Source organism: Balaenoptera borealis, assembly GCF_965194805.1.
Source record: "Balaenoptera borealis genome assembly, chromosome: 15".
In the NCBI taxonomy this organism is placed as follows: Eukaryota; Metazoa; Chordata; class Mammalia; order Artiodactyla; family Balaenopteridae; genus Balaenoptera; species Balaenoptera borealis.
In genome coordinates, this window is record NC_138871.1 from 80,186,645 (window position 1) to 80,258,733 (window position 72,089).

Consider the following 72,089-nt stretch of genomic DNA (forward strand, 5'->3'; position numbering starts at 1 on the left):
TTCCAGTGGGAGGAAAAAAGACAATGAAGAAGGTATTTTTCAAGGGAGGATCAGTGCTCTATAGAAAGAAAGGACAGGGTAATCTGATAAGAGTGCCTGGAACAAGATGAGATGCGGGGTCACTCCCAACAGCGTGGTCAGGGAAGGCCGCTCTGAGGAGGTCACAGAGGTCTGTGTGATCAGGAGGACCCAGCCCTTCAGTGATCTAGGGACAGCTCATGGGAGGCCGGTGAAAGCCTGGGAGTGAGACGGGCGCACTCCAGGAGCTGCGGTGCAGGGGGCAGTGAGCTAGGAGTCAAGAGGTGGAAGGTGAGGATGCGAGGTGGACAGAGGCCAGATCATGGGGGACTTCACAGGCCCCGGCAAGAGGTTGGGTTTTCTTTTAAACGTGATGGGAAGCCACTGCCAGGTGTTAAACAAGAGGGTGACATGGAAGATAGCTCTGGCTGATGTGTGGAGAACGGATGGGCTGAGGAAGAGGGGAGCAGGTGGATGCCTGGGAAGGCTCCTGGGCAAGAAATGATGGAGACTTGGACCAGCTGGATGTGGTGAGAAGTGGGTAGATACGAAGATAATTTGGAGGTGGATTTGAGGAGAGGTGAAGAATTCAAGTTAAATGCCCAGACATCATCTTTCACATGTCCAGGAACAACACTCTTCAGTCAGTTAAGAACACTTATTCAAGTGTATTGAGAACTTGACAGGCACCAATAACTATGATCATGCTAAGAAAACAGCTTAAGTAAGTAAATAAATAAACAAACAAACAGCTGAAATATACCCGGTACTTTACAGAGTAGGAGTCATCTTCACCTGCTTTATTTCAGATAAATAAAAACTACACAGCAGTGGACTTCTGGATGTTTTTCTATCGTGATAAAACACACCCCCTCCCACATTCCTTACACAGCTTGTGGGTCCTTGCTGCTGATATGCAGTCCCCTTTTTTTAATCTTCCCTCTTTCCATAACATGTCATCGATGTGTTTGTTTTTCAATACTAACTAGCAACAAGTTTTCCCTGTGAAGAAAAAGATGTCTTTAAACATTGGGAGATCAATCTTTTAACTTTTTAACTGGTGTTAAGCATCAGGGTTCATCGGTAGATCAAACGGGGCCAGAGGATGTCCAAAGAATGCATAAATGCCCTGTGAAAGTCCAACGTGGTCCGTTGATCATCGTAGAGAAGTTATAAGCCAGCGTTTTACATTTTCACCAAGGAAGGGGTACAGTTTTAGAGCGAAGGAGTTGACACACCTTTTGGAATGAGCTATGGACTAGAAACCAGAGCATCCTTGAGACCCAGTTCTGCCACCGGCTGTGTGTCTTCAGGTAAGTCACTTCACCTCTCTGATCCTCACTTTGCCCATTCAGTAATAACGGTATTTGTTTGTGCCCCACACAGCCTTGTTGTAAAGATCAAGTGAGCTTTCAAGTTTGGAAGTACTTTGAAAACAGTGACACGCTAAGTTCAAGGACGGGGTTGTTTACTCTCGTGTCTTTTGGAGTCAACATCTGACAGTACTCACTCTGGACCACGACTTCACGGCAGCACCCGTGACTTCCTGCCAGCATCCTCTCTGGAAACGATGCCCACTGGACTGGATGATGGGCTCTCCCACGTCTAAGAGGCAACCTACAGGAGCACCAAGCTCCCCTCGCCACAGCCCACTTTCAAGGTTTTGTGATTAAGAAGTTTGGAGACAAGGGGAGTGCGAAAAGTTAGCACCTTAATTGTTGAAAACCCCCAAAGATTCCAAACTTGTAAATCATGAAAGGCCACTGTTTAGCAGGCTGGAATGCTTTTGAAAAAGGCCAGCGATCAGAGATTGGCCTCGTTAATAACCACAGTAAAACCAGCTCTTGAAGCTCAAAGACGCAGCTAATTAGGGCAGAAAAATTCAACCTCAAATTAAGAGTGTGTGCTTGTGTGTGTGTGTGTGTGTGTGTGTCTGAAGTGTAAAAGCTTTTCTCCCAGAGAAGTATGTCTAAGTATATTTTGGACGTGTTCCAAGATCCACTGTAAGATAAAGCCAGGACTGCAAAAATGTCAGGGTGGGGTTAATGAACTCCCCAGAGCATCTGTGTGCCCATCTGTCCAGTAAAAAGGGATAATCAACTTCCTCACCTAGAAGATTTCCTGATCCTAAACTTTCAAATGAGAGGCTGGAAAGATTGAAATTCTCTGGGGCTGTGTTAGAACGCTTTCCTGGGTTTTTTCAAAGTAACAATGTATGTGCATGGCCCAGCACAGTTGGTACTTGAGAATTTATTGAATCTGTCTACATGTTCTAGATCATGGGGATTTAGATATAAATATCAGCTGGTGTCTGCCCCCAAGGGGTTTGTATCTGCTGCAGACCAGAGCCTGGGCCAGGGAAATCTTCCACGTACATCTACGTTTTGCATTTTTGGAGAAGAGATTTTTCCCTAAGTAAAGGTCAGCTGCAACTGACTCAAAATTTGCCAGTGATGAAGATTATGTGAAAGCTTACAGCCCACTGTCTGTTTGTCAGCTGTCTTATCAACTGAAACTTACAGTCCAGCCCAAAATACTGAAAGCACGGCCTTATCAATAATGGTGGAAGATTATATCGGCCAGTGAAGTGTCCCCACAGAAAAGGAATGGAGTATTAAGTTATTCAGGGCAGCTGTGCACCCCAATGCCCACTTTCCCACCGCTGATACTGCCTACATTTGTCAAAAGGTCAATGATAAAACAATATATAAATTCAGAGGCACTGTGGGTCCAACCCAGTGTGGGCCAAGCCCACAGAGAAGCCTTTGAGATCACAGGTCACTTTAGTGGAAGGAGCTGTGACCCGTGCCCCAGAGGGGAGCAGATCCCTGAGGATACATTCAGGTGGGAAGAGGTACTTCCAGCAGGAGATGTCCAGAAAGCTTCCTGGGTGCCGGGATCATCGTTGGCCTGTATTTTAAAGGGCAGCTGGTGTTCTGCAGTATGGAGACAGAGCAGAATGGCTCTTAGGATTCAAAGTGCATTCTGTGGAGCAGCGAGTGGGCATTCCCTAGAAACCTGTTAGAAATGCAGAATCTCATGAGATATATATATATATATATATATATATATATATATATATATATATCCATATATATGTATGTATGAATATATATATATATATCCATATATATGTATGTATGAATATATATATACACACCCACACACACACAATGGAATACTATTCAGCCATAAAAAAGAATTAAATAATGCCATTTACAGCAACATGGACAGACCTGGAGATTATCATACTAAGTGAAGTAAGTCAGAGAAAGACAAATATCATATGATATCGCTTATATGTGGAGTCTAAGAGAACGATACAAATGAACTTACAAAGCAGAAATAGACTCACAGACACAGAAAACAAACTTATGGTTACCAAAGAGGAAAAGGGGAGGGGGAGGGATAAATTAAGAGTTTGGGATTAACCGATACGAACTACTATATATAAAATAGATAAACAATAAGGACCTACTGTATAGCAGGGGGAAAGATATTCAATAGCTTGTAATAACGCAGAATGGAAAAAATCTGAAAAAGAACATATATATATATATGTATAACTGAATCACTTTGCTGTACACCTGAAATATTGTAAGTCAACTATACGTCAATTAAAAATTTAAAAATTTTTTTAAAAAGAAAGAAATGCAGGACCTTAGGAACCACCCTAGACCTACAGAATCAGAATTTGCAAGTGAGTAAGATCCCTAGGTGGTCTGCACGTGGAAGCACTACTCCAGACTAGACCACATGGAGTTTTATGGTGCAGAACATAATCTAGGGACACCCACGGGGTGGGAGGCTGGGGGGAAACAAAATCAGAAAACCCTCACTCCTCTAGTCATAGCTCTGAGACGCTAGGAAGAGTGGTTTCTCTCTCTGAATCTTGGTGTCTTCATCTATAAAACTGGTCCATAAGTTCCATCCTGCCTACTTCACAAGTCTGTTTTTTGAGAGGCAGCGAGATAACACATGTGAAAGCACGTCAGTTCTGAGTGCCTAGTTTTGCTGACCTATGGCCGACACATTTCTCTCTCGATGTGCCCTTGATGAAAATGTAGGTTTTGTGCACCTACAGCTCCCAACGTTGGCTCTGCTAGGCTCTGTCCAGGGCAGACAGCCAGCAAATCTCCCAGGGAATGGCCTCTCTCACAGGAACCAACTCCAGAGGGGGTTGGGCACGGGCAGAACAGAGCCCAGGAAACAATATGCTAAGGGCTGGGGCCCAGTCCATCTTACGATATCTGGATGTCTAGGGGATGCAGGGACGAATAAAGCACCAGGTCTGCCTTCAGGGAGCCTACAGTCTAGCGAGGATTGGGACCTTCAGCAGATGTTCTAAGGTACAGACCCAGCTGGCAGGGCCTCTTCTTAGGGTAGATTGGGCCATCCCAAAGTGGCGTACCTCAGCTCGGGAAAGAGGCAATGGACTTGGGGTCAAAGCCCAGCCATGGCTCTTACTAAGTGGGATCCCAGGAAAATCCCATCACCTAAGACTTGACTTCCTCACATGGAAAATGGGGATGTTGGTAACACTGTCCCCAAGGGTTGTTGTGAAGAAAGATTGAGTTGGAAGTAAAAAGCCATTTTTTTTGAAATTTGTTCATTCTCTGTCTCTCTCACTGAAACGTAAAATCCCTGAAATCAGGAACTTTGAACGTCTTGCTCATCATGGTATTTTCAGCACCTAGAACAGTGACTGGCACAAAGGATGTGCTTAATAAGAGCCTCTTGAATGAAGGAACTAATATTAACGTTTCTTATGCCCAGATATGGATCTCTCTGGAGTGAATTTAAATTTGTATGTTTGCAATTAGAGTTCCAACCGCGAGTGCTACTTCCTGGTATTCACACCTTATGCTTTGAACCAGGTGTGGTCTGCATGACCAGTAGAACATGGCAGACATGATGGTAAGGCACTTCCAATATTGTAAGAGGCTGCACTTGCCATTCTTGTTGCTCCATCGCTCTGCCACTCTCTTCTTCTGCTATCACTTGCTCTTGGGGAAGCCAGGTCATGAGTAGCCCTAAGCAAAGACCCACCTGGTAAGGACTGGATTCTCCTGCCAATAGTCATGTAAGTGAACTTGGAAGTGGATTCTCAGACCCACCCAAGGCTTCAGAGACTGCAGCCCTAGCTCGACCGCAATTCCATGAGAGACCTTGAGCCAGAAACATCCAGCTAAGACACTCAGAAACTGTGAGAGATAATAAATGGTGGTTGTTCTAAACAGCTAAGTTTTGGGGTAATTTGTTACACAGTAATAGTTAACTAATACACTCCTATTGAGGTGACTCTAAACCCCAGCCGTGATCTCTGAGACCTTTGGCTAGAAGAAAATGACCTTGTAGGAGCAGGCCAAGATGCTGAGTATATATAAGATGCCTCTAAGAGGATTTCTATCATTCCCTCAAAAAAGTAGCATCCAGAGTATGCACATTTGACAGCAGAAGGTCCTACTGGACTGTGGGCTTTCCCTCTGGTGCAGGGATTTCACAGTGCGTTTGTGGGTGGACGGGGGTGGAGGGCAGTTTTCTTCTTTCATTGATTCTTAGTGCTTTTTGTTACTCGGCACTCTGCTTTTAACACTCTGCCAAGCACAGCTGAGACCTGACTAGAGCAGTGACACAAAACTTTACTAAAGTCTTTGGGAAAACAACAAAAAATATAGAACACCACTCCCTGAGAAAATTTGGTTTACAAAGAAAGACATATTTTTCTTCACGCTGGGAGGAGTGTTTCGTTCTTACCATCCTATCTGCATCCTTGTACCTTCCAGAACCCAGAACCTTAGAGTACCAGGGTAGAGATCTCAATTCCTCAAAATTATGATTGAGAAAAATGCTCCCTGAGTCCCATCTCCTGCCTACATAGGTACCTACTGCTAACTAAGCACCCACAGCTTCCCTTACTCATCAACACTAAAAATGACCAGCCCATAAGGCAAGACTTGCATCACACAGGCTGCAGCTTATAGATATCAGCCATCCTCGAATACCCCAATATCACCCTAACATGCTTTTAAGGGCTGCATCCCTGTGGTAACAGAAAATGGACCATGTTCCCCATAACCTCTGTATCAGCCAGCTCTACTCGGGAGAAGCAACTCCTCACCTCTGTCCAAGGCTTTTGCCTCCACCATTCATTTAGAAAGGCCAAAGATTAGCCAGCGCTCCTGATCAGAACCGATGACCAAGCCAGTCCTGGAGTTACCTCTAGGACCTCTCCCTGGTGGGCCTGAAACGCTCATCTCTAGTCATAAAGCACACTAATGTCTCCCAAGAATAGCTGTGTTGTGTGCTCTGTCCCATGACTGTACAACCTCAGGACGGGGACCTCAGAGGTTGTCCAGTCCAGCTCCCACCACACTGCAAAATCTTCTTGGACACTGCAAGTGACAGGCGGTCTACTACCGCCCAAGGCCACCAATCCCATTACAGGACACCTCCAACATTAGACAGCTCTGGTTCATACTGAGCTAAAAGTATCCCCCCACCGAACACATGGTCCCAGTACCTTCCAGTATTGGGTGTGACTCTGCCTTCTGGCCCCAGGTGACAAATCTTCTCCCTCTGCTCCATGACAGTCCACCAAAGATGTAATGAGTGAGTTGCTGCCCCTACATTGTCTCTTCGCCAACCACTCCTTATATGAACTGAAAGTTTCAGTGCTTTCATCAAACTATTCGCTGTCATTGTATTCTATTCTGACAATATCCCTCATAATATGACAAATCTAGACCTGTCATCCTCTAAGCAAGGTCTGGCCAGTGCAAAATAAAGCTGGACTCCAACAGATGAATGGGTAAAGAAGATGTGGTACATATATACAATGAAATACTACTCGGCCATAAAAAAGAAAGAAATAATGCCATTTGCAGCAACATGGATGGACTTAGAGGGCATTATTCTAAGTAAAATAAGCCAGACAGAGAAAGACAAATACTGTATGATATCACTTATATGTGGAATCTAAAAAATACAGCAAACTAGTGAATAAAACAAAAAAGAAGCAGATTCACAAATATAGAGAACAAACTAGTGGTTACCAGTGGGGAGAGGGAAGAGGGGAGGGGCAATATCGGGGTATGGGATTAAAAAAAAGGGGTTATTAGGGAATTATATGAAATCATGTGTGTGAAACTTTTGAAAGTTATAAAGCACTGTAGAATTTAAAGAATCTTTCATTCAATTTAAAAAAGAAAAATAAATAAAGCTGGACTCTCATTTCCTTTAAATTTATCACTGTAATTCTATTGTTACAACCCAGGTTATGCCCACTCATTTGGAAATTACATCACCCTGTTGGTTTACAATAATCTCCTGGTAAAAATAAAACAAAACCCCTCTGGCTTCTTTTCATATAAACTACTGTTAGTCTATGTACCACCACCAGACTTTAGAAAACTTACACTGGGGAAATGATTCAGGACCATATATTCATCTGTGTCAACTTCACTTAAATAAGCCCATAATCTCAGTCTCAAGAAACGTTTTAATGAAATATTTCAGACATATAAACAAGTATATATAATTATATTATGGCCACCCATTTCCTCACACTCCTTTTTTAAGAAAGAAAATAATTTAAGTCTGATTGGAGCCCCATGTGGACACTTCACCCTCTCCATTTCCTTGAAGGAAGCCACCATTTTGAACATGTTATTTATCCATCCCAATGCATTTCTTTACATTTTTACTACATCATACTGTTTGTGTTTTTAAACTTCATATGAAAATTTATATATCCCTCTGAAGCTTGCTTTTTTCTTTCCACTCTAAATTCTTCTTTTGATATTTAATTATGTTCATACATGTAGCTGTAATTTATTCATTGGACCAAAGTCTGGAGAGGTGATTTATTGGTTTTCAAGTTGACGGTCGTTAGGGTTTGTTTCCAACTTCCTTTATTACAAAAATATTACCATGAACATTATCATATATGTGTCTCTCCGTATGTGTACAAGAGTATCTCTAGGTATTTGCCAAAGAGGAGAGTTGTTAGATGATGGATTACGTGCATCTTGTACACTACCAGATGCTGCCAACTTATTCCCCGAAGGGATGGAGCAAGTTTGACCTCCACATACCCCCTGGAAGCATAGGAGAGGTCCCAAGACTCCACATCTTCACCAAAGGTCAGTGTGTATCAGCCTTGATTATTAGCCCATCAAATGGGAGTGGAAAAGTTTCTCATTATTCTTATACTTTTCAATTACCTGTCATTTGTCTCTAATCTTTATCTCGCTAACCGTTGACTCTACCTCTACTGTTCACGTGGTACATTAATTAGGAGGCTCCTGGCTTTGAGTGACAAAACACTCAGCTAACAGCAGCTTACACACACATCATAAGAAGCCTGTTGATAAAGGGCTTCCAGATTTGGTCAACTTAGTGGTGCTAAGACCAGGGGCTTTCATTTTTCTTCTCTCTCATCTTCAGCTTTGGTCTTTAGCCTGTCTTCTCATCATGGTGACAAGGTCACTGCCCCACGACATCACACAACAGCATCCAAAGGCGGGCGGGTTGCTCCTCCTTCTGTGTCTCTTTTCTTCACTGAGCAATGCCTTTCCCAGAAGCCCCTTGACCAAATGCCCCTGATTTCCCTTTATACCATGTTGGCAAGGATTACTTTACGTACCCATGACTGAAACGATGACAAAAAAGGGGAATAGAATTTCCATGGTCAGTTTAGACAGTCACCCTTGGGGTAGACTGGTCCCCCTCCTCTAAGCACATCAGAGGGTGACCCCCCCAAATGAATTCAGAGCTCTTCTAACAATAAAGAAGAATAGGGACAATGGCTTTTGGGTGGCAGAAACAAATGTCCAACAAAGTTGAGAAATGAAGTCTAGGAAATTCCCTGGCGGTCCAGTGGTTAGAACTCTGAGGTTTCACTGCTGAGGACACAGATTCAATCCCTGGTCTGGGAACTAAGGTCCCACAAGCCATGTAGCACAGCCAGAAAAAGAGAGAGAGAGAGAGAGAGATGAAGCCCTTTAAGGCTAAATTCTAGAAACATCCTTTATTCTGGTGATGAAGGTGCACTTATCCCAGCATGGGGACATCAGTAGTTTCTTTGAATTCCAACTCAAGAAATTTTTACTACTCTTACTTTTTTTTTTTTTTTTTAGTCGCACGCAGCATGCGGGATCTTCATTCCCCAACCAGGGATCGAACCCACGCCCCGTGCAGTGGAAGCACGGAGTCTTAACCACTGGACCACAAGAGAAGTCCCTACTCTTACTTTTTAAACATGGAGTTCCATGAATTCTTCCAAACTCAATTTTTTTTCTCCTTTCTGAACCTACTCTTCATATTCAAAGTTTTTCTAACCTTTTCCTGCAACCTTCTCTTCACATCATACTCCAAGTCACCACTGGAAACATAAAGCCTTCCAATTTACCACGCTGAGCTCCACTCTTGTGCCTCTAAAGATATTTCTTCTGCATACACAGAACCTGTGTTTTCTTAGGATGTAAACTGACATAAATGCTTATTACTTTAGCCATCCAGCCAATTCTTCTCAAACTATGGTTATTTCCAATTTGCTTATGGTCTTTGTGGATGAGATTCTCTGATCCAGAGCCTCAGATTGGTGCTGAGGCCATTTTTTGAGCCCTTAAAAATATTAAACTTGGAAATAGACTTGCCATTGGTCCCTCTGTCCTCTGAGACCATATCCAAAGATCCTTTAAAACTGGTACAAGAGACCAAAAGTTTTCCTGGTGCTGATTCATTACTCATCAGCTACATCTGTGATTAAATATTTAAGTGCCAAGGTGTCTGTGATAAAATATTAATTTCCAGCCAGTCTGCTATGAAATATTTAAGGGCTGGTGAGTCTGAAGTGTACAGCTTTCAGCTCAGAGCAAGAAGAGCCCCGTCCAACGTCAGATGCTAGATGATGGAACAGATGCACAAAGATGAGTTGACAGGGAAATGTGTCAGGTCCAAGTGCACCCAGATGCCCTGGCTACACAGCACTGAGACTGTGCATGGTCACATCGGGCTGGTCTGTTTGTGAGTAACAATTCACCCCCGTGAGGAAGGCCAACCTGAACTTATTATGTGCATTTCAGAGATGGCAAAACTGAGGCTCAGAGAAGTGGAAGGAATCACGCTTGGTTTCAGGGTCAGCAAGGAGCAAAGTTAACACAGTTTTTCACCTTTGAGCAGGAATTATTTTCTCTCCAGCCCCAGAAGAACTGCGGACAAAAATTCTTATATGGTCTTTGCATCGGTAAGAAATCATTTTCTCTGGTGTTTCAAGTGGAGGGAATTTAATCTGGGAAATTGGTTACAAAGGAGTTAGAAGGGCTGGAAGGCCAAATAAGAGACAGAGGGGAAACTAAAAAAGAGAAAGTTAGTGGAACTAAAAAGAAAAGGGGGAGATTGGTTCAAGATGGCAGAGTAGAAGAACGTACACTCACTCCCTCTTGCGAGAGCACCAGATTCACAACTAACTGCTGAATAATCATTGACAGGAAGACACTAGAACTCACTAAAAAAGATACCCCACATCCAAAGACAAAGGAGAAGCCACAGTGAGACAGTAGGAGGGGCGCAATCACAATAAAATCAAATCCCATAACGGCTGGGTGGGACTCACAAACTGGAAAACAATTATACCACAGAAGTCCACCCATTGGAGTGAAGGTTCTGAGCCCCACATCAGGCTTCCCAACCTGGGGGTCTGCCAATGGGAGGAGGAATTCCTAGAGAATCAGACTTTGAAGACTAGTGGGATTTCATTGCAGGACTTCAACAGGTCTAGGGGAAACAGAAAATCCACTCTTGGAGGGCACACACAAAGTAGTGTGCACATAAGGACCCAGGGGGAAGAAGCAGTGACCCCATAGGAGACTGAACCAGACCTACCTGCTAGTGTTGGAGGGTCTCCTGCAGAAGCGGGGGGTGGCAGTGGCTCACTGCGTGGACAAGGACACTGGCAGCAGAAGTTCTGCCAAGTACTCCTTGGCATGAGCCCTCCCAGAGTACACCATTAGGCCCACCAAAGAGCCTGTAGCCTCCAGTGCTGGTTTGCCTCAGGCCAAACAACCAACAGAGAGGGAACTCAGCCCCACCCATCAGCAGACAAGCAGATTAAAGTTTTACTGAGCTCTGCCCACCAGAGTGACACCCAGCTCTACCCACCACCAGTCTCTCCCATCAGGAAGTTTGCACAAGCCTCTTAGGTAGCCTCATCCACCAGAGGGCAGACAGCAGAGGCAAGAAGAACTACAATTCTGCAGCCTGTGAGACGAAAACCACATTCACAGAAATATAGCCAAAATGAAAAGGCAGAGGACTATGTACCAGATGAAGGAACAAGATAAAACACACACAAAAAAACAACTAAATGAAGTGGAGTTGGGCAACCTTCCAGAAAAAGAATTCAGAATAATGATAGTGAAGATGATCCAGGACCTCGGATAAAGAATGGAGGCAAAGATCGAGAAGATGCAATAAATATTTAACAAAGACCTAGAAGAATTAAAGAACAAACAGAGATGAACGATACAATAACTGAAATGAAAATTACACTAGAAGGAATCAATAGCAGAATAACTGAGGCAGAAGAACAGATAAGTGACATGGAAGACAGAATGGTGGAATTCACTGCTGCAGAACAGAATAAAGAAAAAAGAATGAAAAGAAATGAAGACAGCCTAAAAGACCTCTGGGACAACATTAAACACAACAACATTCTCATTATAGGGGTCCCAGAAAGAAAAGAGAGAGAGAAAGGACCCGAGAAAATATTGAAGAGATTATAGTCGAAAAATTCCCTGACATGGGAAAGGAAATAGCCACCCAAGTCCAGGAAGCACATAGGGTCCCAGGCAGGAAAAACCCAAGGAGAAACATGCTGAGACACATAGTAATCAAATTGACAAAAATTAAAGACAAAGAAAAATTATTAAAAGCAACAAGGGAAAAACAACAAATAACATACAAGGGAACTCCCATAAGGTTAACAGCTGATTTCTCAGCAGAAACTCTACAAGCCAGAAAGGATATATTTAAAGTGATGAAAGGGAAGAACCTACAACCAAGATTACTCTACTTGGCAAGAATCTCACTCAGATTCAACAGAGAAATCAAAAGCTTTACAGACAAGCAAAAGCTGAAAGAATTCAGCACCACAAAACCAGCTCTACAACAAATGCTAAAGGAACATCTTTAAGTGGAAAACACAAGAGAAGAAAAGGACCTACAAAAACAAACCCAAAACAATTAAGAAAATGGTAATAGGAACACACATCTCGATAATTACCTTAAGTGTGAATGGATTAAATGCTCCAACCAAAAGACACAGGCTGGCTGAGTGGATACAAAAATAAGACCCATATATATGCTGTCTACAAGAGACCAAATTCATACCTAGGGACATATACAGACTGAAAGTGAGGGAATGGAAAAAGATATTCCATGCAAATGGAAATCAAAAGAAAGCTGGAGTAGCAATACTCCTATCAGATAAAATAGACTTTAAAATAAAGAATGTTACAAGACACAAGGAAGGACACTACATAATGATGAAGGGATCAATCCAAGAAGAAGATATAACAATTATAAATATTTATGCACCCAACATAGGAGCACCTCAATACATAAGGCAAATGCCAACAGCTATAAAAGAGGAAATTGATGGTAATGCAATAATAGTGGGGGACTTTAACACCTCACTTGCACCAATGGATAGATCATCCAGACAGAAAATTAATAGGGAAGCACAAGCTTTAAATGACACAATAGACAAGATAGATTTAATTGATATTTATAGGACATTCCATCCGAAAACAGCAGTTTACACTTTCTTCTCAAGTGCACACGAACATTCTCCAGGATAGATCACATCTTAGGTCACAAATCAAGTCTTGGTAAATTTAAGAAGATTGAAATCATATCAAGCATCTTTTCCTAAAAGACGCTATGAGATTAGAAATAAATGACAGGGGGAAAAACGTAAAAAACACAAATACATGGAGGCTAAACAATATGTTACTAAATAACCAAGAGATCACTGAAGAAATCAACAAAGAGGAAATCAAAAAATACCTAGAGACAAATGACAACGAAAATTGATGATCCAAAACTTATGGGATGCAGCAAAAGCAGTTCTAAGAGGCAAGTGTATGACAATACAATCTCATCGCAAGAAACAAGAAAAATCTCAAATAAACAATCTAATCTTACACCTAAAGGAACTAGAGAAAGAAGAACAAACAAAACCCAAAGTTAGCAGAAGGAAAGAAATCATAAAGATCAGAGCAGAAATAAATGAAATAGAAACAAAGAAAAAAATAACAAAGATCAATAAAACTAAAAGCTGGTTCTTTGAGAAGATAAACAAAATTGATAAACCTTTAGCCAGACACATCAAGAAAAAGAGGGAGAGAACTCAAATCAATAAAATTAGAAATGAAAAAGGAGAAGTTACAACGGACACTGCAGAAATACAAAGCATCATAAGAGACTACTACCAGCAACTCTATGCCAATAAAATGGACAACCTGGAAGAAATGGACAAATTCTTAGAAAGGTATAACCTTCCAAGACTGAACCAGGAAGAAATAGAAAATATGAACAGACCAATCACAAGTAATGAAATTGAAACTGTGATTAAAAATCTTCCAACTAACAAAAGTCCAGGACAGATGGCTTCACAGGTGAATTCTATCAAACATTTAGAGAAGAGCTAACACCCATCCTTCTCAAACTCTTCCAAAATATAGCAGAGGGAGGAACACTTCCAAACTCATTCTACAAGGCCACCATCACCCTGATACCAAAACCACAAAGATAGTACAAAAAAACAAAATTACAGACCAATATCATTGATGAATATAGATGCAAAAATCCTCAACAAAATACTAGCAAACAGAATCCAACAACACATTAAAAGGATCATACACCATGATCAAGTGGGATTCATCTCAGGGATGCAGGATTCTTCAATATACATAAATCAATGTGATACACCATATTAACGAATTGAAGAATAAAAACCATATGATCATCTCAATAGATGCAGAAAAAGCTTTTGACAAAATTCAACACCCATTTATGATAAAAAAACTCTTCAGAAAGTGGGCATAGAGGGAACTTACCTCAACATAATAAAGACCATATATGACAAACACATAGCAAACATCATTCTCAATGGTGAAAAAGTGAAAGCATTTCCTCTAAGGTCAGGAACAAGACAAGGATGTCCACTCTCGCCACTATTATTCAACATAGTTTTGGAAGTCCTAGCCATGGCAATCAGAGAAGAAAAAGAAATAAAAGGAATACAAATTGGAAAAGAAGGAGTAAAACTATCACTGTTTGTGGATGCCATGATACTATACATAGATAATCCTAAAGATGCCACCATAAAACTAGAGCTAATCAATGAATTTGGTAAAGTTGCAGGCTACAAAATTAATGCACAGAAATCTCTTGCATTCCTATATGCTAACAACAAAAGATCAGAAAGAGAAATTAAGGAAACACTCCCATTCACCACTGCAACAAAAAGAATAAAATACCTAGGAATAAACCTACCTAAGGAGGTAAAAGACCTGTACTCAGAAAACTATAAGACACTGATGAAAGAAATCAAAGATGACACGAACAGATGGAGAGATATACCATGTTCTTGGATTGGAATTATCAATATTGTGAAAATGACTATACTACCCAAAGCAATCTACATATTCAGTGCAATCCCTATCCCTAGTAATCCCTAAATTACTAATGGCATTTTTTACAGAACTAGAACAAAAAAATCTTAAAATTTGTATGGAGGCACAAAAGACCCCAAATAGCCAAAGCAATCTTGAGGGAAAGAAACAGAGCTAGAGGAATCAGACTCCCTGACTTCAGACTATACTACAACGCTACAGTAATCAAGACAGTATGGTACTGGCACAAAAACAGAAATATAGACCAATGGAACAGGATAGAAAGCCCAGAGATAAACCCATGCACCTATGGTCAACTAATCTATGACAAAAGAGGCAAGGATACACAATGGAGAAAAGACAGTTTCTTCAATAAGTGGTGCTGGGAAACCTGGACAGCTACATGTAAAAGAATGAAATTAGAACACTCCCTAACACCATACACAAAAATAAACTCAAAATGGATTAAAGATCTAAATGTAAGACCAGACACTATAAAACTCTTAGAGGAAAACAGAGGAAGAACACTCTTTGACATAAATCACAGCAAGATCTTTTTTGACTCACCTCCTAGAGTAATGGAAATAAAAACAAAAATAAACAAATGGGACCTAATGAAACGTAAAAGCTTTTGCACAGCAAAGGAAACTATAAAAGACAAAAAGACAACCCTCAGAATGGGAGAAATTATTTGCAAACGAATCAACAGACAAAGGATTAATCTCCAAAATATATAAACAGCTCATGCAGCTCAATATTAAAAAAACAAGCAACCCAATCCAAAAATGGGCAGAAGACCCAAATAGACATTTCTCCAAAGAAGACATACAGATGGCCAAGAGGCACATGAAAAGATGCACAACGTCATTAATTATTAGAGAAATGCAAATCAAAACTACAATGAGGTTTCACCTCACACCAGTTAGAATGGGCATCATCAGAAAATCTACAAACAACAAATGCTGGAGAGGGTGTGGAGAAAAGGGAACCCTTTTGTACTGTTGGTGGGAATGTAAATTGATAGAGCCACTATGGAGAACAGTATGGAGGTTCCTTAAAAAGCTAAAAACAGAATTACCATATGACCCAGCAATCCCACTACTGGGCATATACCCAGAGAAACCCATAATTCAAAAAGACACATACACCCCAATATTCATTGCAGCACTATTTACAATAGCCAGGTCATGGAAGCAACCTAACTGCCCATTGACAGACAAATGGATAAAGAAGAAGTGGTACATATATACAATGGAATATTACTCAGCCATCAAAAGGAACAAATTTGGGTCATTTGTAGAGACGTGGATGGACCTAGAGACTGTCATACAGAGTGAAGTAAGTCAGAAAGAGAAAAACAAATATCGTATATTAACGCACATATGTGGAATGTAGAAAAATGTACAGATGAACTGGTTTGCAAGGCAGAAATAGAGACACAGATGTAGAGAACAAACGTATGGACACCAAGGGGGGAAAGCGGGGGTGGTGGTGTTGGTGGTGGGATGAACTGGGAGATTGGGATTGACATGTATGCACTAATATGTATAAAACAGGTAACTAATAAGTACCTGCAGTACAAAAAATAAATAATTTTTTTTTTTAAAAAGGAAAAAAAATAAAAAGAACAGGGAGTAACATTTAGAGATCTGATGCTGCTCACACATTCCCAGACCAAGACTTGGAAGTCAGTTCCTGCTGCTGAGTTCTTGGAGGTCGTGTTTCGGTTGGTACTGGATCCGCCAGAGAAGTGTCTTCTCAACTAGAGCTGCTGCTGCTCGAAAAGATTCTTCTTCCTGCCAGCCTGCTAGAGCCCAGAATCGGCTCCACTCCTGTGCCTCTACGAGAGTCAGCAGCAGCTGCCACCTGGTCCGAGGGGGAGCAGAATCCTCCCTTCCTTCCACCCTCCGGTCAGGCTCCCACCAGCGTCTCCTATTGGCAGAAGCAGACAGAAAGCCCGCCTCCAAGGGAAACTAACAAATGTAGTTTGCAGGCTTCCAGCTTTAAACAGGTGGGTATAGAACTAGGAAACAAGAGGTAAATATCAGGCACAGACCCGTTGCTACCTGAGGGAAAGAACTCCAGAGTCATACAAGCGAAGGTTGGCCTCCCCACCTTTCTCCACTGTTCCACAATGAAATGAGACCCTCATGAGTCCAGGAGTTTCTCCAGGGTTGCTCTTAAATACGGATGGTCAGCTACTTCTCTTTTCTTAATCCACTCTAAAAACAAGAGAATGTTTAATTGGGTTAAAAGTCGCAGATTCCTTTTTTGTGGAGAATTCTCAAATTATCCCAAATCGGTGTGATTATAAAATTTGCAAAACAAACATACAAACAAAAAAAACTTGGAAGGAGGCCAGTCCAAGTAGGATCATAGCAGCTTGAGCTATAACGGTGCTGAGCTATCAGTAAGATACCTCCATCCATGGGTTTGCTGATAGGAAGACCAGGTGCCAGAAAGGGCTTGGGACTTCCCACAGGCGACTCGACTTAGACCACCGAAGCCCGCTCTGATTGCTCAGGCTGGAGGTGCCCTGCATTGCACTCTGTCTGTGGCTGGCAAGCTTGTCTTTCAATGACAAAGACAAGAGATGGTCTTGTCTTTGCTCCTTGTCATTTCTTACACATCCTTTTCATCTCCCCAGTGAATAAAAATAGTAAGGAGAATAATTCATTTTCCATATGGTATAGTTTATAAGGCATTTTTACTTCTTTTCTCTCCACCGATCCCAAAGAGAACCTTGTAGACTGAAATCCAGGGCAATTATTCTCATCTCTGCATGTGTGACACACAGCAAGGTGAAGTGACTTGCTCAAGAGCACACAGCGGAGGACCTGCTATCCAGTCAATGCCCAGAAAATGCCTGTTGAATAAGTTAACAAATGAAAATCTGAATGCACCATGGTCATCATTCATAAAAAGCAGGGCTGCAAGATGTATTAGTTCAACAAGAGGAAGAGTTTGTTAGGAGAGAAACAAATGGAGGTGTGAGGAGATGGAACTTGGGAGGATAATGTTTGTTTCTACGGGTGGGAAGGCGGAGGAGGGGGGCTCCTAGAATCCACAGACAACTGAACATCAGCATATTTTAAGATGGGGCAGGAGGAAGATTCTAATTACAGAAACCCCCTAAAAACTGGCTGCTGCTTCTAGAACCCCCTCTTCTTGCCCATCGCCCTGTACAGTCATGAACTCTTCCAGGTTTGGGAATATCAGGCTCAGTCCAAATGCTCAGGATCCCTCCAGGCTTCCTGACTGTCTAGGGTCCATTGCCCTTATCACCCCCTGTCACCCCCCTCTCCTACCCTCACCAACCTGCCCTTTTCTCACCCCTGAGTCTCATGCCTTCTACCCTTCCAGGCTCCCCACCCCCCATTGTTACAGAAACAGACAGAGCCTCCTGACCATATTTCCCCATTCCTAAATCCAGGGTGACATTCCAGGCAAACCACCACGTCGGTCCCTTTCTGTCGCTGTTTAGGGCCCGCTTTATGCTGACTCCATTGCACTTGTTCTGAGACAAGGGGGAAGATGTGCAGTCTATTACCCTTATAAACAGGCTCCTTTCTTCCTCTTTCTGCCATTTAAAAGGGCCTTTCTATTTGACTGAACAAGAAAAGGAACTCTAAGAGGGGAATTAACATTGTCCCCATTATATCGTCCAATTAACACTTGTCCCGTCAAAGGCTGAGTAGGAAACCGGGAGCCTTGGTCAATGAGAACTTTTAATCCCTCAGGTAAATGCAAAGTCGCATTGAGCACGATCAAAGGGCAGATCTCAATATATTCTCCCTCCAAGCCCCGTCCCTCCCCCCTCATGCATAGGACTGTATGAGGCTGCTAAGTTCTAGTTTGAATGAGTCTCAACCTCCCTTTGTAGCCATGTTGGGTGAAAGGGTGAGGGATGGTGGATCAGACATTTAAAAACTCACACCAAGGCTCTTAATTACGTTCAAGACAAAGACACCAACACAGACACGGTGAAGTCATGACGACCCAACCATCTTCTTTTTTAAAAACTGATTTCCTCTCTGTAGGTACTAGGTCCAACACCATTATGAACAAAGTAAATTATGCAAATAATTAATCCTTTAGAGTGATGGAATTTGGGGGTCAGTTTCTCCGTTCTATAGAATGCCGGCATTCACTGAGATCTGACCCATGAGAAACTGATGGGCAAATAGAATCGGGACTTCAGCCGGAGGGCAGGGACTCTGCAACACTGTTTTCAGTCCCCTCCATCCTCTATGATCCTAACATGCTTCTTTTCACATAGTAGGTGCTCAAAACTTATGTATACATGAAGGTGTCTGAAAAAGTGATTTGCTTAGGGATTAATTTAAGACCCAGATCACTTCAAAAAGATTCCAACTGATTTACTAAGATGAAAAAGTAATACGGGAGAAAAGGAAAAGTAGAATGATAAGCTGATGCCTAGGATGAGTTAATTCAGAGAATTCCTGCCCAGTTACTACTGATGCTCCCCAGGGCTGATGAGGAGCTTCCTGGCTGCCAATGCAAACGGAAACAACATCAGTGGCAAAATCTATACTGTCCAGAGAATATCTACTTAAATAAACTTACGAATAAGAACACAATATAAACAATTCTAATAACCTGGAGCAAACAGGTAATATGGGACATCTCTCAGGGAGTAGGGCAAATTCCTCGCCTTCTGGTTACACAGTCTGAAATGGCTTTATAAAATTATACAGAATGGTATCAGGTGAAGAGGTTATTGCCCGGAGATCCAACTTGGTCAAGTTCTGTGGAGCGAACTGAGCCGCTGAGAGACGCCATGCAGCCCTTCAGAGGCTGGAGCAATCAGTGGCTGTCTGCAAAGGTAGCTTGGGGTTCAGCTCGTTCGGGAACCCCATAAGCTCCGAGCAAAAGGTTGGCAGTCTGGCCACACTGCCAAGGCTGGAACCAGGCTGTCCTATGAAGTTTTGACCCAGAGCCACTGTGACCAAGAAAACCACACTGATGCGTGACCTAACCAATCAACATCCACCAAGGCTGTCAAGATCTGAGCATCAGTGCAGATCCAGTTGTGGGGAAGACGGAAAAAGATGGCCCTCGGTACTCCTAATCCATGGGCACTCTTGCCACCATCGCTGGCACTGACATCAACTACTTAGGCGTCCTTGCTGTTCCTTCCTCTTAGGGTTTTTACACATGTGGTTCCTTTGGCCCGGAATTCTTTCTCCCCACTGGGGTCACTCCCTCATTTCACAAAGACCTCTGTATAAATGTCACCTTATTAGAGAATGCTATGCCCATCCCGTAAAACACAGGACACACACATTCCCATCCCTTCCCCCCTCCACCCCAGCCCGGCTCTAAGGGGTTTGTAGTCTTTGTCATTAGGGAACATCATAAATCTCTGTACACATATTGTCTGTCTGCTTTGGCTCCTCTTTCCCCAGAGTCTTTCATACTCTCTGTTTCATTGCAGGTGGGCGTGAAATACTTATGGAATGAATGACGTGGGGAAGGGACTAGCAGTGCACATGGCAGGGTCAGGGTGGGGAAGGCACCTCAGCATTCTGATAGCTAGTTGCCTGGAAGGGGAGATCAGCTGGAGTGAGCATGGCAGGAGGGCCTCCTGGGAGGAAGTCAGTATCAGCTGAGCACTGAGGGGCCGGAAGCACTCCGATTATGATCATGGTAATTAGGGTGACCATACAATTTATCGCCCAAAGTCGGACACTTTGGGAATGAAAGGGGAGTGATTAATAATTGCACCAGGGCAACAAGCATAAAATAGGACTGTCCCAGGCAAACCAGATTTATGGTCACCCTGGTGACGATTAACTAGTAAAAAGGGGACCTCCTATTTGAAAGTGGGCTTGGCTGGGTTGTATTCTGAGGATTACCCTGTAGGGGTCTCTAAGGCCATTCTCCCATGGATAGAAAGGGTCTCTGTTGAAAGGGGTGGACATCCCCATGTCATTCATCCTAATAAGAGGCAAACCTCACGCAGGACACTCTGACGCAGAATCCAAGTCTTGAGTGCAAAACAGAGGGAATTGCTTTCCATGAAGCTCAAAGTTCTCCAGGCCTTGCTTTCTCAGGGCCATATTTTGAGTGAGATGAGCTCCTGGGTAGGCACTGAGACAGTGTCCAGGAGGAGAGATGGAACTTTCTAGTACTAGGGAATGATCTGGGTCTCATGTACCAGGCTACCTAGATACAAGTTTTCAATGTTTATTTCCTTATTGTTATCCCAGGGGTATTTAGTAAAGTGTCTGATTGTGACAGCCTTGTCCCCTGATAGCTTGGGGAAAAAGTTGTTTGTCCTCAATAGGTCAGAGAAATAAAGAAGAAATGGGCTACCTGTAGGCCAAGAGGTGTCCTCAAAGGAGACTGGAAGGTATCTCTTTTTTTTTTTTTTTTTTTTAATATTAATTTATTTACTTATTTTGGCTGTGTTGGGTCTTCGTTTCTGTGCGGGGGCTTTCTCCAGTTGCGGCAAGCGGGGGCCACTCTTCATCGCGGTGCGCGGGCCTCTCACTATCGCGGCCTCTCTTGTTGCGGAGCACAGGCTCCAGACGCGCAGGCTCAGTAATTGTGGCCCACGGGCCTAGTTGCTCCGCGGCATGTGGGATCTTCCCAGACCAGGGCTCGAACCCGTGTCCCCTGCATTGGCAGGCAGATTCTCAACCACTGCGCCACCAGGGAAGGCCAGGAAGGTATCTCTTAAGACAGTGATTTTCAACCTGTTTTCTTAGCACATGAAAAATTAAATCCAATATTCTGAATTCCAGTGTATAAAACTTGATAAGACTGAAGGACTAGATTGCATCAGGGGTGGGATGTCACAGTTTTACCTTCCCTTCCTCTCTCGTTCCCTCCCCACTAAGCATCTCATGGAGTCACTAAGTGATGATCCACTGAGCATGGCTTGAAGACCCCAACCCTACAGAGTGACTGGCCTGCACAGAGCCCAGGCTGCCATTGCAGGGGGCAGCCAGGGCCAAGTGTGGCTTGGATATTTTGTTTTACTTTATTTTATTTTGTTTCATTTCATTTTATTTCATTCATTTCACTTTAGTTGGAGACCCTTCCATGATATCCCGCTAGGTCTGAGAGTGAATGCAAGTATAACATCCCCAGGAAGAATTACCGGCCAATCCAGACTCACAGAGACCAGAGTCTCAGAGACAGACAGTGTGCTGTCCACTGAGCCACCCCACAGTCCACACAAAGACAACCTCTTGTTTTCGTCTCCTCTGCCCTCCCTGACGGAGCACCCGCTCCCGGAGTGCTCTGAAATCAAAGCCACAAAGATCTTCAGTGTTGAGAGGTGACCACATCTCCCATAACCAGTGGGTGCTGAAACCCAGGGACTAGGGTGAGGCCAGAAAGCATCTAGGGTGCAAAATTCAAGGAGACATCACTCTTAGGATGGAGCCGGTCCCTAGGGGAGCGCTAGGCACCTCACTTGCCTCCCCCCCATCCCCACCCTGCTTCCATCTGCCCTGAGAGCTGGCTCCCATCTTCCAGACCCTTCCTAGTGAAGCATCCAGAATTCATTTCCTTGCCAATATTGACCCCTTCTCATTGAATCACCACGATAAGTTACCATCTAAAGACCTGTCCCCATCAGGGTTGAGTAGAGTCAGCCATCAGGGTAGGAAAAGAACACCCCATCCTATTGCACTTTTAGTAGGAAAGGCACGTCCACATACGCGTGGAGTTAATAACAGACCGCCACGTGCACACAGCATCCCGAGGCAACGTGGTCGCTGCTGTGCCTGGTCACGTTCTCTCCATTTCTCTGGGTCTTTAAATGCCATGTAGGAGACGCCAGGTTGAAGTAGACACTAAACTTTGTGATCCATCCATTTCAAATGCATTACAATTACCCCAAAGCTGTAAAGAACAATGTCAGCATGAAAGATGGTTTAAGAGAAGACGGAACGTAATTTGGAAACTCAGGTCACTACCCTGCCTTTGGGGGTCCACGCTTTTCTGAAATGAGCTCTATCTCCACAGCAAAATCGGCAATTGTGGCATAAAAGCAATCAAATTTATGGTCCCCACCAGTGTTTGCGGTCTTGCACACCTTATCTCCTTTCTGACCCCAAACCCTGGGAGACAGGTGACGTGGTGCCATGCGCAGCCAGACTGCCCAGTTTGAATCCCACACCCACCCCTCGCTAGCCGTGTGTCAAGTTACTCCACCTCTGTGTGCCTTGGTTTCCCCATTTGTAAAATGGAACTGTAATAGCTCTGAACCCATTGAGTTGTCAGGAGGATTAAACGAATACATATCCATCCATCCACACGGTGGCTGCATATAGATGGAATGTGTGGCCATAACACTTACATGTGGTGGCTATTATTTTTATCATTCCCATTTTACAGCTGAGGTCACTGAGGCTCTGAGCCACCCCGTCCGTGAGTGGTGGAGCCAGGATTAGATCCGAGGTCCCTCTGACATTGCGTGACCCCCATCAACCCTGCATGTGTGTAGCTGCTGTCCACATCTGGTAAGTTTTCTCTTTAGAATCTATACAGGCAGGGCGGTCATAATAATTCCACTTTACAGGCGGGAGAGCTGATCCACAGGATGCTGTCACAGGACACTATGGGCCCCGGCTCCTCTGAGCCCCCTCCGCCAGGCCACGCGTGTCTAGCTGCTCTTCAGAGCTGCCCTGCACTCCTCCTGCTAGAGTGCCTGAATCCAAGTGCCCAGCTCTCCCCCCTCCCAAGCACCGTCACCGTCTCATGCCATCAGAGCCTCACAGCAGAGCCATGAAGGACACGGAGCCAGAGATGGTCAGCCCCATTCTGCAGATGAAGAAACTGAGGCTAAGCCAGTTAAGGACTCCTGGCCACTCAGGTGCCCTGGCTCCACACTCCAGCCCTTCCCCATCCCCGAGGCCAGTCTCCTGCAAACATCCTCTTTCCAGCTCAGGTAGTGGTCCTCATATTCAGGGATGCTGAGAATCCCCACTCCCTCGTGGGGCCTCAAAAAAAGGCTGGGGATGTAGAAAACACTCTGAAAACAATCCGTCTAATCCTGCCCTCCTCTTTCACAGATGAGACACCTCTCAGGTAGCCCTGAGAGGACAAGGCCTGACCAAAGTCACACGGGGGATGGAGGAGGGGTAAGTCTCTCACCAGAGCCTTTGCCTCCCAGTCTCGAGCTGTCGCTGCAATCAATGCTGTCTCCCTCCTCCCTCCCAGACTCCAGGGCACCCCAGATTCTTCCTGGTCCCTCTGTCTCCCCTCACCCCATAAACCAGATCCCCTGTCTCAGAAGAAGGCATGTGTTGGGTCTTCTTCCCCAGCGAATTTGAAGATTTAATCCAATCCCTTCTATCCATTCAGCCAAATATTAGTTGTGTGGCTTTGAGCAAATTACTTAACTTCACTGAGCCTTAAATTCCTCTCATCTATAAAAAAAGTCACCAATATCCTACTTTGTCTTGAGAATTATATGTAAAAGTGTATGTAGAACATTTAGTAGGTAGTTAGAAAAAGACAGCTGCCTTGTCCCTTTCCTATAATTGTCGATTGTAAGTTATAATATGAAATAATTATTATTTGTCATCTTGGATCTACCAAGTGTCAGGTACTATTCTATAGGCCAGAGTCCCATTAGGGAACAAGACAGACAGAATCCCTGACCCCATGACACACATATTCTAATGCTGGAGATGTTGTCAATTATGAAGAGACAATTTTTAAATATTTTAAAATCAAGCAAGGTGAGCTATTGTAGATGAAGGGTCAGTGAAGGTCTTTCTGAGGAGGTGACGATTGAGCTGAGACCTGAATAGAGAAAATCTGTGAAGATAAGGGAGTAGAAGGGTCCCCATGCTCGCGACCCTCATCACCAGCATGGCCCCTGACACACGATCACCACATACACACAGTTCAGAGCAGAGGCTCCAACTAAACCTGCGGGGATGACAAGGACAGAGGTCTCTTCCAGAGGCTTTGCTTCTGTGTTTTTGCATGAAGGCACCCAGAGTCCCTGCCGGTGTCCCCATGTGTACGAAACAGGCATGGGGTCCACCCAGCCCAGCATCTGAGGACGGGCTCGGCCTTGCTTACACCCCAGACTTGGCAGAGCTGAGCTGCGCCGATTGGCCGACGGAGAGGCGCGCTGGGCTTAATGATCCAAGAATGAAAGCCTGCCAGGAGCCCCACTGTTCAAAGGATCTACGGCCAGTGACTGGCTTGCCTAAATCCCACCCTAAACCCCGAGGAGCACCCAGTGCGTGCAAAGCCCCAGTGACCGAGCCTTGCACGTCCTGCTTCATTGCAGGGCGTTGCTTTCCATTTTTTCACCTGCCTGTCAGCATAATCTCCCAAGATAGCCCGCAGGTGACTGCAGGGTACCAGACAGACGAACGTGTGTGTGTGCGTGCTCGTGCATGTGCTTGTGTGTGCAAACACCCCTCCCACTCCTTATCTCTTCCTGTACCCCCACTGCTTTCTCCATCTTTCTTTTTTGAAGTATAGTTGATCTACGATGTTTCTAGCGTACAGCAAAGTGATTCAGTTTTTTATATATTTTTTTATATTTATATTATATTTATATATATACTCTTTTTCAGATTTTTTCCCATTATAGGTTATTACAAGATATTGAATATAGTTTCCTGTACTATACAGTAGATCCTTGTTTTTTATCTATTTTATAATATAGTAATATGTATCTGTTAACCCCATACTGCCAATTTATCCCTCCCCCACCCTTTCCCCTTTGGTAACCATAAGTTTGTTTTCTATGTCTGTGACTCTGTTTTGTAAATAAGTTCATTTGTATCATTTTTTAAGATTCCACATATCAGTGACATCATATGATATTTGTCTATCTCTGTCTGACTTACTTCACTTAGTATGATCATCTCTAGGTCCATCCATGTTGCTGCAAATGGCATTATTCCATTCTTTTTTATGGCTGAGTAATATTCCTCTGTGTGTGTGTGTGTGTGTGTGTGTGCACGCGCACACACGTGTATGAGCGTGTACGGCATATCTTCTTTATCCATTCATTTGTCGATGGACACTTAGGTTGTGTCCATGTCTTGGCTATTGTAAATAGTGCTGCCCCATCCTTTAATCATTGTAATCTCTGGCCCATAGCATGCCAAAGGTAGATCACGGAACATCTCCATTGTTTAACCAGAAAGTGAAAAAGAAAATAGATCACATAGAAGCACCCAGTCGGTGAAAACACAGAGCAACTATAAATCATGGTCACCCACCAGCAACAAGAATTTCTACTCTCCCTACTATTATCCCAGCGATTCTTCTGCTGTTAATTTCATTGAGCACGAGTATACTTTTTGAATGGGGGAACAATGTGGGCTAATGGGTATTCTGGGAGGTTCTTGCGGGAGAAGCAGGGCTGGCTCTGGGAAGTAAGCCTGAGAACTACCCCTGGAAACCCTTGGTTCAAATAGAGAGCGTGGCCACCCCCGCCCCACGCTTCACCAAGGGTCCGCCCAAGTGGGACATCTCCATGGCCCTCTTTTTCCCAGGATCCAATCCCTTTGTTTTCCTTTGTATTTTGCAGCCTTGGATTATTAATAATAACAATTCAACAAATCCAACTGACATTCATTCAGAAGGCAGTAACATTCATTGATTGGTAGTGATTAATTCAGTGTCATTTAGTGTTTTTGTTGAACAAACCTGTCGCGAGGCATTTCTGAGTCTTGTGGGGCACAGCGATGGCTCAGACATGCGTCTTCACCTCTAAAAGCTCAGCATTCGATGATTCTGCGGAAATTCAGCAGTGGACTCTGGTCTGACGCAGGGTCATAAAATACTTCCTGAGGGAGGTAGCCTTTAAAATGGCCATGAAAGGAAAAAGAACGTGTGAACATGAGTAAAAATACATTCCAGGCAGAAGAAAGCTCAGGGAGAAAAGCCATGAGACAGGAAGACACATAAAATATTTTTGGAGGATGGTGCTTAGACCTACTGGCTAGAAAGTAAGAAGTATGATAAGCTGCTGGGGTTAACATATGTGAAATCTTCTTTATAAAGCACATTAATTTTGCAACTGGTAGGTGTTGTTTAAAGGCTGGAAAGGCCAGCAGGGGCCAAGAGAGAAGCTTCAAGTGCCCGACTCAGAAGTGTATTCCTGGTCAATTAGGAGCCATCTCAGGGCTCCAGCAGGAGGCTGGGGGAGGTCACGCTATGGCTTGGGAGGGACCTTCTGGAGGCCCGGTGGTGGGTGGACTGGGGAGACATGAGAGCAATTTGCAAGTGGCAGCTGATGAAGTCCTGACCCAGGGCAGGGAAGAGGCATCAGAGAGGCAAGAAATAGATGTGCGTGGTGCCAAAACCCAGCATCTACCAGAGAGAATGTGGTGGCGTCCCCCATGAGAACACGACTGCAAAATCAGGTGGCCCCCAATGCTTCCTTCCCCATTTGCTGCCATTGCTATTCATGGGACTTTGGGCAAAGTCTCTGAGCCCCTAGGGTTGTCACTTGTTGTGAGGATTAAAAGAAATTTTGTATTTCACTCAGAACAGTGCCCATGTCTGCGAGCTCCCTTTCCTCTCTTTCCACAAATGGGAAAACTAGGAGGGGAATATCTTTGCCCAAAGGTGTACGACTAGGTGTGTTCGTGGGTTCAAGCAATCACCCTCCTGCCTTTGCGTTTCCAAGCCTGGATAACATGCCTTCTGTTACATACCAAACGCAGATTCTCATTAGCAAATCTTGAAAAGAATGAATCAAAAGGTAACAGAATCTATGAGTCATTTACATTCTGAACTTACTCCTATTAGATCTTGCGGCAAAAAGGAAACTGAAAAAAATGTGCGAGAAACAAATCTATTCTGGGTTGAAGAGTCTTACGTACTATGTGAGGGGCCAGTGGCTTGAATGTGTTCTTGTCACTGTGACTGGCTGCTGACGCCATGCCCCGGCATGATGCAGGAAGCCAGCTAGACGTTTCCAGATAGCCGTTATTCAGACACAGGGCAGCCAACAAGTCTCACAGGCTCCTTGTGATCACCCGGGGAATCGATGTTTCCTTCGTAGGACCCCGAGTGGGTCTCTGAGTTTGTCAAGAAAGAGCTCTCTTTTGTCAGCCAGGCTTACAAAATAACAGGGCAGTCCCTCCACCCAGGAAAATATGCATGGTGCCAGCAGGAAATCAAAGGGCAACCGAGGTCACTGGCTTGGAAGGCCAAGGGCTGACCTTGAGTGTAAACAACCAGAAGCTGGACGGATGGGAATCTTAGCTCCTCGGCCTCTTAATAGTGTGCTCTTGAGCAGGTTGTGCCACATTGCAGAGCCTCAGTCTCCTCATCTGCAAAATGGGCATGATAGTACCTCCTCAAGGGCTGTTTGGAAGATTAAAGGAAATAGTAGATTCAAAAGTGCTTTGGACAGGGAGATCAGCTCGGGGCTTTGTGACCACCTAGAGGGGTGGGATAGGGAGGGTGGGAGGGAGATGCAAGAAGGAGGAGATACGGGGATATATGTATATGTATAGCTGATTCACTTTGTTATAAAGCAGAAACTAACACACCATTGTAGGGCAATTATACTCCAATAAAGACGTTTTAAAAAAAAAAAAAGTGCTTTGGAAATTTTAAAATGTTGCCCCTACAAGAGACCTTACCTTGATGACAACTGGCTCTTTGGAATACTAGCCTTTTAGTAGTGGTTCCCCTGCCCCCCACTAAACTGTCCAGGGCTGGCACTTCAAGGGAGAGGAGGGCTGGCATTCCAGTGGTCCTGGCCCCATGTTGCCCCTCCCTCCCTAGCCACCCAGGCATCTCGCGTCTCCACCACTTTCCCAGACGTGTGATCTTGAGTAAGTCTCTGAGCACCCCTCTCCTCACCTACATAAAGGGGCCCACTCTGTCGGTTCTGTCCGCCAGGGAGCTTGTGGCCATGGCCTTTCAGAAGATGCACGCGTGCCTAGCACACACCACATGTTAGAACATAAGCCCTGGCCCAGCCTGCCCTGCGAACCACGTGCACTCAGGCGAGTTGTGACCACTCTGAGCCTCAGTTTCATCTTCCATACATGGATATTAGAAGTACTTAATGCTTGGCAGCCACATAAGAAACAAATAACCTGATAAACCAAGGGCTCAGCCCATCTCTGCAGTGTGGTGGGTGTTTTTTAAGTGGTGACTTCCTTCTCTCTCCCCTCTCAGTCCTGTCCCCTACTCTGCCCCCAGGATGCTTTAAATCCTTAAATGGCTTCCCCAAATCCTTGGTAAACTAAAAGTCCACCTGACAAAGTTCTTCAATCTCCTTTATCTAGGATTTAATCCTGTCCCAATTGGTAAAAAGCTATGGCTAGAAACTCTGTTCTCCTGCTCCTATAAAAAAGCTGAAATACCCAGCTGGTAAGTGACTTGAGAGGGACCTTTCTACTGTCTTACGTCAGAGGTTAAGACATTACAAGTCACATCTGGTCCTTAAGCCCCCAGACTTAGAAGCCCAGAAAAAAATATCAGCGCACACCTAAAACCCTAAATAATTACAGGATAAAAGGAAATCTTCTCCTCGTGTATAACCTAGCTGTATTTTAGGAAGTAGATTCTGATCTGTCCTTCCACAAGTAGAGTAGTATGAAAGGTTGAGTGACTTACCCAAGATGAATATTTGCCGAGTGCCCACTATGTGCTAGGTGTGGTGCTGAGCACGTGGGATGTCATGGAGGAAAAAACAGTAATTACTGTCCTCATGGAGAAGACCGGCAATGGCATCACAAGAACTGGTGTGACAAATGTCAGGGAAAGCAAGGTACAGAACACCTGGACCTAAACTCATCTTGGGGCATTTGAAGGATGAGGGTTGTGCCGGAAAGAGGCCTAGAAAGGAGGGGAATGTTTCCGGCAGACGGACAGCTGGCTGAATTCAGAACCTGAGCTCACCCAGTACAGGGGGCCACTAGTGGGGAGACCAGGCAGCCCCTGGGGACCAGCCAAGATGGTTTCTCAGGTCTCTGTGTTTGTGCATGTGTGAGGTCCCCTGGGCACTAGAAAGACCACAACCCCCAAAGTCAAGAACAACTCACTCGGATATTTGCACACATCCCAGGCTGGATAACTATCCGCCACTATCCCCAGACGAGTAAACAGGGCACTCTGGCCCCTCCCTTGTGGAAGGAGCGCCCAGACCGCTCTCAGAGCCCCCTGTTGCCCTCCTGTCCACACTCCGAGCGAACCCTGCTCGCCAGGCCCGGTTCAGGCAGAGGCTGTGTGCCCGGCAGGGGCGTCAGAGGGGTTACAGCGGGGTCACTAATGGGGAGGAGTGTTTCTCACCAGAACCTTCCACTAAGAGCTCATCGATTATTCATGGCCACTAAGAGGCCTAACTTCCTTCCAAAGGAGGGACCCAGGGCTCAGAGCGCAGTGGCCAGGCCAGGAGAGGAAGCCTGGGGACAGCCCCAGCAGGCAGCGCCAAGTCCCCATCGTCGAGGACGCCATGAGCTGGAGGCAGCCTCCAGGGAGCGGGCAGCGGGGAGCGGGCAGCGGGCAGCGGGCAGCGGGCAGCGGCCGGGCCCCCTCTCAGCCTCCCCGGTGGGCACGCACCGAGGCCGGCCCTCTGCCTGCTGGCAGATGTGTGCACCCACTAAATAATTTACACACTCCAGGAAATGGACCGTGGAGATGCCAAAGCCATTAGAGGCCCCGCTGATGGGGGAAGGGGACACGGAAGGGAAGAAAACACGGACGAACAAGCGTCCCCGGCCTCCGATGGCTTCAGGGTTGCCAGGTGCGCTCATGCCCGCTTCTCATCTGAGTCCACCACGGCCCTGCAGGCTCTTCATGGTTACCTGCATTTTCCAGGTGAGGAAAACGAGGCTCAGAAAGGGTGAGGAACTCACCACCAGGCTGCACTGCCTGATTGCATTCAAATCACAACTCAGGCCCGGTCTTCTGATAGTGAGTGCATCCTTTAAGCAGAGGGATTTCACTAAGAAATCAAGAGCCTGGTTCCTTTTTCTCAATTCTTATTATCCTCGGACAGATTCCTGCGTGAGACCAGATCCTTTGCTTCTACCTTCTTGCAGCCGTCTGTACCTGGGCCCAGGTAGTCCTGCCTTGTCTGGATCCACTGGAGGGGCTGTAGCCTATTGGGACGCAGTTGTTAAAACGCTAAGAGTGCACAGGTTGTAACCAATTGTGTCCATGGACAGCCTGAGTTCCCGAGACAAGGAGGACCTGCCCAAGATCCCACGGAAAGAAAGAGAATGGAATCCAGCAGCCAGGACTTTAGATGCCAGCTCCCTTCCTTTTTCAGATGCTGCCTCTGGTGCCAGACCCCAGGCATGGCCTCCGGGCGGATATCCAAAACACCCAATTTGGAAGGACAGTTGGTCGTGTTTCTGCCCAAAGGATCAATGGCTAGGACCTCTGTGCCTCCAAGGGGCCCAAGAATATCCCCCCCAGTGCCCCACGCAAAACCAGTGCAGCAGGGGCAGTCCCAGATGCCCCCGCACTGAGTTGGATGATAAAAATACAGCTCCAGCTGAAAAGCAAGCTCTCTGTCCGACCCACACAAGGGAAATAAAATGCAACTCCAGGGTAGATGCAGGCGAGTGCAGGCTACAGAGACACGCCCCAGGTTTATCGATCATGTCTCAGAAACTAGGTCAGCGCTGGAGGAGAATGTTGGGGTGTGTGCTTGTGTGCGCTCACCCTGCACGCTGTCTCAGGAGCCTCAGCTCCCCCAAACCTCACGTGTTAGTTTCTAGGGTTGCTTAGCCAAGGACCGCAAGTGGTGGGCCTGAAAACAATGGAAATTATCATCTCGTCGTTCTGAAGACAGGAAGTTCGAAATCAAGGTGTCAGCTGGCCATGCTCACTTCGAAGCCTCTAGGAGGCTTTTCCTGGCCTCACCCCAGCTTCTGGTAGCCACAGGCGTTCCTTGGTTTATGGCAGTGAAACTCTAATCTCTACCTCGTCTTCAGTGAAACTCCAATCTCTACCTCGTCTTCAGTGGAAACTCCACAATCTCTACCTTGTCTTCCTGTGGCCATCTTCTCTGTGTGTCTCTGTGTCCAAATTTCCCTCTTCTGATAAGGGCATCATATATGAATTAGGGGCCCACCTACTCCTGCATGACCTCAACTTAGCTAATGACATCAACAATGACTCTGTCCCGAGGAAGACCACACTAATGTGCTGGGGGTTTGGACTTTAACGTATCTTTCTGAGCAAAATAATTTAACCTGTAACACCACACCAGGTGGAAAAATGTTGATTATAAGGGTTGCACAAGAATCAATTAATGTGGGGCTGCCCTGGTGGCACAGTGGTTAAGAATCCACCTACCAATGCAGGGGACACGGGTTCGAGCCCTGGTCCGGGAAGATCCTACATGCCGTGGAGCAATTAAGCCCGTGCGCCACAACTACTGAGCCCACGTGTCACAACTACTGAAGCCTGCACGCCTAGAGCCCGTGCTTCGCAACAAGAGAAGCCACGACAATGAGAAGCCCACGCACCGCAAGGAAGAGTAGCCCCTGCTCACCGCAACTAGAGAAAGCCCGCGCACAGCAACAAAGACCCAACACAGCCATAAATAAATAAATAAATAAATAAATTTATTTTAAAAAAAAAAAAAAGAATCAATTTACCCAGGTCTCCTCTTCCCACTGCCAGGGACCATGGTAGCCTCTTTGTAGCAGCAGCCTTTGCACTGAGGAGTGAGGGAGAAAGAAAGAGTAGCAGGCAGAGTCTGGAGCAACCACAGGACAAAACCCATCCCATCACCAGCTGCTTTTGAGGACCTTGTTGGCAAATACCTTACTCACACAAGGTTTTATAAGGTTTTCTTTTCCTCAGAATCCAAATGATGACCTTCTTTTGATACAGTAAGTATTTACTGAGCAACTACTCTGTGGCAGCCCCTCAGTGGAGCCCTGGAGATACAGGAATTAATAAGATGCTGTCCACTCCCACGTAGAGCTCAAACTCCAGAGGCAAAGCATTTGAGTAAATGGATGGTCACACCATCAAGTGATAAATGCTGTAATAAACGGTGTCCTGAATGCCACAGGGTACAAAAGAGCAACAAGCTGCTCTCCAAATCATCTTTATCATTCACCTTACCAAGCTCTCCATCCACCCGAAATAGATGTATTGCCTCCAGTAAATACATGCAAATCTGGGTTTTCATTTGGCAATAACAGGTGGCTTACTGAGGAATCGTATGGTACTCCGGATGGGTAATGAGGCTGGAAAGCTCTCTACCAGAGCCTTCAGCTTTTCCCACCATGGAGCCAGAGATGAAAGGGAAGAGTTCAGGCCAAGCAGCCTATGGTGGCCCTGAAAACCACCCAAGCAACACAGCCTTATGGTGCCCTCTTCCCTCTTGGTCACAGCAGGTCCTGGTACCACTAAGAAATTGAAAGCTCTGAAAATCCCTCTATTATTCAGAGCAAACAACCCCCAGGGCACAAGACTGAAGGACCCTGGAGGTGACTATATAAAATGGAGCGTCAGGTTTGAGATTCCATGTCATCCTGTAGGGAAGGACCGCATATAGCAGAGCCCTGGCAATGCCACCCAGGTGACAGCTGTAGCAATGGTCATGTGCGGCAGCGCATCCTATAGGCATTTTTATAGAAGATGACAGCTTTCCTACTGCACAGCCCATATCCCACGGGAGGCAAGGAGCAGCTGGTCGACCGCAGAAGGACTTTGATGTCAATATCAATTCTCTAGACCATGAACAGTCAGTTCACAAAACGGGAAGCAAAGAGCCAATAAGTGCATGGAAAATGTTCAATCTATCTCAAACTCAAGGAAATGCAATTTAAAGCAGCAATGGGTTAACAATTTATATTTATTAAAATAGCAAAAAAAGTATGATGATACTCAATGCCAGAATGGAATGAGCTGTATCATTCATTTATGAAGGAGAAGAAGTGAGATCACTCTCTCTGGCAACAGAAGAAATTTGACAATATATACCAAAACCCTTCAAAAATGGAAAGCTTTGTCTCACCTCTAGCAAGCTATCTTATAGAAATAATTCAAATGTGTTTTGTATAGAAAGGGGGTACGCGTAGAGCTACCTAAAACAGAACAAAATAGGAAACAACATAAATATCCAACAAAATGGGAAAAAATAAATAAATAATGGTATCTTCAGAAAATGAAATATAAAGCCATTAAAAATTACATTTTGAGGCAATTTATTAAATGAGAAAATATTTATGTTAAAAGAAAAAGTGAAAAGAATAGCATAAAACTACATCTCCCATTTGACGTTAACTGTGTAAATATGGATTTTTAAAAGACTGGAAATAAACACACTAAAGCAATAGCAGTGACAGTATGTGGGTGGGATTACAGATTAGATGAAAATTTTTTCTTTTCTATAATTTCCAAATTTTCTTCAGAAACTATAGGTTATTGCTCTACTTTGCAAAATATTTGTAGTCATTTAACTTGTTTTAAAATATATACATGTATGTTAATATGTTTAAATACTCTGACAGGACTCTGTTATAAGCCAAAAGAATATTTATGTAGGTAAAAGAGAAGACAGTGATGACTCCTTCAAATTTGCACTCAATATACCACACTTCTTTGTATTAAATTGTTGATTGGCATCACCATCTTTCTAAATGTTGCTGAATCAGGGTCAACCAAAATATTGCTTATTTTTCAAAGCCCACCTTAGGTTTCACCTCTTGCTGGAAGACTACATGAAAACTCAGTCCAAAGAACCTGCATTCTCCTTGCAAACCTTTTGGATGTGACATACCATACAACTCAATGATGCCTTGTCATTTTTGTCTCCATTCTGTGTGTATGTGTGCATACTTCCTCCCTTTGCTAGATTTTGAACTCCTGGCAGCAGATGTATCAGTTAGCTATAACTGCATAACAAACCACTCTAAGATTCTGTGACTCAGAATCACAAATCTATGATTTGCCTGGGAGGCTGGAATTAGTTGTTCTTGGCTGAGTTCACTCATGTATCTATGGTTAGCTGCCAGGTTGACTAACTGGTCTAGAGAGGTCTCAGTTGTCACTCCTGGTCTCAGCTCCATGTCATCTCTTACCCTCTCACAGGTTAACCTGGGCTTTTGCTCATGGAGGAGGCAAGATTCAAAGATAGCACGTGGCAGTACACAGGGCCTTTTGAGGCCTGGGCTCAGAATTGGCATACTATCACTTCTGCTATATTTTATTGGCCAAAGCAAATCACCAGGCAAGCCTAGATTCAAGAGATGGGGAAACAGACCCCATTTCTTAATGAGAAGAGCTAAAAAGTGAAATTACATGGATATAGGAAGGAAATAATTGGGGCCATTGTTGCCATGGAGATTCCATTTTTTTCAGTTCTATATTGTGCCTAGTGACTTGTCTCGTGTGTAACATGTGCACCAACCATTTTGCTGATTGCTAACAGTTCCAGCCCCACTTTTTTTGCTCTGTTCTGAATCGCAGGAGGTTGGAAGCCTGGAAACTATATGCAAGCCCAGATTCTCTTGCCAGATGGCTTCAGATTTAGTTCTGCCAATGGGAGGCACTGCCAGGAGATTGAAAGCCAGGAAGAAGAGAGAAACCACTTTGGTTTTGCTACTTTTGCTTCCAGTGGCAGCAAGAGAAGCAGCAGGCGATATGGGGTACAGGGTCTCTGCTCAGGAAACACAGCTCCATTGGTCATTACAGGTGGTAGGGGATGTGCCAGCAGCGCAACACTCATGGGACCTGCCTTTGGGAGTGGCAGCAGCATGTCAGCTGTCTCGGTGGCATGGAACCTGAGGGTTCTGACTCTGGAAGAACAGAAGAGAAGCAGGAGATGGTGGCCTCCCAAGATCCTGTGGTCCCAATGTCTCCTGGCTTCCAGGAAAGCAGCACTTCTGCATCAGTGGCAGCGGTCACTCCGGCAGCTCAGTGACACAAATAGTCATGGGCTCCGGGCAGCTAACTCTCAAAATCGGCAACCCAAGTTTGGTTATCTGGATCTAGTAGACAGTGACTAGTAACTGCATAGGGATAAAACAGTTATTTCAGTTATTACCTGCAGTTGTCTGTGATGAAGTGCTCGGAGATGAAGCTATTGGTGGTGCTGGAAATGATTATGACATTTTGCAACATATGTATATCAAGTCATGATGCTGTATACCTTAAACTTACACTGTGCCGTATGTCAGTTATATCACAATAAAACTGAAAAACAATTTTTAATAAATAAATAATGTTGTAGTCAGTGGAAGGAAGGAAAGAAGGAAGGGAAGGAGGGAGGGAAGGAGGGAGGGAAAGGGGGAAGGAGAGAAGGGAGGAGGGAAGGAAGGAAGGAGGGAGGGAAGGAAGGAAGGAGAGAAGGAAGGAGGGAGGGAAGCAAGGAAGGAGGGAAGGAGGGAAGGAAGGAGGGTAGGAAGGAATGTAGGAAAGAAGGAAAGAGGGAGGGAAGGGGAAGAAGAATGATTAGGGAAAGTTGGATGGGTGGAGAGATGCTGTTTCTGACTCTACTGGAGAGTTTACATGATAATGACAAGATCATACTTAAATACTTAGCTTAAGACACAACCTGAAAACCAGAAAACTTCTATGTCAGCCCTAAAAGAATCTCCAGTTTCTTACATCCTCAGGGTGAATACAGATGAAAGTCAGAACCAAAATTTAATCCTACAAATTTCAGAATAACAATATAAATTGAATTCACAGCCTTGCCAGGTATATGACATTGATTGGGAACAAGTGGAATTCTGAACATTAGAACAAGTAAATTTAGATGGCATTAGATAAATGTGAGAATCTATATCCAGCAAATACTCTTGGGACTTTTTTTTTTTTTTTTTTTTTTGGTATAAGCACCCTGTCCTTCCATCTGTGAGCAAACCCTGTAATGCAAAATGACTATCCCGAGATAATACATAAAATAATTTTAAACTGATAGAATCTTCACAAGAAAAGACTCAAAGAAATTGTAGAGAAAGCAGACTGGACCTTAAAAAAGTCATCCCATCTAACCTCCTTAGTTACAGTTTTGTAAACTGAGTCCCGGGGAAGCTACGATCAGAAGCCTAATCCCTTCCCATCGTGCTCTCCAAATGAAAGGGAAACTGAATGTTTGCAGACTCAAGCTGAAGTCACTGTACTGGGTCCCCTCAAGGCAGGTTCTCTGATGTTCATTTCTCAGGGAGTCCTCCCTACAAAATATTCCATAGGAATGTGACGTTAGCTTGTCAAAAGGCATTAGTAACTGCTGCAGTTTATTAACATATATTCCAGTGTGGCTTTCTAAAGATTATTCAAAGGTTATAAATTCTGATATAAAGAATTCCCTGGTGGTCCAGCGGTTAGGACTCCAAGCTTCCACTGCAGAGGGCACAGGATCAATCCCTGGTTGGGGAACTAAGATCCCGCAAGACTTGTGTATATGCCCTTAGAAGGTGGGCAAGCACTCTCTGTGGAGAATTACATCATTCAACTTGAACTTTCACAGGGAAGGTTGGCCTTGACCATGCAGATGTTTCAGGAACTGAGTAGCTGTTACTTGGATGAAAGCATATGTTTTCTCAACTATCTCCCTGGCACACCATCCTCCACAGGATGCTAAAGCTTCACTTCTTTTTTGATTTTCTCAGACTCAGTATATTTTCCATGGCAATATGAGGTAGTAATTTTAGCCACTGCTGAACTTGACATCCCTCACTTACCAACAACCTTCCTGTACCAAGGGGCTGCTGGCGTTTCATGCCTCCATATCAGAAGCCTGGAGGTTGGTATAGCACACTTTGCATGCATGATGTGTTGTATAATGGTTTCCAGATATGCACTATTTAAGTATGAAGAAAATTTTTGGTCAGTCATAAAAGCCTGTAGTTCTAGCCTGAGTCCCAGAGCCCCGATGTAATTTTGCCTTATCCTTTGGAAAGTTAACGCCCAATGGAACCTCATTTACACTAGACTATAAATGACTTACTTGAAATATTAGGTCTGTATTAGGTCTGGGAGGAAGCTTAGAGATGAAGTATCACCGCAACCATGAAATGTACCTACTTGCCACTAAACGGGGCTAGGTGCTATCCCCTGGGCTTCTAAGGATATTTTACAGCATCAGTCACGAAAGTAGCCTTCCAGGTAAGGAAAGTATTAGCTTTATGGTCAAAGGATCTATATTCAGATCTGGTTTAGACCATTTACTAACTCTGTGGCCACGATCTACTTATAGAACCTCAGTTTCCTTGGAGGGATGGCAACACCTGCCTTGAAGGGTTGTTGTGAGGATGAAATAGTGTAGATAAGGTCTTACTGAAGAGGCTGGCACATAACAGCTACACAAATGGTCCTAAGTATTATTTAATTTTTGCAAAGACATCAGTATCACTTCCCTTCTAAAGGGTTATTCCAATGGTCTCTTAACTCCGTGTCTAAAGCCTCCTTCCCCAAAACATTCTCCACACGGGCTCCAGAGCAAGCTTTCTCAAACGTCAGTCTGACCAACTCCTTCAGTCAATGGCTCTCAAAGGTCAGCAGGGTGAAATCCAAACAACTTAGCCTGCAGACAATTTGGTAATATTACCCCTGCTATCACACCCCGAATACCCCTAAGTTCCAGCTGGGCAGAATGGCTTGGAGTTCCCCGAATACACCAGCTCTCACATAAAGGTCTCCTCTCACCGCATTCTCACTGCCGCAATCACCCCTACCACCACCAATCCACCTCTATCTGGCTTCCTCCAACTTCCACGTCAAGACAGCTTGCTCAGTGTCCCAACCCCTGGGAAGCATTTCTGGGACCTTCCCGTCTTTCTGTTCTGAAAAGCTTAGCTCAATTCTAAAACCTATGACAATATAGTGCACTTGTTTATTTACCCAAATCTCTCTCCCACTAAGCGTGCACTTCTTGGTACAATTTCTGTCTCCTTCCACAAAGTCTGATGCTTAGTTGGTGCCCAATACTATTAAATACATGCGTGGATGGATGGATGAATGCCTAACTGCAGTTTTGCTGAAAAAGAATTACTTCTTACCCATCCCACCCCCAACCAGACTGGATTTTTTTTTCTCAATCCTGCAAATGAAAGGCTACTATTGCTTCTATCAGCCATAGTTTCAGAAATGTAAAAATTAATACAACGAGCAGCAAATGTTTCATCCTTAAGGTACCACAGGAATAACATTTGTTAATTTGTATTTGCATTTGAAATTGAAACACAAATTGGCACAAGAACTATTACACATCCCGGCTAATTAATGTTCTAAAAATGAATTATGCAAATCAACCTCAACAGGCCTCAGAAGCTCTTTCCATGTATAATGAACGACTCGGAACGTGAACCTTGTTTGGGGGCTGATTCTGATGGGATTGTACAGTGGAAAGAATCCTGGCTTGGGAATCTGACTTAGCTCATTCTGTCACTCATCGTGAGGTGGCAGTCTCCCTGGATCTCAGTTTCTTCATCTGTTCATTGGGAATGAGGATGCCTACCTGAGGGAACGAAAGAAATGACTATTCCAAGGTTCTTGGCTTCAAGTAGCCTCTAAATAGTAGTTTTCCTGATGCTTTGGCTTGTGATGCTGCACCCTCCTCTCACACCACCTCCTCCCTGCCTCCTTTACAAATGCCAAGTCTTGCCGCAAACATGACTACGCTCCCTGCATCCCTGAAACGGAGGCTACAGCACCATGTGTGTTTCCATTTCATGTACAAGGAATCCACTGGACGATGTAACATCTGGCTTGACCACGGAGCATTCCTTAGGCCTTGAGAACGGAATGTCAGAACAGCTGGGGGAGGTCACGGTGACTGATTAGGTAGCAAAGCAGCCAGCAGCGAGTTTCTGGGCAGCTGTCTGTGTGGTCTGCGGCCATGCTCTGATAAACTATTATTGTGACCATTCACGGTCTCCTGATTCGGCTAGGCCTAGACCAGCACCAGTAAAACCATCTGCCGGGTACTATGTTATAGCATGGATTGGGGCCACTTCGCTCAGAAAGGACTTGTGGGCATTAACTAGAGGCCAACTGCAGCCCACTGCGGGCAGTGCCGGTGGTTATGTGACGATTTGCACTAATACACTGATGGCCTTCCAGGAGCCCAGTAAGGAGGGCTGAAGGCTGAAACAAACAGGGCCAAATGTGACCATCAAGGCAAAGCAAGGGCTTTCGATGACCAATCAATGAGCAAGACTCGCTGGTCATTGTAAGTCCAAGGTCATCAGCATGTTGATATTTCCTTAATGTTTCAGCTGTACGTTCACAAAGTGAGAGCAGCAGAGTGGGAGACTCCTGATGGCCAGCTCTCTTCTGAAGCCATTACTGTCACACCTGGTGACCAGCCTGACCCGGACAAGCAGAGCCCCCAGGAGAGGGTGGCACCCACAGCAAGACCAGGTTAACAGCTCCTCTGGCCAGCACTCCTCTTCTAAGCTACAGGAATTTCCTAATCCCCAAGTGAGGAAGAAAGACAATTAAAATGAATATCACATACCCAGGACGTGCTGCAGGTAGCTGGGTCTTCATAGGGACCCCCTACACAGACAGGTGCCAGCATCTTCGTCTCGCAAGTGGAGATGATTGATTCCTTTCCATTCATGCCTCTGATTGAAAAGTTCAAGTTAAAGGACCACATTCAGGTATTATTTAAATAACAGTAACAGAACCAAGATAGAACCACGTGCTCTTGATCTTGGTACTAGGGGAGCTCCCCTCTAACAGAAAGAGCTGACCTCCCTCTCACTCACGCAAGTTCTATATCTCAGACACACAAAGAATAGAAAAGCCTTGGGATTTGCTGTACTATAGAGTACAAACTAGCTCTGAATTGAAGTACTTAAAGCAGAGATTGTTAGAGAAAATTAGAAAATTTTCTAAATTTGTCTCTAAAATACTTATGGTCAGTGCCATGTCCTTTCACACTTAAATTTAGATGCAGTATAATGAAGCGACAAGAACATTGGCTTCAAAGCCAGACATCCCAGCTTCAATCCCAGGTCCACCATTGCATGCTTGTGTGACCTTGGAAGAGTCTTTTTATCAGTTGTTAAGAGTCTATTTCCTCAGCTACAAAATGAGGTTTATACCTACAGCAGAGAGCTGTGCATTGATCAGAGAGGCATCCAGAGTAGCTGCTAAAGTAAAATATCTGGAAGCAACTTGCCAGGGTTTGGATCCTGACTCCAGCACTCTCCAGCTGGGCAGCTTAGGCAAGTCGTTTCACAGTGTCAGAGTCCTCCACGGCAAAATAGAGTGATGATCGTACCGCCTTCTAGGATCAGGGAGAGTATTAAGTGAATCTGCCGTGGTCTGAATGCCTATGTCCCCCCAACATTTATATGTTGAAATCCTAACCCCCAAAGTTGATGTTATTAGTAGTTGGGGCCTTTGGGAGGTGCTTAAGTCAATGAGGGTGGATGGAGCCCTCATGAAGGGGATTAGTGCCCTTATAAAAGAGACCCCCACAGAGTGCCCTTGTCCCTTTCGCCATGTGAGGATACAGCCAGAAGTCAGCAGTCTGCGACCTGGAAGAGGGCCCTCACCTGACCATGCTGTCACCCTGATCGACCTTCAGCCTCCAGAACTGAGCAATTAATTTCTGCTGTTTATAAACCACTCACTTTGTGGCAGTTTGTTATAGCAGTCCAAATGGGCTAAGACAGGGCTAATACATAAACACAGTGCCTGGCACATGGGAGGCTCACATAAGTTGGCTGTTGGGATTACTGATTTCTTCAATCACTCATAAGTGCTTCCTCCGTGCTGGGTTCTGCCCGAGGCACTGTAACACAGAGGTGAATAGAACACCATCCCCAAGAGGCTCACTGGACAAGAGGGTACAAACACACAAGTAATTGGAGCAGTGTGACGGCTTCCAGAAGAGAGCCTGACCCAGCCTAGAGAATTCCAGAAAAGGCGACACTTGAGGTGAGCCTTGAAGGATAGCAAAAAATGTCCAGAGCAGTGAAAGTACATTCCAGGGAGCAGGACCTCAAGGTGCAAAGACACAAAGGTGAGAAACAGGGCACAGAGGGTCTGCAGAGAGCATAGCGTGTCGAGGGGACACAGAGCGAGCAAGCGTGCTGGAGGGGGAGACGTGTGGCCCGGCTCAAAGAAGGCTTCGTCACAAGTGACTGCGAGCTAAGAGACTTTGGTTTTAAAACCTCTCCTGAGTATCAGCTCCGAGAATTTAGATTAATTTCCCAATTTGTAAAATTAGAGTATTACAAGCGATGATCGCTGAGATCCCTCTGAGCTCTGAAGCAATTTAATTCTCATCAGATTGCAACCTCCCTGGAGGCAAGATGTGTGTTCTGTTCCTCTGCCTTCCCTGGTCCACCTCAGAGGGGGCCAGGTTTATGCCCAAGAAACGCCTTTTCTGCTTGCGGAATGTTCTAGTCTTTTCTAGCTGGGAAATCTCTCATTTTAGCAATTCCTTCACAAACAGGTTCCAGAAGGCACGTATTTACAAAACTTACCCATCCCTAATCTTTATATGTTTCTTCATTAAGACAAATCAACAGCGTCTATAGAGATGATGTCAAGGCTTTTAAAATTCAAAACCAAAATGGGACCATCACCTGAATTGTCTCGTTCAAAGGACGCTGAGGTCTGGGCGCCTCTTGGATGAAGACATTCCAGGACTCTCCAGGGTAGACAACCTGGGAACGGTAGAGACCAGCTTCCGGCCCTGGCTTCTGAGCCCGAGCAAATTAGCCGAAGAATGATCTCCATGGCAACAGGAAATTTATTTCTTAAAGAAGGTAGAAATAGTGTCTTTGGAAGAAACTCCGCGGCAGATAGAATAGTCTCAGATTACACGTAAATATTTTCTATGCCAACAAAATGAAGGGCCAGGCGGCTCCATTATCTGGATAATTTAGGCCTGAACCAGTGATTTGTAAAAGAATAGGAGGCTTTTAAGACCTGAAGAATGGAATGTGGCAGGTACGGCCCAGGCACAGGTGAGAGCATCTCCCTGAAGTTTTCTCTGCTAATGTGAGACCCAGAACAGGACTCGCAGGTCCGGGGTGTGTGCCTATGCCCGATACTTCCCAAGACGGACGGAATGAGAGGTGCGTGGAATTGTTAGATGGATCGCCAGGAAGTCGTGGGCGGTGGCAGGTGAGTACTGGAAAGCGCCCCAGGCAGGGAGAAACCAGCATCCTCGGTGATTCAGGGACTGGGCCAATAATAGCAAAGGTGCACAAACACCCTCTTTTTTGCCCAAACAAAAAGAGAGCTGAGATCCCCAGATCCACCAGCCCGCTTTCTCTCTGACACACCTCCTTTTTCTCCACATTAGCCTTCTTTCTTCTCTACCTCCTTTATTCCATCCCTCCGCAGAAGATGGAAAGCCATTTGGGAAATTGAAACCCATTTCGCGTTGATCAGTTTTTGAGGGGAGACAACAAAGCTTGGGCCAGTGCTGGAGGCAGGCTGCTCAGATTCAAATTCTCCAATCTTTCTGGGCTTCAGTTCCTCATCTGTAAAAAGGGAATGAGTATATATAGGTGACTTCCTATACTGGCATTGGGGCGAGGATCAAATGAGTTAATATTTGTAAACATTGCACGTGGTAAGAGCTATGTACGCACGTGATAAACCCCCAAATCATTTAAAATACTAAAGCCACAGCAAAAATCAGACTAGACTCTCAGACGCAGAGGCACCCTGGTAATTCCTGGGTTGAGATCCCTTTCACTGTGGATCATTAAAGAATTACAGATGATGGGAAATGTCACATGTCATCCTGTCTCCCAGTTACACACATGAGAAACGGATGGCCAGAGATGGAAGGCAGTATGGCATCCCAGGTGGCCTCAAGAGTTTTCTTAAAGAAAACTGTCTTCCAGGCAATTCCAAAGGGATGCAGCCTGCAGGAGGGCCATGAGGGCACCCCAGAAAACCTGTGTCCCATCTTTCCCTCCCGCTGGGTCTCCCCGCACTTCTGCCCAGGGCTGTGGCATGTTAATATGTTCTTCCTGAAAAAATAGAATAAAAGGCTTCCCTGGTCATCTGCGCTTTGGGCGCTGCATAGGCTGGCTCAGCCCCACTGGAGTCTCCAATGCAGAGAGCTATAAAAGCTCAGGGAAATCCCACAGGAACTAAGTCATTGTGTGTGTAACACAGCTTGTCCCAAATTTATCTGAACCCAGAGTCCCTTCGAGTCAAGCATCTTGTGAGACTAATGTCCCCCCAACACACAACACTGAGGACGATCTACTTCCCACAGTCAGTGATTAGCAAACACTGACCCCTGGGAGGCAGGAGGTGAAGGACCAAGTCATGGAGCATGGAGCTCCCCGCATTTCCTGGTTCAGGCCCGGGCCCAGCAAGGGCTCTGGAAATGTTTGCTTGACATCTTGCCTCCTTTTGGCTTGTGTTTGTTTGTTTATTTACCTGTTTGGTGGTTACTTAATGAATGAAGGTATTCCTCCTGCCAAGATAAGGATCCCAATGGCCCAACTACTTTCAGGACCGCAGCATACAAATTACATCTCTAAAGAATTCTTTTCGGTAGTTATATCTGATAAAAAAAAGTCTGAGACCACCTAGTTGTGGGGATTCCTTTCATCACCCGTTATGGTGTCTCATCAGCTCCAGAACTTGGCAGAACCCAGGGCGGGAGCTTTAGAAGGCAAGTGGGAATCCAGGCTGTGACACTTCTCAGCTTTGTGAATTGGCCAAGTTACCTAACTGCTCTGAGCCAAGTTCTCCATCCTGAAGCCTAATAATATCCAACGTTTATCGAGCACTTACTGTTTGTCAATAACTGTGTTCACAGCTCTACGCATATTATCTCATTTAATTCTCACCATTTGAGAGGAGGAAACAGGGGACGAGAAGTTATTTGTACCAGAGTAAATAACATGCCCCTAACGCAAATTTAGCTATTGGTCAATAAGTAAATGGTAGTGCTTGGCAGTGCTTGGACAGTTATCCTCGGGGTCCTACTGGTGGTTGTGAGAAGGTAGTTTTATGATGTATTAGCTCACAGTGGGAACCAGCAAATGTCACTTCCTTCTCTCCTCTGGGTTCCTACTACTAGACTGAGTCCAGAGGAAAAATGACTATTTCCCTCCCACCTTTCCTTGCTTCCCTCCCTATTTTGTTCATCAAACATTTACTGAAAACATTCTCCATGTTCCAGACCAGATTCCTTATCCTCAACTAAGCAAATAAAACTGAACCAGACAGGGCTGTCCCTGCCCTCAGTCAGCGAGCAGTCTTTTCTTGGTTTTGCAATGTTAGCTAATTCCAGGGGAACATACACACAAAAAGATCCTAGACCTCACATTTCCATTTTGTTTTGCTGTCATTTGAAGAAGAGAGGGAGAGATCATTCACTTCTTGAGCACCTCCATGGGTCCAGCGTGCTCCTTTGTCTCATTCAATCAACGCGGCCACCCTCAGAAGGGTATCACTGTGTCTACTTTTACGGAAAAGCAAATCTGGCACCTGGACGGCTCAGGGACTCATCCCCAAGGCACTGCAACAAGCCGACTCTAAACCCCCCCCCCCCCCGCCTGCTTTTCTCTGTGGACCTGGGCTTCCTCTCCATGTCCATTTCTCTGGGCTGAATTTGCAGACGATGACCCGAAGATTTCTGCGAATTTTTTTCTCCTTTTTGGAGGGTTAGGAGGGGATATTTAGTTAGTCATTATTTCCACTAGTCAGTCCCCATCTCACGAATGGTCTCAACTCGAGTCCCGCAGTGCAGCTAGGAGGTGGGAGCGACGGGATCCCAGGCATCGCCTTGCGACCCCCTCACCCCTGGTGCTGGTTGGCCGGCTGCCAGGTTTACTGCGGCTCACACAGCTGTTTCCAGCCAAGGTGAGGGCTTCCTCTTAATGGTGTCATTTACAAGTCAATAAAGCGGGATGGAGCGCCGTTTCCGCCCGCGGGTCCCACCTCGCTGGCCTCTGTGGTCTCACCCTACAGTCGGGGGCAAAGGGGGCCGGCTCGGGGCCTCATTCCTGACCTAACTGCCCTGTTCTCTCACCAGCCCCGGAGCAGCCGGGCCATAAAGCCCCTTCCCCTCCGAGGGCAGAGTTCAAAGCTTAGGCTCCGCGAGATCCCGTCCTAAACCGGCAGCCCCGCCCCGCTTTATGGCTCCTGCTCCCCGATCCATCGCTCAGCACGAGAGCCAAGCCCTGGGGTCTTATCTCCCGGCCGAGATAAAGGCCAGGCTCTGGGAAGCCGCCCACCCGAAGGTGCCTTGGCCCAGGGCTCTCACTGCTCCCCGGGGTGAGTTTAATGAGTTTGAGGAAAGATGGCCTTTTTCAAACCGACAGGGAAGGCACTCCCTCTGGGTGCTGGGTTTTTCTCTATCTGACCTTCCAAGGGCAACACTTCTAACGGGAGGGCGGATGGGACAGCTCTGGACTCCCAAGGGCTCCTGGCATCCCTCAGCGCCCCCAGGTCAAGGTGATAATGAGGTGAGAGAAGATGGTGGCTTAATGGGGCCAGCACCTGTGGGGAAGCGAAGGAGGGAGGCTCGTGCCCGGGCCCTGGAAGCTGCAGCCCCGCAGGAAAAGGGAGCCAGCCAGGGTCACAAAGCCCCCTGAGAACCGCTCAGACAGGCACTTACCCGTTTGTTCAAGACACGTAAGTAGAGAACCTTCTGTGCGCAGGCCTGTGCAAGAGGCTGTGGGTTCAGCTCCAAGGAGGACCTCTCACCCGCTGGGGTCCAGGCAGCGTGCCAGAAGAGGGAAGGCGAGTCCCGAAGAACAAACAGGAGTCTGCTGGGCAGAGAAAGGGAGCGAATACATTTTTTTTTTTTTTTGATTGGAGTATAGCTGATTTACAATGTTGTGTTACTTTCTGTACGGCAAAGTGAATCAGTTATAATATACATATACCCACTCTTTTTAGATTCTTTTCCCATATAGGTCATTACAGAGTATTGAGTAGAGTTTCCTGTGCTATACAGCAGGTCCCTATTAGTTATCTATTTTATATATAGTAGTGTGGATATGTCAGTCCCAATCTCCCAATCTATTCCACCCCCCTCACATTTTCCCCCTGGTAACCATAAGAATTGTCATACTGAGGGAAGTCAGACAGACAAAGACAAATATCATACGCTATCGCTTACATGTGGAGTGAATACATGTATAAAAGGGAAGAGCACGTACAAAAGACAGGGTGCATTCAGATGGTGCCAGCCGTGCCGGTGAGAAAGCGGAGGCCCAGGGCAGGGCCAGGGCATGGGCTCTGCTGACAGCCTCACACTCAGAGAGGAAAGGGGCGTTGGCTCTTCCATCGCTGCCTCCTGGCCTGTGCTTAAACCAGAGACATTACACACACAGCTCTTTCCCATCTGGTGGTCCCAAGAAGCCAAGCGGGAAGGGCCTGAGTCACGCATCCCCTCACCCACACAGTTCAGGCAGGAGCAGCCTGTATTCACCGACACCAACCCAGGTACTAAAATGGCCAAGAGGAAGCATCACGGACCCAGGGAGGTAAGAGTCTAGGGGACGGGTCACCTTGCCACCCGCCAGGACACAAATATCTAAGCGTCAAGACACCCTAACCCTGACTCTGCTCACAGCTTGGTGGAGATAATCCTGCTCTCAGAGAGTGTGCAGTGATGGTAAGAGTGGGATTCCCACTTCCCAGGAGGTAAACTGAGGCCCAGAGATGTTACAATGACAACAGCTAATATCAGGCCACCACTAGCCTATCCGGTGAAGTGGAAAAGGAGCCCCTGCAGGGCGGATGCAGCCTGTGGGAACTGGGCTTCCGTGCCTTTGTGCAAAGGAGAAGGCGCCCTTCTCTCTGGGCAGATGCAAAGGTGCACCGGGGCGCACAAATTGCCAAGGAAAGCACACGTTGGACTGCAGCCTCCTTGGTCGGGCATCCTTGGGCACCTTGAACTAATAAGAGAAGTAGAGAGACCAGCGGAGGCTGCAGTCAGGTAGAGGTGTAATTCAGTCCCGTTTCATGACACAACTTGCTGGCATTGCAGCTGCGGATAACTCGCCATCCCTTTATCTGTAGACTAAGGCTGATAATACCTACGCACCGGGCTTGGTAAAGATTTCAGAGGTGACAGCAGTTCTTATTATTCCAGGGCCTCCAGAACAGAAGCTGAAGGATCTGCAGAGCCCTGGATGTTTTCCTTCCTTCTTCACTTAGAGACAAGTCTTAAGTTATTTGTTTCCTGCCTCTGTATAATTACAGTGCAAGGGCCTCATTCTCCAGACCTGTTTTAGTGAAGGAGGAAGGAAGTCACAGGCCTTTTCGCCATAACTCCCCGCTCAGAGACGCCAGCTGGGAATTTGACTAATCTGTGATTGCCGCCAGTAACCCCTGTGTGTTCCAGATCAAGGTCCTGCACGGGCCATTCGGGACCACTCCTGGCCATCAATCAGCCACTGTTCTCAGGCCTGACCTCCAGGATACCCATCCTCTCCCGAGGCCCGATGCGTTTATGGTTGGGGAAGGGAGGAAAGTCCCTCCACACACACTGCGGAGCACCAGGGCCACACTAGCCACTGGCCGCTCCCACCAGAAACCGGACTGTGAAAACATCCATTGTGCATGTCCCTCCTGGAGGGCCTGGGAAAGGGTGCACCCGGAAGCACTTGCAAACAATCTCAGCAGAGCTGGGTGTAACCAGATGAGGATGCTTCTTCAGGGCCTAGTGTGGAGGCCCAGCGAGGACCACTGGCTTTCTCCAGAGATGTCCTGGAAGAGAGTCACTTCCACTGAGTTGAGGAAACTAGACAGAACTCCGAAACTGGCTCTGTTTTATGCCCTCAATCAAGTTCCTTCTTACTTGACAGAAAACTCTTCTCTAAAACATGAGAGTAAGAATATGTAACCTCCAAGGGACCTTCCAGAGCTGACAGAACTTACTGTAAGTTAATTAAGTTACCCATAGCTAAATAATTTCAAAGGCAGAATTGTGGAAGCTCTTTTGAATTTTTTTATAGCAAACGAATAAACAAAAACCCTGTGATGAAATGTAGGTGTTGTAACATATTGGATATGATATTGGGCAGGGTCTCCAAGAATAAGGGTATAAGGTCCTTCAGAAGTCTTTCAAGAGTCCAAATCTTCGTCTGATCGGTCCTGATGTTTTTACCGAGAGCTAGGCACCCCCCTAAAATGCCCAGCAAGTTTCAAGGACTGTCAGATATTTGTTCACCCAAGAATTGGGCACCATTTCCAAATGGTGGGCCGGCCAACCCACCCTTTTCTGCAGCCCCTTCTGCCAAGCATTCCTCCAGCTAATAAAACACTGGTCGCCCAGCACTGGGTTAATATTTACTCAGTATAAACCGTTCTAGAGTGAAAGGCTGAAGGCCACACTAAACTTAAAACATTAAAAAGCAGGTCTGACCTCCTGGGTCAGTGTTACAGTTTTCTGGGAGAGGATTTTGATCACAAGTGGTGTTACCTGGAGGAGAGGCCAGACCTCCAGGATGGAAGACGGCTATTTAGATCCATCTAGATACTCCAGATCCATCAGGTACTGATACTGCAGAAGTGCTTTTTTATTCCCTTGTAGACTTCAGGTTCCATGGGGGAGATGATCTCCACCAGGAAATTGTGAGCAGCCAATGAAATGGGTTCTGCTAAGATTTTAGAAACCTGAGAAACACTGTATGATGTGAGGTGGTTATGCATCATTTGGCCAAGGATTTTTTTTTTTTTTTTTTTGCTTTAATGTGACGATAAAGGCTCCCAACTGAAATAACTGTTGCCTCACTTAACATTTTAACAGTAGATACTGAGATGTCATTGCAAGCAGTGATATTGTCTAAAGATGGTCACATCAGTGCATCTCCCATCCCACGTACTCTTCCTGCCATGGGATGACAACCTTCCTCCATTGAGAGGTGGGGTCCATGCTTTCCACCACTCAAATCCAGGTGGAACTTTGTAAATGCCTCCAGCAATGGAATCTGGCAGAAATGAAGCCAAGTGACTTCCAAGGTGAGGTCGCAAGAGATATAAAGTTTCCACCTGACTGTCTCCTGGGACTTGGACCTTTGGCGTCCTGAGCTGCCGTGTAAGCAGCGGGGCTACTCTGCAGTCACAGTGCTGGGGGGACCCGGAGGAGACAGAGAGGATGCCCAACGAGCCCCACCTGCTGATGCTCTATACCTCCAAGTGGTAGAATAATAATTTTATTCATTTATTTTATCCTTTTTGCTCATCTGCATTTATAAAATTTCTATAGCAAACATAGATCACTTTTTTCAAAATAAGTTAGTTTTTTAAAAATTCCACTCATATCCCCACCTTCTCAAAGCATCCCCAGGCCTCGGCTAATACCTACACTGAATTCCAACCGCTGACTCTTTGCACAAGTCAACAAAATAACTGCTTGCCCCCAGAATCCCGACAGGCTTAGACTGGTGACCAGACGCCAGAAACCACCACGTACTTCATTCTAGACAAGCGGATCCAATGTACGTGTTTACCGTAGTTAGATCCACCAGCCCGGCTGCCTCAGGCGGGGAGCAAGCTTTCCTAAGCCCTGAGCACCTGTTTTGGTTTTTGTTGTTGTCGTTGTTATTGCCTTTACTACGGCAAGATGAAATTCATTCATCAAATATTGATTAAGCCCTACGCGTGCCAAGCACAGGGCTGGGTGCTAGGGATACATCTGTGAGCTGACGCAAGGTTTCTGTCTTCATGCCGTGAAAAATACAAATGAAGCAAGTGATCTGAATGCGGCATACGTGCTGTGAGAGGGGATGCCCCAGAGGCAGAAACAGAGAGGGTGCACCTGGCCCAGGTGTGGAGATAATAATGGGACAATAAGGAATCCCAACGTCACAAGGTATTGAGAGGTGTGATATAGACTGAATATTTACGTCCTCCCGAATGTCTTATGTTGAAATCCTAACCCCCCAGTGTGATGGTACCAGGAGGTCGGGCCTTTGGGAGGTGATTAAGTCACGAAGGCGGAGCCCTCATGAATGAAATTAGTGCCCTTGAAAAAGAGACCCCAGAGAGGTCCCTTCCTTTTTCCTGCCATGTTGGGACACAGCAAGAAGACAGCTGGCTGGGCCGTCGATGAACAAGGAAGCTGGCTCTCTCCAGACACCACATCTGCCAGGGCCTTGGTCTTTATTGTCTCAGTCTCCAGAACTGAGAAAAATAAATGCTTGTTGTTTAAGTTCCCCAGGTCTATGACATTTTTATTATAGCAACCGAGATGGACGAAGAAATCAAATGAGCCCATCCTTGTGAGCACACTTAGCAGAATGGAAATGTAAGACGTGGTGGCCCGTCCCCTTCCCCCATGGCCTCTGGCTGCTCTGTACACCGGCCGTGATTCTGATCGGGCGTGAGGCTTCTGTTTTCCACATTGGCGAGCACAGAAAACCTCAAACCGTGACCCCAACATCGGTCTTTGTTTGCATAGTCTCTTGTACTCCTGTGTACTGTTCACTAAAAGCCAGGGCAGAGAGAGCCTTTCTTGCTCCGAGGCCAATGGCCGTGGTCCAGTATGCTCCTGGGGACACATCCCTGCTGCCAGCCCGGCCTGACCGTGCTGCCAGCCAGGTGGGGCTTGTGAGACTGGTGCCCTTAATTTGTTCTGACGTCCAGCCAGGGGGAGCACCAGTCCTCCAGGGAGCAGGGAGAGTTTGTCATGTCCCCCATCATCCACTGGAACCGAGGGCCAGAGCTCTGCCCTCTTCCCGCAGCCGCTGCCCTGTGTGGGTCGCTCAGGATCCTGGCCCCAGCCTCCCAGCCCATAAGAGTCCCCCCACACCACAGCACATCATCACCAGGGGGCTCTTTGTAACAGGAAAGTCCTGTCATCCCCCCTGGGTGTCCTGCCATGCCTCCCTTAGGGTCTCCGGACAAGAAAGCCCGAACTGGCTAGCCAGGCCCGCTATCTCCTGCTTCTCACCAGCTGCCTCCCTCCCCGGCCATTTGTCCCACTCAAAGCCAATTCTGACCATTTGCTCCGGCCAGCCAGACCCCAAATGGGACCCCATACCTCCTCCTTCACGTAACTCCTGCCAATCCTTTACATCTCTGTTGAAGTGTCACTTCCTCCAAGAAGCCTGCCTGGAACTGCCAGCCTTCTGTCCCTCCTGAGACCCCACAGACCGCATCATGTATCCATCACGCTGTATTGTAAGTGCCGGGACCCAGGTGGCCAACAGCGTTTTCCCACCTTCCCTCCTTCTATCTCCCACCACCCACCTGGGTGCACTGGGGCGTCTTTGGTCAAACAGAGACCGTGGTTTGTTGGCAGAGATGTTACCCAACGAGAGTGGTCAGTATTGGCAACGGAAGCTTGGAGATACTCAGCTCTGAAGGCCCTGTGTGGTCTCTCCCAGGGGAGACCAGGCACTGGGGTCAGATCCTGGGTGACCTTTGGGTGCTCTTGCTGAGTGGAGCCTTTGGGAAATGATTGAACCAAAGTGACCAGGTTTCTTTTCTGCAGACTCCTCTGAGCTCTCAGAAGAATGGACGCATCGCAAGTTTTCAAGACGGGAACGAGCGTGAATATTAACCACAAGGTCTATTCTTGAGGAACACTTCTTGATGTTGCCCAAAATCAGAGTTTCATAGGACACAATTTGGAAATGCTGCCCTAGGAGTATTTAGAAATTTGACAGTCCCCAAAGGGCTATGTGTCTTAATAAATATCTAAATCTTTGGGAGGATTTTATGGATATTTTTCAATATATCATACAGTGTCTTCTTTTACTGAGGCAGCATTGTTTCTTGCTCATGCTGGGAACCGTGTATGTCAGTCTTTCCCTCATTACCGTGGCTACTAGGAAGCTCAGAATTGAGTCCTGGCCCACATCCAGCTATTGCCCAGGCCCTCCGAGAGCAAATTTTGTCTTCTAACATTTTCTCTGTTAACATCTTATTTCTTCTACTTTTATTTTGTCTTAGCCATGATTCTTTTATTCGTTGCAAACCTGTTTTACTGGTGTGCCAAGATCCTTCTGAAAATGAGGCAAGGTGTACATATATAAGGGTAAACAAGTGTAATATTGTCAGCAATGATGATAACAAAAACACTTTCATTCCACAGAATAGGTGAATCTCCCATAGATATAAAATAAGCACCAGCTCTTTTCCAACAAGGAGAAGAGGGCCCGAGAGAGATTTCCTCCTGAGCTTAATTTTCATATTTAACCCTTTCACTCTCTACTCTTCAAAATCAGAAGAAACACCCCCTTCCCTTCCCCACACCCCTTGAGAGACTGAAACAAAACCACCCTCAAGATCAAACAGATTACGTTAATGACACAGAGAAGACAGGATGGTCTGTGTCCACTCTCTGAGCTCCCAGACAACAGGCTTTTGTGCTCAGGAGAGAGATGGGGGGCTGGGGACACTTGATAACCTGTATCCACTGGGGGGTGGAGTGGCATGCCGGGCTCACGCTCCAGCCCTCGGAGGCTCCATGAATTGGGTGGACAGAGGCCCTCCGATTCTCAGCCACTGCCTCCACCGCTGCGGACCCCTGCCTGTCCAACAGCAAACAGCCTTCTGAGGACCCAAGGAGGGCTTGAAGTCTTCAGACGGCCCTAGCCTATTGGAATCTTCTTCCCCCAGACAAACTCAGTTGAATCCTCTTCCCTTCTGACAACTTCACAGTGAAGTGACCCACATGTGGTGATGACTTTCCTGCCTGCCTCTCTTCCCTGCTCGGGAGCTGCATGTCGTCACCCCCAGGGCCTCCTTGTCCCTTTCTCTGGACAGCTGCCATGTTCTTGGTCTTAGCTCTTCCTCGCGGACGTGGCCCAGGAGCAGACCAGGGGCTACTGCCTGTTTCCTGTTCTCATTCTCCTTGGAGACCACGAGCCCCAGGGTGGCCAGGGGACAGAGTGTCTCTCTCTTCTATGTGTTTGCACCCCTTCTCTCAAACAGCTGAAGGGCACTCCTTGCAAAAGGGCCAGCGGGTCTAAATAAAGCAGTAGACAGGCCTGAAGCTGGGCAAGGTGTCGCCTAGACCTGGAGGGACAGGGCAAACCGCCTGAGTTACACATTCCCTCTCTGAGCCAATCACACACCGTGTGTCCTGTCATCATTAATTCCCTTGTCTGTGTGTCCCAGCAGGTGTGAGCCCCTGAGGACAGGAACCCCACAAATTCCAACACTGAATCCCAGTGTTTACAACAGGGCTGGCCCCTGAGTATGCCGTCAACAAATTAAGGGGAAAGAAAAAGGATAGAAAAGGGAACAAAAAGGAGAAGGAAGTTTATACCTCAGTTAAAAAATAATAACTAGGGCTTCCCTGGTGGCGCAGTGGTTGAGAATCTGCCTGCTAATGCAGGGGACACGGGTTCGAGCCCTGGTCCGGGAAGATCCCACATGCCACGGAGCAACTCGGCCCGTGAGCCACAACTACTGAGCCTGCGCGTCTGGAGCCTGTGCTCCACAACAAGAGAGGCCACGAGAGTGAGAGGCCCACGCACCGCGATGAAGAGTGGCCCCCGCTTGCCGCAACTAGAGAAAGCCCTCACACAGGGACGAAGACCCAACACAGTCAAAAAAAAAAAAAAAAAAAAAAAAAAAAAAACTAAAAACAAGTGGGGTGGGGGAAGGACAAGGAGAATGAAGTCTTCAGGGCTGAGGCGGCCAGATGCTCTATTCTTCATCTCCCTGAATCTTCACGTAACCGTAAGAGTTTAGATGTTCTCATGAACCTCACCTCAGAGATGACAAAATAGGCTCAAGCAGGAGGCAACCAGTCAAGCTTTGGGCCAAGTCCCAGCCGCCTCTTCTGCCCCACCCAGGCCAGCCCAGGGAGTTTTGACTTCATCCCAGAAGCAGTGGACCATGAAATCTTTTTGAGGATTTGTGAGTTGAATTTGCAAAGCGCTGTAAAAATTGGAGTCAGGATTCTCCACTGTGGAATTCTCAGCTCTCAGCTACAGTCCAGACTGGATGTAAAAGACTTGCTTTTAGAGAGATCGTATTTGTTGGGCACTTAAATCAGAGAAATTACAGGTTCGGAAAGCACAGATTTTCCCCATCCTTCTCAATGAACTGTACTCAGCTAAGTGTCCTTCCAGAAAATTCAGACTTCATTCCTTAGGAGTCCTCAGGTCTCCTGGGGAAAAAAGGAAAGAAAATGCAGGCCTATCAACCATGTCACCTCAACTCATTATGAGTAACTAGGTCTCAAGGGTCAGCCATGGGCATCAGGAAGACCCCACGGTCACAGACCCCACCCCAGGCACCCTGGGCACTAGCACTTAGGCGGGAAGTTGGAGCAGAAAGAAAGTACTCACAGGTTCATGGCATGCAGTGAGAGGTTTCTGTGTGGCCAAACCTTGGTTGTAAAAACTGCAAAGAGGCTTATGTTGACGTGTCTGTCCCGGGGAAAAAGCAAATCTTTGTAAGGGATCTATTAGTTCCCGCATATGGCTTATTTTGCTTAAAAGCAAAAAAAAAAAAAAAAAAAAAAAGTCATTTAAACGATTCAGTTGGACTAATTTGTGTTCTTAAAAAATGAAAATGAAAAACATGAGATTTCATGGGTGGTGGTACATTTTTAATGGGCAAGTATCCCAGGTTCATACTTTTAATTAGAAATTGCATCCAACAGCTGGCTGTTGGATGGAGCGATAACACACCAGCAAGGGACTTATCGAGAGCTGACCAGCCCCATCGCCGAGGGATTGGCACCAAGCAGTCTTAGACAGAGCCCGTCTGTAAAGGAGCCACGGAGAGAAAGGTCACTGGAACAGGGCAGATGGGGAGGGCTTTCTAGAGGAGGTGGCATTTGCACCAGGGTTCTTAAAGTTAACCTACGTTAAGAGAAATTGAGAGAGGTCCGGGAACACAGCGCCTTATACACGTCATCCTGGTGTTCAGTTTTTCAGGAATCTAGAAGTAGGTTCTGGGCTCATTTATGGGATACAGGCCAACTCTCTCCGGCTAGATTCCTGTTAACACCTTGGTGCATTTGTATATCTATTTATACACAATAGCATCTATGCAGGGGGGACCCCGTTGCTTGTTTAAGTGATGCCTCTGCCTTGGCAGCCCCATTCTTCGGCTGGCCCTCCGATCTGCTCTTGAAATGCAAACTTGTTTTCCTGTGTTGTCAACTCTGTCCTCTCTGAGTTCAATTTGCTTTGACAACTGGAAAGTGAGGCAGATCACAATTGGCCCCTTTGTTCAGTTTCCACACTTTACTGTAAAGAAGAAGAAATTGCTGCTGAAAATATATAGGTATATCTGCTGGGAAACTCCCTTCTCCCCTCCAATTCCAAATCATGCATTTGGGGATGTTTGTTATATTTTAAATCAGCTGACGATGATTGGCTAGGGCTGTGTCTGTCTACATGGAATTCTTTCTCTCCTCTAGTTTTGGGCATGAACTTTCTCTCTGAATTTCTTTCCATCTGTCTTTTTACATTTCTGTCTGTCTTTTTGGTAGACTGTCTTTCTTTTTATCTTTCCATCTTTATGGTTTTTCTGCGTAATCCACTGGCCATGTGATCATTCAAATTTAACTTCCAACTTTCAAATTACTGTGTGTGGATTGCTTCCCCCCACCTCCGTCTTATTCCCATGGGAAAAGATAAGTGTGAAACAAGGGTGGCTAGGGTCCTATCTTTGAGGTGTCCAGACTCATACAAAGAACTTTTTAATGAATTGTTTTTTTCTTCAAAAAAGGAAGACATGTGTAGTGTCTCCTCCAGAGGGTTCTGAATTCTTGGCTGAGGAGGATAGAAACAGAATGCTTCCAACCCCTCCCCCTTCAAATCCTAAGTCTTTGAAAGCCATCCCAAGATAAAGCAACGTTTTCTTGTCAATTTTGTAATCAGAATTCTGGACCTCTTGCGTATTAGGCAATCTGAGCTTCCCAAGGGAGTGAACCGTCTTGGGTTTTCGGGGCCCATTCTAGAATCCTGGGGAAGGGCTCCCTTTATTCCTGTTCTGCCTTTGATGACACATGACCTCTGACCCTGATCAATGCACCCTCCTCCCCGGAGCGGCAGAAAGGAGAGCGGCTCTCTCAGCGCCCAGAGGAAGAACAGGCAGGGAGGCCCTGACCTCCCGGCCTGCCCCTAACCTCACTGATAAATGAGTTTTCCATCCGTGCTCACCAGCAGGCTCTGAACACAAAGAAACAAGCCCCTCCTGACTCTGTCTTTGCCCAGATGAAACCACGAGCCGAATCTGTTCAGCTCACGCCAGCATCCGGCACCAGAACACACACGAGAGACATCGTAGCTGGGAGCCCGGCTCCCCGATTCCATCCGGGGCCTCCCGGCACCTCCCACGTCCCTACGGGGCCGTTTGGCTGCAAAAGCGTTTGTTCCTCCTAACACAGCGCTGGGGGGGGAGGGCCGAGCTCCCCGAAAGACGTTCACCCCGAGCAGCAACTTAGGGAGTGCCCTTCTGCAAAAGCATGTTTCCCACACTTTCTTTAAATACTAAAAACTGAATGTGAGAGAATTTAAAAGAAACTCTCTCCAGCTCATCTTCCATCTTAGTAAAATTTCTTATTTTAGAATAAAGTAGGTGACTGATAAGCCCCTTCAAAGCGCTTCCACCCTAGGTTTGCCCTCCTCCTGGAAGGAGAAGATGGCCAGAATCGCGCCTACAGTCAACCGCTGAAGAAGCAGGGCGCTGGACGGAGAGGCAAATCCATGGCCAGGCGGTCACTCGGGGCTCACTGGGGACTGCTGTCCACGGGAAGCCTTGGGAGATGCCCTCCCGCCCTCAGTGAATGCTCGCTGTGTTGTATTATGCATAAAATATCCTCGTTCGTGTGATGCTCCCCCTTGCAATTTACACTGTCTCCTCTGCCCTTCACACCCCCACCAAGGTAACTGTATTTTGTCCCAAGAAAACAAAGGGCAAAGGACTCGTCCAAGGTCACCCAGGCTCGGAAGTGACAGAGCTGAGACCTGGAGCCAAGCTTTCAGACTCTGCAACACATGAACCTTCTGAAGCATCTGCTTGCTTCAGGAGGAGCTCTCCTAGTATCCAGAAGGAAGAAGGAGGCCTCCAAGGTTTGATAAACACCCAAGAAAACATAAAAGCACCGACAGAGCTGCGGGGGCCAGAGGGAGTGATAGAGGTTGGACTTGAGAGGAGGGAGGAGGAGCGGTGGCTGCAGCATTTCAGGGGCATGGGGGCTTCCTTGGGGCGAAAGGGCCTCATCGGAGCCTCAAGGATGGAGCAACATGAAGAGACAGGTAGCGGGAAACAGGGAAGGTCCTTCAGCAGAGGGATCTGCCTGGGGAGAGGCTCAGAGTGGGAAGTCTGCTCGGAAACAGTGGCAAGGTTGGTCCATGGATGCTGGCAGACCGGCAGCCCTTAATGGGGGAGGAGCTTGGAGAGAGATCGAGGGGCCAGTTGTGTAGGGCTTTGATGTCCGGCTAGGAGTTCGGGCTTTCTTCCAGAATCTCCCAGAGTACCTACTGTAGGGAGATAATATGTGTGCAGCTTTTAACAACTGAAACACTTTCCCATTTGGAAACTGAACAGTAGAATAAAAAAACCTCAGCCCAAACAGGGCCTGTTGCCTGGGCTTGCTGGAGGGTCTTCCCAAAGCTGGAACCCATGGGCATAAAACACACCCTGCCATTCACTGCTATTTGCCATCTTGCCCGATGACATGAAGCTCCGAGGCTCTTGCTAAGCCTCCAGCCTCCCAGGCCCCTCTCCTGCCCGTTTGGATGCAGAAGGTCCGGAAGGGACGTGAGAATCTAGATTTTTACCAGGTGCCCTCAGGTGGTTATTAATCATAGACAAGTTTAAAAAGAATAAACACAACTGGGACTTCCCTGGTGCTCCAGTGGTTAAGACTTCGCCTTCCGATGCAGGGGGTGCGGGTTCGATCCCTGGTCTGGGAGCTCAGATCCCACATGCCTTGTGGCCAAAAAACCAAAACATAAAACAGAAGCAATATTGTAACAAATTCAACAAAGACTTTAAAAATGATCCACGTCAAAAAAATCTTTAAAAAAAAAAAAAAAAAGAATAAACACAACCATAAAAATCACCCAGGACACTGGGAAATTATAGAGCCCCTTCCATGGAAAGACTGGGTCAGTAGATCTGGGGAGGAACACCAGAAATCTGGGTTTTTAACAAAAGCGGGGCTGGGAGGAGGGTCCTCTTTATTTCAAGTTGGTCCTGTTGCCCAGCATGGATATTTTTGCCCTGATTTCTGATATGACGTGTCATGGTGACTGAGTTTTTCGGCCTCCACTTAAATTTTGCATCCGAGGTGAGTACCTCACTCTCTTCACCTTCATCCTGCCCGAACAAAAGCCCCAGGTGGTCCCTGGGATGCAGGCTGGGTCCAAGCTGCTCAGCCCACCTTCCAAGCTCTTGCCTGCATTTCCTGCCTTACCCCCTCGACTCTTCACACTCCCAGCAGCCTCGCCACAGGCACAGGCTCTGCGCCCCCTGCCCGCCCCCTCAGTGGCCCGCTGGCCTTTGCACGTGCTCTTCCTCCCCCTGCAACGTCCTTGTGCCCTCTGGAATCCCCGCTCCACCTGGTCAGCTCCTCCTCTAGTGCCAGCAACGGTCCCCTTCACTGCACAGGGCCCGGAGCTCTGCCACACACTCTCCTACTGAAACCACCGACCCTCCCCCAACGCGCAACCCCAGGGAGAATAGTTTCTTGCACTTCCGTGTTTTCTTTGCACAGGACTGTCTCGCCATCCCATTATTGCTCTGGGTCTCTGAGCCTCTTGAAGAAAAAGAAAATGTCTTATCCTAGGTTCGTCCACACTTAGAATATACCCTGGCACCAAGGAAGATGAATGAATGAATGAATGAATGGAACTCAGCCAGGGCACGGTGGATGACACAGGCTTTCGTTTCACATCACAAACCAGAGCTTGAATCCAGCTCCGCTACCCACCTCCAGGTGCTCCAGACAATGACTCAGCATCTCCTGACCGCTTTTCTTCATCTGTAACATGGGACTGATAGGGCCACTCTTGCAGGGTTGTTGTGAAAATTAAAAGCAGTTTATCAAGTGCCAGGGACACAGTAACAGATGTTCCATAAATTTTAAGAAAAATAACAGGGATCGTATGATAGATCCCCTTCCCCTCTGAACCACCTTCTGGTGCGCTCTGCTCTGGGAGGCCTACACTAAAGCCCTCTGTGGCTGGCTCTTATGATTCTTGCAGTGAGGCTGAGCTTACTTTGATGGGTGATTAATAATGATCAAGCCTTAGGTGATGATCGGTCCTCAGATCAACTAGATCAACTAGTAGCCAGATCCAGGCCAACCCAACTCCCTTCATTCCCATCTTCGTTCCTCAGTTAACCAAGACTATCCACAGAAGTCAATCTTACTGTCCTGAAGCCTGGTAATGTGAGAAATTTGAAATCGGGAAAACTCCCCAGCTTTGGAGCACAGATACCTCTGCCTTCATCCATCCCCAACCTCTAGGCGCTGTTCCAAGGGCTTTACATAAATTCATTCATGGGAACCTCACAAGAACCCCTTTTACAGATGCAGAATGCGAGAGACAGAGGAATCAAGGCCTCGGCCCTGGGTTGTACATCTTGAGAGCAGCAGAGCCAGACTCGCTTCCTGGCAGCCTGGTGACAGAGTGGAGGCCCTGACCATTACCCTACACTGCCTCTCGCCTCATATTGGCGTTGGAACTTCACATGTGGCATCCAGGTCCTCACGGGCTCCTTGTAGTGCCCTGTAGAGGGGCAGACAGGGAGAGGATTCTTCTGTCCTTCTTGCAGGTGGGAAATGGAAGGAGCCAGCCGTTCTGGGCTCCTCCCCGGCCTCTCACCCCAAACCTTGGAACAGTGCATCCTTGCCAAGAGGCAAGTCATTCCATTCAGGAAACACTGGCCCTGCATGAGGCCAGGCTAAGTCCTGGGCTAGGCACCCAGGAGACCAAGAAGGGACAAGACTGGGCCAGCTCTGCAGAAGGTGCTGGGCCGGCGGGGTGGAGGTTGGGTGTGGAGACTCATATCTGTAACCAGGGGGAAGGAAAGATGCAGAGTAAATCCTGGGTGTGGTCACTTCCTTCTGGGGTCATCAGGGAGTCTCCCTCGAGCAGAATGCACCTGCCACTTTCCTAGCTGAGCCCCGCGTTCCCACACCTCCCCTCCAGGAGCCAATAAAAGGGTGTCTTGAGCCTCCTTGGCCTATTGAAGGAGGCCCTCTACCCAGCCCCCTGTCTCTGATTCAGCCTTGACTCCCATTCTCAGCTCGACCCAGAGTCTACACAGAATTTCTCCACGACAGCTCTGTCCCTTTTCCAGCCCCTAGACCTCTCTGAACTAGGCCCCCCGAATTTGACCACATGGGGACCCCACTGGAATTCACTGACTCTTCCCTTCCAGTCCTGGGAGCCGACCCCAGCCGTGGAGGGATTGGAAAGGACAGAACTGAAGACCAGAATGTGCCCCAAACACCCCTGGGCTTCCTTCCTCTCCTAGAAGTTGATGGCCCGCTTGCCGGTCGTCTAAGTCCTCACCCTTCAGTTCTTGAGGCTAATTTCCCAAAGGAACCTTTGGGGATAGTGCTTGTGAGAACTGATGACTTCTGGGTGATTTTCACTTGAGCAAATCTTCTTGACTTCTTGACATGGGAGATGTCTGTGCACAGTGCCCAGGGAATAGAGAGGTACATTGATAAAGAATAGAACTGATTTCCTTGACACAGAAATTGAACCTCAAGCCTGTGCAGGAAAATGAGAACAGGCTGGGAGATGGAAACTTCTCTCCCAAATGTCCCAGGGTCCCAGAGTATCTGCCAGCAGCAGAGCAGGTAAGGCCCTAGAATTGTGTCTCCCCTGGGCTTGTGTCTCCACTGGGCTCCTGGAGAGAACTCCGGAGGATGCTCCTGGGAAGATTCCAGCCAAACTGTCAATCAACAATGCTGCTGTCAGCCTGCCCGGCTTCTCCTTCCTTCTGCCCAGCAAATAGACCACACAGCTCTCTCCCTCCCCTCCCTTCCCTGAACACTTCTCTTCCTTATGATGCCACCCTGATTTTTAAGAGGGCTTAAGAATCAGCCATAAGAGTTAGACCCCTCTCCTAGGTGTCATCTCAGACCCCCTCCACATGGCATATTTCTGCCTGCTGCCCCTTGGCTCAAACCTTGGGCCCTCTGACCACTGGCCTCTGTATGCCAGCTTCCAGCACCACGCAGACTGGGCACCCTGCTCTGCCTCTGACCAGGAAGCCCTTCAGCCAACCAGGGCCCTGACCTTAGCCATGACCAGCCAGCCCACAGCCCAAGCTGCCGCAGACCCACAGCAGCCAACGTGACCTCGCCACCTGCCCAGCAGTCCCCCGGGCTCGTTAGTCTCCTCCCTCTCCTCTCCAGGCTTGAGTTCTGGGGCCTGACAACACAAGGACAGTCACCTGTCCTACAGGTTACAGTAACAGCATCAGCTAAGAAGGCAAACAGAATCTTTACCTTCCATCAACTGGAGGATCTTCTTGTCTCCAAATTCAACAAGGAAAGGAGCCCAAGAGGAGATGCAACAATGAGCAAAGAGTGTGGACCACCCTCTGACCCCAGCAGGCCCCCCATCATCAGAGGTTAACCCTTTGATAATTTTGTGCAAAGTGGCCTCCTCTGCTAGTTTAGTTTTTTAAGGGCAGGAAATGTATCTTCACGTATCCTTGTCATCATTCAGGTATTCATCCATGTATTATTCAGTCAACAGCATTTACTGAGCACCTAGTTCCCAAGGATATAAAGATAAACAAGACACAGTCCCTGTCCTCAGGGCTCCAACTGTGATAATAGAAAAATGCAGAGGGAAGTGAAAGTTTAGAGGAGAAAGCATTTTTCCCTGTTTCAGGAGATCCAGGAATGCATCACAGAGGAGGAGGCTTTTAAATTGGGTTTTGAAAGATGCATAGGAGTTCTTTTGGCCGGAAAGGCATTGCAGTCATGAACATGTTCCATCTTCACTGATGAAGTCTCAGAAACTGTGGTGATGCCTGGCACCGAGAAGATGCTCAGAAACAATTGCATCATATGAGATGCAGACTCAGTTCTAGGACAGGGGCAAAAAGGTGTCATTCTTACTCCTCTGCCTCAAACCTGGAGACCAGTCGTCATCTCTTGGGAGTCTTGAAAAATACCAATGTTCTGTCCCATCCCCAGAGATCCTGATGTCATTGGCTGAGATGCTGTCTAGTCACTGGCACTTTTAAAACCTCCCCAGGTGATTCCAATGCGCAGCTATGTTTGAGAACCTCCGACTTAAACAATGCTTCTCAGTGTGTAAATCCATCCAGGAGATCTTGATAAAATGCAGCTTCAGATGCAGCAGGTCTGGGGCAGGGCCTGAGATTCTGCATTTCTAACAAGTTCCCGGTAAGTCCAGTGCTACTGGTCCTGAGACCACCCTTTGAGTAGCAAGAGTCTCTGAGGCTGAAGCCCCAGAACAAGTCAATAGGTCTCAGCATCCTGCCTGCGCCCAGGGGCAATGACTCTGCCCTCCCAGGCACTAACCTTTAGTTCTGGATCGGGAGGGCGGTGGCGGCAGGGCTGGGCAGTCAAGGCCACGGGAGCGCATGGGGGAGGGGAAGGGAGGATGGGAACTTGGCCGTTGACCCGCCTTTTAAGAGCTGGCACGGCACACCTGTCCCCACCGGCTGCCTGCCCGCCCGGCCGCACTCAAGGCCAAGGAGCAGCCGAGGGGGACAGGCGAGCCAGCTGACATCCCAGCGCAGAGGGTGGCGGCTGCTGGCTTGGTGGGAGCTGCCTTCTGGGTAAACATTGTTCCGCGTTTTTTCTTTTTTCTCTTCAAACAAGCCCTTCCCAGCGCTGGCCACATAACCCTAAACAAGGCCTCTCAGTGCTGTTGACACAAAGGCACAAATGGTGTCATTCCAGCCCAGAGATAAAACTCTGATCCTCCCATAATGGGGGGCATTTCCTCTTGGGAAGAACACCAGCCCATCGGGCAATTCAACAAGCCCAGGCTAAGCCCTGCCCTCCGGCGAGGCTCCGCTTCTCTGTTGTTTGGGGTGGATTTCTTTCTCCCCAAAGCTCTGCTTGTCTCCTGTGCCTCCGTCAGCTGATATGTCAGCCTCAGACAATGGCCTCTTTCTGCAGACAATGGTCAGCGTGAGGAATGTCGCAGGAGGGAAGGGCTTGAGAAGGGACAATCAGCTTTCAGAGTCCAGTGGCCGAGTGGGTGCTGCAGGGAGGGTCCTGCTGTCACCAGGGCAGCCTCTTCAAAGGCACCATTTATAGGACACGCAACCCCAGAAAAATGGACGCTTTGGGCAGCGGCGGGAATCGGAGGGTCCTTAGCTGGCCATTGCTGCAGGCCAGCTCCCATTACCTGCTTTATCAGCTGCCGCCGGAGGCTCCTGCAGCCACAGCCCCTGCCCTGCAGGCTTTGTTTAATGAAAAAACAAACAGTCACCCCCAAATCAGACCGCAGCCGGCGGGTCCCCACACCGCCCCTCCTGCAGTACCCAGCCTGGGCCTCCATCAGCCAGCTCTCCAGAAAAGAAAGGGCGTATTCATCCCCCTAAGGTGGAAACTCGCTTTCTCCGGGGGAAATTGTGTAACCGTTTTGTAGTGGAATCGACTACAGTCCTCAAGGTCTTTTGGAAAAAGGAAAACAGATAAGGGGGCGGAGGTTGGAGCTGGCGCTGGCAGCCTTCTTGTTAGATATGCTCACTGCAGAACGATTTTTCTGACAGAGGCCACAGGCCTGAACATCATGTCAGCTGGTCTCTGGATTCCAAGGCCCTTCACTGCCATTGGAAAATTAAACTTTTTTGAGCAAATAGCCAAGCATTCATTCATTCACTCGGCTAACACAATGCCTGACACATACTAGGTGCTTAGGAACCATTTGTTGAATGAATGAAAAGTTTCATAGTATCTGATTCTCTCTCCCTGCTTAAAAAACCTTCAATAGCTCCCTACTGCCTACAGTATAAATTTCATTTTTCTTAACATCACCTACAACTTGTCACCTGGCCCCTCAAACATCTCTCCAATCTCACCATCCCCCCTCTTCTCCCCCACATGCCCCACCAACACACACACACACACACACACACACACACACGTGCACGCATACATACACTCTGCTACTGTTTCCTGAACCAAAGCACTGCATGAGCCCCTAGGTCTTTGTCCCTGCTGTCCCAAGGCCCTTCCCCAGCTTCGTGCAGAGATCTGGAGAGCTCCTCCCCCTCCGGACTCCCCTCCAGTGTTTGCTCCTCCTCTTAAAAGCCATCATGATGCTTCCGACTCCGTGGCCTTGCTTTTGTACGTGGCCCTATTGTAGCATTTACCTTAATGTTATATTTATCAGTCCCAACCACACACGGACTCCTTGAGAGCGGGGACTGAGTCTGATTTAGCCTCATATGCCGAGTTGGGGCCCAGGGCCTGCTCCATCATGGATTCTCAAGAAGCAGGGGACCAGCTAGCCCTGGTGTGCCAGGACCGTCCTCATTCTAGCACTGGAAGTCCCACGTCCCAGAAAACAACCCAGTTCTGGGCAAACCAGGACTACTTGTCCCCCTATTAGTGTAGTAGTGGATGAATAAATGCCCGAGTCACCATTCATTCATTCATTCATTCGTATAGTAAGACTCTGTGAACTGGGCCCCGTGCTCATTCCATTGCAGGGCATTTCTAAACAACCCAGCATCTCTTCCAAACAGCCCCACTGCTCAGCATTGCAAAGGGATGAGTCTTTGCTGTTGAATGAGCATTAAGTCCATCAGGCACCTTTCCTTGGCCCTTGTTTATCTTCCTGGCTATCTCTTCCGGCAAGTAGCCACATTGTTTATAATGCATCTGTTGACATCTGCCTTATCTCCCGGATTTGCCCTGGGTCTCCCTGGGTCTGCCTCCCTCCGAAAGGATGAGCCCTCTAGCCTCACCGTTGAATTCTTATCTAAGGTTTTATAAGTCAAAAGGTTCACGCTGGAGCTTTGGTTCCCAAAGCAGCCCCCAGCCCCAGGCCCTCAGAACAGGAGCAATTGCAGCCTGGCCCCATTTGTCTGCTCAGCTTCCCTCAGACCCTCGGGCAGCTTGGACCCATCTGTTTCCCAGTTCTAGGTCAAATCAAGCTGAGAAAGGATCAGGCTTCATTTGACCTGAGAAGGCTGTGGCATCTGGCCGCTCCTCCATCCCACCTCCTCCCCGTCCTGGCCAAACGAGCTGAAATCCCCCACCCCCTATGGTGGGCTTTAGGGGACGCCATCTCTCCTGGATGGTGATTTCAGAGCTTCTGGGAAGTGCGACCCCCATAGAAGCCACAAAGACAGACACATCTGGCTTGAATCCCAGCTCAGCCATTTAGCTGGGTGATTTCAGGTAAGTTACTTAACCTCTCTGTGTAGCCTCATTTAAACAGGGACATTTATAATGTCCACTTTGCTACATGATTATAAAGATGACGGGAGATTGACAAGGCATCCAGCTCTGTGTCTAGTATACAGCAGCTGCTCCAGAAGCTACTCCTCTCACTTTCAGCACAAAGAGAATAAACAGCCATTTGGAGCGAATCCATTTAGGATCTTGGAGCCAGGCCTGTACTCCTTGGAATCTCACTCTACTGACTTGAGAAGGGACAGGTCACTGGGCAGGGGTTGCCAAATTTTGCCCCTTCTAAATGTCCTTTTCCCTAGAAGGAGGGCCCGAGGTGCAGAAACTGCCCCCAAACGAAGATGGATAGAAGTCGTTAATTTAAATTGGAACGTTCCGAAGAATCTTTGGTTAACGAAGGACAATAAAAATAAATATGAACAGATGGGTTTCTTTATAATCCTTGCCCCAAAATTCACAATAAAATGCTAAAATTTGCCAAAAATTGATTTTAAAGCCTGGCTTGAAGGCATATATGAGGCATCTGGATGTTAACATTTGGAGGTCACACATGTAAGAGGCGATAGTCTAAAAGCCCTCTCATTGCCCGTGTAAAAAATAACAATAATAATTTCCTTTCATCCAGAAGCAGTTCCCTGGCTCTCCAGGAGGCCAAGGCTGTGCGTTGTTGTATGCATGACCACCTACCCTTTAAAAATGCATGTATTTAACCAACCTGCTCCGTTCACATTGCCCACACTGCCTTAATCTGTCATTTGGACAACCCTTAGCTCACCTTTCAGCTTCTTCCTCTCTATATAATTTGAATGTCCCTATTTATTTCTGACTTGCTTCTGTGAACACCTTTGACTTTTAATTAAGTCAAAGTTAATAACTTTGCACCCTAAGAAATCAGGGATGAGCTGCAAAACTACAATAACTTTGGAAAGTCCTTCTAAGATTTTTTTCTGAATTAATTGCTTGAGGGGAATCTTTTTGTTAGGACATATTAAGAATGTGTCATGTGTATAAGCGCAACACAGGCCCAGGGTAGACGAATATCATAACGGCCAGGACATCGTGCAGCAGATATAACACAAAGGAACTCTATGTCAACAGCAGGGGCTTTCTATCACATTTTATGTTATTACAAGTCAGGTTGGAGAAAAACTGGGAATTAATTGGGATAGCCATAAAGACAACTTTTGACACATCACGGCACATGCGGTACTCATTTTTTCCCAATTAGTCTTTTGAAATACTTGCTTTTGTTCCTCACTAATTTCTGGGTAATTGTCCACTTTGGAACTCTTACAAAGTGGGTAGGTATTTGAGAACCATGATGACCTGTGACCTTTGACCCAAGGTGATCTTTACTTGGGGGGGATCCATGAAAGATTGATTTGAGCAGAGCTGAGTTAGACAAACAAGCCATTCACATAACTCCGAATCCAGAGGCAAATCAGGTAAAAATGTTAGCAACCTCTGTGGCCTGGAATTTCCTGTCTCCATAGGCAGGAATGAGAATAATACTTGTCCTAACCTCTGCAAGGGTTGATGAAGGAGTTTCTGGATCTTCCCTTCGAATAATCCCTTGGCACATGCTAGGTCCCACCAATGGGTGAGCTGGCTTCTTGCCAAATACTTTTTAAAAGGCACCTAAAGGGTGCCTTTTACATAATTTTGAGCAATAATTCTAAATACTTCTATTACAGGCACTCCTTTTTTTTTTTTTTTTTTTCAATCTTTCCTCCAAAGAACCCAAGTTTGAGGAAAATTTTTTTCTTTTAAAAAAACTGCACCATTTTAATGAGTTTGTTTTCCCAGTCATCCAAACACAGGAAAATTGATATTGGAGCTTCTGACGGGACTGAGGTCCCTAGAGCTGCCACACAGAAAGGACATGATGACAGCCAGAGGGAAACTGGTCGGTGCTGTGAGCTCCGGAGAGGGGTCCCGAGTCAGGGCGTGATTGCCTCCACACTGAGAAGGACTTTTAAGTGTTCTCGGCTCCTGTTACTGCCATTCCAGAAACCTCTGTTGTCGTGGAAGAGCCCAGGCTGGGAACCACTGACACCTAAGTGTCACTCCCACCACCTCTGAGCCCGCTGACCAAGCTGTGGGAGCCAGGTGGGTGGGAAAGAGGGTGTGGGAGACCACACGCAGGCTTGTATTGTTTTCCTGGAGATGTATTTATTATAAGATGAAGAAGAAGAAAAAAAAAAACCTTGATGACATTGATGAAAATTTTAAAACAGGAAAGCACCGATAGTAATCCTATTTTATTTTCTTCTCCATTATCTCCAATCTTTATCCACATGCACATACTCATTATCTGCAGTTTCCTTATTTGTGAACTTGCTTCCTCACTGAAATGTATTTGTAACCCCCAAACCGATGCTTGCCGCGCTTTCTTGGTCTTTCACAGACTTGCATAAAGTGGTGGAAAGGTTGCGTCGCCCACATTCACCTCCCAAGCCGGGGACGAATGTGGTGATGCCCTGCCTTCTTGTTTCAGCTCTCGTACTGTACCCGAGTGTCTATTTAGTGCCATGGTTTTCATATTTTTGTGCTTTCTGTTGATGATTTCACTGTCTAGAATGGTCCCCAGCTGTAGCACTGCCTAGTGTTCCCAAGCACGGGAAGGCTGTGACGTGCTTTACAGAAAAAATATGTGTTAGAAAAGCTCTCTTTGGGCATGAGCTCTAGCGCTATTGCCCATGAGTTCCATATTAAAGAACCAACAATATATGTAAATAAAGTGTCTTTAAACAGAAGCACACAAAAAATAAGGTTATGAATTTATCAGTTGATGAAAATGTTGTAACCGGAGGCTCCACGGAACCTAACCACGTTTTTCTCTTAGGAGCCATGGTTCCTGTTCACTAATTCAATGTCCACAGTGACTCTATAGTAAACGTAACGACTGCAAATATCGAAAATCATCTGTACTCATGATTTCATTTCCAGCTTCTTTCAGTTACTATTATATCATAAACACTTGTCAATATCACTATATAATAATGTTCCTTTGTGTGGACAAACCATCATCCTCTTAACTATTCCCTTACTGTTGGGCCTTCAGGTTGTTTCCAATATTTCAACCTTACAGAAGAAGCTGCAGACAGTATATGGTGTGTGAGCTCCCTGAGGACACTTGCCCTCTTCTCTGCATTCTCGGGACAGATCGCAGGGCTTGACATATAGTTCATCTCAAATGTTTGTTGAGTGAATGAATGACTCAGTGATGGTCAGGGACATCAGTCCAACATGCAAGGCTCTTAGCAGGCGTTCAATAAATACCTGTTGTTTGACACTTAACGTCTGTTAATCCTCCTATACTGTTGGTGGGAATGTAAATTGCTGCAGCCCCTATGGAGAACAGGATGGAATTTCCTTAAAAAGCTAAAAATAGAGTTACCATATGATCCAGCAATTCCATTCTTGAGCATATATCTGGAAAAGACAAAAGCTATAATTCAAAAAGATGCATACACCTCAATGTTCATAGCAACACTATTACAACAGCCAAGACATGGAAGTAACCTAAATGTTCATCAACAGATGAATGGATAAAGATGTCGTACATATATACAATGGAATACTACTCAGCCATTAAAAAAATGAAATAATGCCATTTGCAGCAACATGTATGGGCCTAGAAATTATCATCTAAGAGTGAAATAAGTCAGACAGAGAAAGACAAATATCATATGATATCGCTTATATGTGGAATCTTAAAAAATGATACAAATGAACTTCTTTATAAAACAGAAACAGACTCACAAATATAGAAAACAGACTTATGGTTACCAAAGGGGAAAACAGAGGGAGGGATAAATTAGGAGTTTGGGATTAACAGATATACACTTCTATATATAAAATAGATAAACAAGGACTTACTGTCAAGCACAGGAAACTAAATTCAATATCTTATAATAACCTATGATATTACATACATAATATATGTATAACTGAATCACTTTGCTGTACACCTGAAACTAACACAACATTGTAAATCAGCTATACTTCAATTAAAAAAAAAATCTGTTAACCACCTGCTATGTGCTATGTAGCTAACCCCAGGCCTGCATCTTTATTTTCATTGTATTGTTAACTTCGCATTACCTTCGGAGGTCAGTTCTATTAGCCTCATTTTACCAGTAAGGAAACTGGGACTTAAATAAGCAACATGTGCAAAGTCACACAGCTGACTGGAGCCACCGTCCTGCTTCTAACCCAGGTCTCGGTGACACCCAGTGCCCTGCTCTTCCTGCCACCCCAGGCCGAAGCCCTCGGTGTGTGCTGAGCCCTGCGGGCTCAGCCTCTTGCTGTCACCAGATCAGGGTGAACAGGACCAGTCAGCATCCTGCGGGGCCCACAGGGTCACGTGATCCCTCGGGCTCTGCTTTCTCCTCCCCTCCCCACAATTCTCCCACCTGAATTCCCCTTTCAGCTATAATCACACGTGCCTGATGTGATGGCTGCTTCCATTTTCCGGTCTGGGCCCTGCTGCCTTTATAGAGGTAATTGGCGGGCACTCCGGCTTCAAACCTGATCCCAGGTAAACTGAAACCCACAGCTGACTTGACTGTGCTGTGGGAATGGACGTGGCGATGCACGCGGGGTAGAGGCTGCGGGGTTCCGGAGCTTTTCAAGGTGGGGGTCTTGATCTCCTCTTTTTATTTGGGGGTGATGGTGAGGAGGATATTGGGCCTTTTCTTGACATTTATGAAAGAGGAGGTAAAGATGGAAATAAAGTTTGCTACATTCGATCTGCATTTCAAAAACAGGAGGAATGTAATCAAACACAATGGAAAAGAATATGAAAAAAAATGTATATATAAAATACATAAAACTGAATCACTTTGCTATACACCAGAAACTAACACAACATTGTAAATCAACTATACTTCAATTTAAAAGAATAAACTAAACAATCGAACAAAAAACAGAGAGATCCCCTTGACTGGTATCTCCCAGCCAGGGAAGGCTGTCTGGTACTAGGCATAACCCTCGGGTTGGTATTGATAATAGAATAGCTCAGATACGGTGGTGAGTCCCAAAGCAGGGGTAGGAGGCTTCTTGCAAATTCAGAGGCATCCTGATTAGCTTGTCAGTAACCTTCCTCATTTGCTATTGTACAAAGCGCTTATATAGCCATATTCTCTCTGTCTCATGATACCATCAGGGAGGAATAGAGAAGGTGTTCCCTCCTCTGGGAACGGCCTTTCCCACTCACCTCTCTGGGGCGCCCGCACTCAACTATCCTGCAAGACCCAGGGCAAATAGTTTTCCTTCTCTGAAGACTTCTCCGACGGAACCCCCCCAAGGTTGTCCCAGCGTCCCCTTTGCCATACGCTGCACCGTGTGAGCTCATTGTAACCAACACACTGTCCTGAAACATGGACTTATTATGTCTGTCTCTCCTGTGGGCAAAGGCCATGCCTTACCCATCTCTGGGTCCTCAGAACTGGTGCAGTATCTTCCACATAGAAGGGGTTCTGGAAGCACTGAATGAATAAGTGAGAGAAGACGGACATCAACTTCTTAAAAAGAAGTTGCAAAGTCTTCTTCCACATTTATTTAGGCACAAGCATACCTTGTTTTATTAGGCTTCACAGATACTGTATTTTTTACAAATTGAAGGTTTGGGGCAACCGTATATGTAGCAAGTCTGTTGGCGCAATTTTGCCCACAGCACTGGCTCACTTCATGTCTCTATGTCACATTTTGGTAAATCAGGTAACATTTCAAACTCTTTCATTATTATGATATTTTGATCTTAGAGGAAATGCTTCCAGTTTTTCACCATTGAGAACGATGTTGGCTGTGGGTTTGTCATATATGGCCTTTATTATGTTGAGGTAAGTTCCTTCTATGCCTACTTTCTGGAGGGTTTTTATCATAAATGGGTGTTGAATTTTGTTGAAAGCTCTTTCTGCATCTATTGAGATGATCATATGGTTTTTATCCTTCAATTTGTTAATATGGTTTATCACATTGATTTCCATATATTGAAGAATCCTTGCATTCCTGGGATAAACCACACTTGATCGTGCTGTAGGATTCTTTTAATGTGCTGTTGGATTCTGTTTGCCAGTATTTTGTTGAGGATTTTTGCATCTATGTTCATCAGTGATATTGGCCTGTAGTTTTCTTTTTTTGTGACATCTTTGTCTGGTTTTGGTATCGGGGTGATGGTGGCC